At 37.6% G+C, this 72,089-nt stretch overlaps 2 long non-coding RNA genes across 2 annotated transcripts; both read right to left on the reverse strand.

The window, feature by feature from the left end:
* Window positions 1-15,618: 15,618 nt before the first annotated feature.
* Window positions 15,619-22,803, reverse strand: LOC147648324 (uncharacterized). Its single transcript, XR_015280508.1, has 2 exons — window positions 18,429-22,803; window positions 15,619-17,824 (listed from the first exon to the last, which is right to left on the reverse strand). It is a non-coding gene; the product is annotated as an uncharacterized LOC147648324 (long non-coding RNA).
* A 3,447-nt stretch (window positions 22,804-26,250) lies between these two features.
* LOC147648325 (uncharacterized) lies at window positions 26,251-28,887 on the reverse strand. The gene is made up of 2 exons (XR_015280507.1): window positions 28,293-28,887; window positions 26,251-27,841 (listed from the first exon to the last, which is right to left on the reverse strand). It is a non-coding gene; the product is annotated as an uncharacterized LOC147648325 (long non-coding RNA).
* Window positions 28,888-72,089: the final 43,202 nt, after the last annotated feature.

Consider the following 72,089-nt stretch of genomic DNA (forward strand, 5'->3'; position numbering starts at 1 on the left):
TGATTCCAGTGCTTGTCACAGCACTGACAATTCAATTTATTCTCTATTTCTTGACCCTTTGTCATGTCAAGATCTGCTTCTTTACTAAACTTTTAGAAAAGTGATTTTTTTTTCTCCTGCTTAAATTTTTTTTCATCAATAGTTCACTTCTGAGATAGTATTGTCAGCCTAATGACTTACACACAGAATATGTTATGTCCCTCTCAGAATATTTCTTTCAGGTGCCTCTTCTATTCCTGTAGCTGCAGTGAACAGAGCAACCTTATCTCAATGTCAGCATACTTACAAATGGAAAACATACTTGCTTCAAATGAAACTGTGTGATATATCTATATTAAAATTATACTGACCTGTAAAAAAGATACATAATGTTTAAGAAAACCCACACCAAAACTACTGAACAGATTTCTGTTAACCTCAACAGTCTGCTTCTGAAACTAAAAAGGGAAAGTGAAGGAAAGTGAAGAAAAGAACCAACCCAGTTAATAAAAATTAATTAATATGCTGTAGATACCTTAAAACATTTAAAATAAATTCAAATACAAACACTAATCACTTGTATTACATCACAGACCTGTAAAAGTCTGTTTACAAGATATAGCATGCAAATTAATCACAGATGGCTCTCTGGTGAACCAGTGATATCATAACATCCACTCCAAGTTTTTTTGATTGCAATAGGAATTTGGCACTGGAAAGGAAAGGTGATTTTGGTGAAACAGAAGAAAGAAGAATTGCCTAAAGGTGTTCAAAGGGTATCTGGTATTTCCTTTAAAACTTGGCGGTTTTATTCAGGCTGACATTTGAAGACATTTGACATTCAGTCTGACTGTGTAGAACGTGACAGTTGCTTTATTTGCACTTCTCCTACAAGACTATGCCTTTTTAGACTAAGACCTTACAGTATTTACTCATGCAAAATTAAGCAGACTCAGTGCATTCTATGTGGACCTGCACTGATTACAAAGCGTTCACATTTCTACTTTTTAGCTCCTTGTAGCATCTTTCTGTATATAAATCAAATCCAGAAAGCTACCAAAGAAATGGTGAAAGCTAGGAAAGTTAAAAGTGGCTGAAATAATCTTATTCAGGAATTCAAAAATTTATTTCAAATCCCATCTTAAAAATGTTATACTCAGTATGGTCTAGAGAAAAGGATTAATTCACAAAAAAAAAAAATAAACTAAAAAATACAAAACAAACCCCAAAACTACAGCTAATCAAATGAACAAACAATAAAAACCACCACACCAGAAAACACAAAACACAACCAACCAAACAAAAAACCTAACCAACACCCCAAATGTTGATTATTTGCAAATAAGAAACAATGCTAGAAAGTTGATGTTAATTTTCAGACAGACTCACTAGATTTGAGCCTCAGAAGTACTTTTCTGCCAAGAATATGTTATAATATGCTAAGCCTACAGGTGACAGACAGGATTTATTTTCTTAATATCATAAGAAAAACATTTGCAGGTCTTCCATGCTGGTAGTGAAATCCTAACCTGTGACAAGCCACGTATCTGCTCTATGTAGATGAGTTGAGTCATTGCTTTTTTCTGAGATAGAATCACAACATATTACTGGCACCTGCAAAATTGCAAATAGAAGCATATTTTATTGAGCAGGTAGCAGTTACTACCTCTCCCAGAAAAAAAAGTCCTGTTATAAAAGGTTCTGCTGGTCCATGTGGTGTTCCTGGGAAACATATAATATGGATCCTACACACTGACCAATTTCAGTTGCACATCATCATCAGTTTATTGTTGACACCAGGTGCCCTCCTGCAATACTTATATCCCACTCACAAAAAAATTACAGAACTACCCTAATATTTGTGGACTTAATAGGCTTTCACTCCTTCAGCATGCAAACCATTTTTTGATTGAGAACACACTATTTGGAAAACATATGGAAAGGTCTTCATAAATAAATACTTGCATCATCTGTTGAACTGTGGGAAAGGTGTTATTGTGCATCAGAATTATTATTTTTTTATTTTTTTTATTTTAATTTTAATCCAAATATTCTATTTATTCCATTTTACTCACCACTAGAGAATCTGGGTATCTCACCATCCTTAACATTACTTTCACAGAATGTCAGCACATTGAGTAAATTTAAGGGTGTGTAAAGAAGCAGTTTGACGGATGTTTGACGTATCAAATATGTTGCTGGTCTAATGCAAGACTGTTTATTCTTATGCATATTTCCACTTTACTGCCATTGTCTTGGGGTTTATTTCTCTCCCATTGATTAGCATAAAAAAATAACCATCACATCTAACCTCTCCATTGCTTTAGGCAATGAGCCATTCTAAATATTAGTTTGCAGTGTTTTGTTTGAACATTTTCAACTTTTAAGCAAGCAGCTAGTGTGTTCCCATGTTTTAACTATCCTTATTTTCCATACCTTATTCAGGACAAGTTTTAAGGATGAACAGACTATACAGGACACTTTGATCTTGACTAAAACAAAATGCAGGAGTATTACATTTTTACATCTTCAGGTATGCCACACATATTTAACACCAACAATAAGAGAAAACAAAGTCTTGAAGTCAACAGACTTCATCTTTGAAGAAGCTGTAGCATTTCAAACTTTGAAATCATAAAACTATTATGCAGAGAAAATTTAATACGTTCCAGTATGTGACAAGAACAGCAAGAACCTTGAGGAACTTATGAAGATTTGAGGTCAGTTTCCTATGGTAAAAGGTTTCATCACTCCAAACTCACAGCACTGCCACATAACAACACACAACAACATAATAACTAATTATTGCTCTCAGGAAATTTCTCAAGTTGTCTATTCCAGTCATAAAGAAAATGCTTCAGAAGTGATGAGTGAAGGCATAATGGAACTTCCACTTGGGAAGACCAGCGTGGATTTCAGCATCTAAGCACAGGAGATACGGATTTGTGGATCCATCTGGCACACCCTTTTTTTTTGTGCTAGTGGAGACAACTTTTCAGTGTTCACTACATTGTATCACTATACATTGCAGTGTTCACTACAAAGTGACATTTTGAAAATTTCTGCTTCCTTCCTCTCCCATGGGTGCCACCAGGAAATGTGCCACAGGGAGCCAGGGATCTAACTTGAGTCTCAAGGCACTGAATGTAACAGTGGAATTTTTACATTTGAGCTAGCTGTGACCACTCCATTGACCTTCTTCTTGTGTCAATTTGATGCCAATTGAAATACTTAAGTGAATGTATCCAATAGGCCCTTAAAGAAAGTAACAAAATGTCACTTTTCCTTGACATGACTTCTTTGAGATTGAATAATCTTTTGTTTTCCTTTTTTTCACTTAATCACTAGGATGGAAGAGACCTTTGAGATCAAGTCCAACCCATGCCCTAACACCTCAACTAAACCATGGCACCAAGTGCCACATCCAGTCTTTTTCTAAACACATACAGAGATGGTGACTCTCCCACCTCCCCAGGCAGACCATTCCAGGGCTTTATCACTCTTTCTGTAAAAACCTTTTTCCTAATATCCAACCTATAAACTGCCAAGCTTTTCCCTTGGCACTGCTTAAGACTGTCCCCTCATTCTGTCAGTTGTTGCCTGGAGAAAGGGACCAACCCCCATCTGCCTACAACCACCCTTCAGGAAGTTGTAGGGAGTGATAAGGTCCCTCTGAGCCTCCTTTTCTCCAGGCTAAACAACCCCAGCTCCCTCAGCCGTTCCTCACAGGACTTGTGTTCCAGGTCCCTCACCAGCCTCGTTGCCTCCTCTGGACATGCTCAAGTGTCTCAATGTCCTTCCTGAACTGAGGAGCCAGAACTGGACACAGCACTCCAGGTGTGGCCTCACCAGTGCCCAGTACAAGGGGAGAATGACCTCCCTGCTCCTGCTGGCCACACTATTCTTGATACAGGCCAGGGCCATTTGCCTTCTTGGCCACCAGGGCACACTGCTGGCTCGTGTTCAGCCAGCTGCCACCAGCACCCCCAGGTCCCTTTCTGCCTGGGCACTGTCCAGCCACACCATCCCCAGCCTATAATGCTGCAGGAGGTTATTGTGGCCAAAGTGCAGGACTCGAGCCCTTGGACTTACTAAAGTTCATCCTATTTGACTTGGCCTATCCATTCAGTTGAATTTCAGGTTTCACTGCAGAGCCCTCCTACCTTCCAACAGATCAACACATGCTCCCAGCTTAGCACTGTCCACAAATTTAATAATGAAAGACTCACTACCCTCATCCATGTCATCAATAGAAACATTGACCAGAACTGGCCCCAGAACAGACCCCTGAGGGACACCACTGGTGCCCAGCCCCCAGCTGGATGCAGCAACATTCACCACCACTCCCTGGGCCAGACCATCCACCCAGTTCCTAACACAGCACTGAGTGCTCCTGTCCAAGCTGTGGGCTGCCAGCTTTGCCAGGAGTGTGCTGTGAGAGACAGTGTCAAAGGCTTTGCTGAAGTCCAAATAGACACATCCACAGCCTTTCCTGCATCCTCCAGCTGGGCCACCTGGTCATAAAAAGGAGATCAGGTTGGTCACACATGACCTACCCCTCCTAAACCCATGCTGGCTGGGTCTGATACCCTGGCCATCCTGTAAGTGCTGTATGATGACACTCATTATAAACTGTTCCATTGCCTTACTGGGTAGTGAGGTCAGGCTGACTGGCCTGTAATTACCAGGATCCTCCTTCCTACCCTTTTTGTGAATAGGCATCACATTGGCCAGCTTCCAGTCATCTGGAACCTCCCCAGTGAGCCAGGACTGTTGGTAAATGATGGAGAGCAGCTTCACAAACTCATCTGCCATCTCCCTCATCACCCTGGGATGGATTCCATCTGGTCCCACAGATTTATGAACATCCAAGAGGCTCTGCAGTTCTCTGACTGCCTCCTCCTGGGTAGCAGGGGGACCATTCTGCTCATCCAACCCAAGAGGACAGTTGTCCTGAGGACAAGCCATCTTCCCAGTAAAGACTGAGGCAAAGAGGGTGTTAACCAATCCTCCCTTCTCCTCATCTGTAGTTTCTAAGATCCTTCCCACATCCAGCAGAGAACAAAGGTTGGTCTTATCCTTCTTTTTATCATTAATATAATAAGATGTATGTAAGAAAATATGTAAGAACATATTTTTATTATTCTTTTAAAAAGTTGCCAAATTAAGTTCGAACTGAGTTTGGCCTCCCTTATTTTCGTCCTACATGCCTTAGCAACCCCCTTAAATACTTGCTGAGAGATCTATGCCTCCTTCCAAAGATGATGCATCTGGTTTTTATTCCTAAGTTCCTTTGAAACCGCACTGACCATCCAGGCTGGACATTTGCCTCATCAACTCATCTTTCAGCATCCAGGGACAATCTGTTCCTGTGCCCTCAAGATCTCTGTTTTCAAGAATGCCCGCCTTTCCTGCATTCCTCTGTTTTTAAGGGATGCTTCCCAAGGAACTCTTTGAGTAAGTCTCCTAAACAGGCCAAAGTCTTCCCTCCAAAAGTCGAATGTAAAAGTCTTATGGATGTTCCTCCTGATTTCACCAGCTATCAAGAACTCTATAATTTCATGATCACTGTGTCCCAAGCAGCCTCCAACCACCACATCTCCCACCAAACCATCTCTATTTCTAAACAACAGGTCTAACATAGTCCCTCCCCTGGTGGGCTCACCCACCAGCTGAGACAAAATACTGCCCTCTACACACTGAGCTTTCTGGACTGTCTCTTTTCTGCTGTATGAAGTTCCCAGCAGATGTCTTGTAGGTTAAAATCTCCTACAAAAACAAGGGCTGGTGATCCTGAAACATTTTGTTACACTACCTTCCTAAAAGAATTAAAACTCCATCTTTTATATCAAAAATACATATTTTTGGGGTTGAGCCTCTCTTGATAGGATTTCCCCTTTAAAGAATCAGCAAAAGCACCCTTGATAATGAACAACTTTACCCCAGCTTTTAGAAATGCTGCAGGACTAAACTTTGCTATGCTTCATCTTCCTTCTGCAAAGAGGACTATTTGTGACAGCGTCCTTGTTTCAGGATCCAGATTTATCCTAACACTGAGAGCAGCTGTTTTGTGATAGGATAGTGAGTTGGTCAGAGATTGATGGAGTCACTGGTTACATCTTCTCTGTACAGCAAGAGACACAAAGAATAACAGTACTGCCTCACACAATAAATTTTAATTTGAAATTAAATTAATGAACTCTTGAATTATAGCAAACAGAAACCTTCATACTTAGTTTTCCTGTTCACCTGTGGCATCCCTGCCTTAAGATGTACATTTAGTCATGTAAGTTGTTTTCTTTCCAGAATCAAGTAGATATAGTACATGCCTCCTTAGTCCATCTTTTTACAATCACCTTTAACATACATATTGTAATGAAATTGTATTTCCAGCTGTCAAGATTGGGAGGTACGTAAGAATAGTAAAAGAAGAACTGCTACAAAGATGGTACAGACTAAAGTATTGACAGAATATTTTAGGCATTCTTGGTTTTTCCCTTATTTACATTTTTCCTAGGAAATGTTGATGTTTTTGAGATGAATTGGCACAGTATCAGAAGGATATGGAGAAAAACATGTTTTAAAGTATGTGCCTAAAATGTGCAAAGAGTGTAAAGGACAGAATAAATATGAAAAAAAAATACTTAAACATGTATAAAATGCTCACATAGTGTATGAGTTTAGAGGAAATTATAAAGGGACTTTCTGGAGAAAAATAGTTTCTTTTTAATATAGACATTTGCCTTCCATAGGGAATTGATTTTAAAGAGACATTTGTAGTAATACAACCTCCATAGCAGTGGCAGCTTTAGGATTTTATGTTTAATAAGTGCTAGATTATCATTCATAATCACATAGATTCAGTGTAAATCTATAGTGTACCAAGGAATGTTTCCTTCCAAACAAGCTTTCAGGACATATGAAATGCTTTGGCAAAACAAAATAACTAGAGCCTGTGTCATCATCTTTTATATTGCAACTGGAAAAGAGATAATTTCAAAGTACTATCAATCTACATGCACTCATGTTAAAGAGAGCATTGTGATTTTAATTTTCCATTGACTCAGTTTTTGGGATTTTAGATACACCTTTTTATTTGTGTGTGTTTGTGTATGTTTGTGTGTGGGTAAATAGGCATATATTGCTCATATATTGTGTTCAGCTAGGTGGGCAGATGATGGTGAACACCTAGCTGAAATTTGAAATCTTGGAACTGCATGATCACTACAGACCTCATCTCTGTCTGCTGATATTGTCTAAATACGAGCTTTTTCTTACCAACAAGTTAGTTAAGATAGGCTATACTGATTTAGAGACTTTTAAACCTTAGCAAATTAACATTTTAGAGGCTAGCAGGAGGTACACATATTCACTTATTGTGAAAGACATTTGCCAGGAGGTAGGACACAGGAAATAGTGTAAATCTCATTGTTTTCTGCTGTGTCATATCCTTTCTTTCATGGTCCATTACTTCCCTCAGCTCCACAGAGCCAGTAGCAAAGAAAGCCTAAAACTCACCAAGTGTGTCACCTAATCTCTTTTACTTTAGGTGGAAACTACATGCATTCTTGGTGTCATTCACTAATTGCACTGAAAATTAAACTGACTCCCTCTGTATGAGATTACTGACCCAAGAGACTTAGGTTCAGACTCACAAAATTACAAGAAATCTTCTTGAAAACAATGGCAAGAAAACCAGTAAATGGAGGAACTGCCACTGAAGAGGATTTGTTTGTGGGACTAGAGACACTGTCTTTGGAGAGGTAAAATTCTCATTTTTAGCAAATCACTTCAAAAGTAAAGTTAGCAATTACTTAGCTGCTCTCTGTATTGGTCCCTTAAAGCCTGAAATGACTGCTTCATTCCAAAAATCTGATGTTTTCAGCATCTAAAAAGAGTCTCCAATCTAAAGTAGATTCAGAGTCACCCTGTGTGGTTCTGTGATTAATTTGATGCTCCAGGCTCCAAACCAAAGAATGCTGAAGACAATATAATTGTTCAATTAACTTTGGTAGAATTTGGAGCAAGCATTAAATGAGCATTGATTTATTTCTGCAACAAAATAAGCAGCAGATATATATATTCCAGAATATAATGACTCCAGACATTCCTGGATACGTGCTGCCTTTCAAATGACTGCTCAATCCAGTATCAATGGTAGTGCACACCTTTCCACCTATTTCCTGAACTGCTAGGCTACATCCTTAAAAAATACTGTAGGTCAATATTAAATATACAGTGAAGCAAAAATGCTTTCTTTTTTTAATACATTTTAGCAAATTATTTCTTGTCACTATATCATACAGATTTAAGATTATCAGTGCCAGACAAAAACTGGCATTTCCAGTATATGAAACAAAACAAAGAATCTACCTTCTGCTGTACAATTTTGAATACAATCAAGAAAATTCACAAATCAAATTTGTAAGATAAAATAATTTAGACCTGGTTTTGTAGACTCAAACTGATGGAACTAATTATAATTGTGGGTAACACAAATGGGCAAAAGTGTACAATGGTCAAATGCTATTTGTTACACTTCTTCAGAAGAGAACATTTCAACTAGATGTTAGCTAGTCCCTTTCTCCACAATACCATTCCAAACATCTGCACCAGACCCCAAGACAGTTATATATGCTGCCCCTCCTCTCTTTTCTTAAAACCAAGCATGCGTTTTGTTCAGTGAAGGAATCACACAACAGAAATGGAGTTTTTGAAATATTTTTTTTTTTTTTTAATAATCTGAACTATCAGATACAAACACATCCTAATTTCAATCAAATTACCCTGTATCTGGTTTATATGTATCAGTATATTAAAGATCCATGTTGCTTTTCTGTTTTTCAAATTTACCTTCTCACTGGAACATCCAAGTTAAGGTTTCCAGTATATTCTTTCTTTCTTAACAACCTATAAGGCTAGGTTTCTTTTTGATTTTGTGTTGGGGTTTGTGTTGTGTTGAGTTTTTTGTTTGCTTGTTTTGTTTTGTTGGTTTTGTTTTGTTTAACATACAGCTCTAAGTCATTTCTTCCCATAATTTTAGATCTGGCTTTATCAGAAAAAAAAAGGATATAAGACTTAAAGTAAAGCTCCAGGTGGAAGCATTACTGATCACCATAAAGACACAAATACATTTGCAAATTCAGAGTTTAAACAGAAAGCATCTCTGTTGTTCTCAATTTTTCCTGTGTAATGTATGTGAGAACAATACTCTCACGTACAATATGTAATTTCATTTCAAAGCCAACAATCTCTAAAAGATTCTAAGCTGAACACAGTTCTTCTCAACTGACAAGGTCATATTGCTCTGTTCAGAAATAAACGCTTCAGCAGGAGAAAATTAGTATGGGAAAATCAGCCTCAATCCAGTAAATACTTCAGAAAAAATAATTGTACATCTAATTTCTAGAATACAGACACTTGTCCACCCTTAGTACAATAGATTAAATAACATCACAGAAAAATTGTCGCTTTATTCTTTCAAGAAAAAAATAGTAATAGTCCCATGAAATGCACGGTAATGAGGGAAATTTTCATTTTCATTAAAATATGTAACAGTGCATTGCCCAAAATATACAGAGGACTTAAGTGCATTAGACAATGTTAAATTATGTACAGATCTCCCATAACATGCCTGTCAATGTAAGGCTCATATTTCAAGCTCCAGTGTAAGAACTCTTAAAGGTTAATCATATAAGTTAATGCAATACAACTGGCTTAGAAAATGGCAGTGATTGCTGGAGAACACTTTACTCAGTGTCTGTTAGTTGCACTAAAAGTGTATCATACATTCTGCAAAACAGCCAAATGTCAAGACTCAGACACAGGTTGAAAAATTGTTCATTACATATAAAAGCTCCAGTTAAGAAACACAAACCCCCAGAATGCCAGGAAAAAAGGCTTCTAAAAGCTGATTTATGTATTTTATTTATATTAATATTTTAATCCATATTCTAGTTTCTAAACCCTTGAAAAAAACAGATTTCAGTTGAAAAGAGTCTTAAAGTTGACCCACAGTTGAAAAAAAATTTACTACTAGCATTCTTCTATATTTTAGCTTTCTTACAAGTTTAGAACATATAGGATAGACAACTGGACACAGGGGTGCCTTTGAAGCTAGATGCAACTGTTGGGCTCCAAGGGTAATGATCAAAGCCACAACGTCCTGCTGGACGTTAGTCACTAGTGTATCTCAGAGAAGAATACTGAGGCAAATACTGCCTAATCTTTGCATGAATCACGTGTGAGATGATTCAGAGTGTACCATCAGCAAGCTAACTGATGCCAAGTGAGAGGAGTAGCTGATAGAGTAGATGAGTGCATTGTCATTCAAAGGGACTGCAACAGGGTGGAGAAATGGGCTGGCAGTAAACTTTTGACTTTCAGCAAAGGGAAATGAGAAATCCCGCCTTTGGAAAGACACAGACACCAAATCAGACTGGGTCAGACCAGCTGACTGAGTCAGCTTCTATCTGACCCAGAAAACCAGGGAAAAGGTCTGGAGAAAGGAAGACTTTCCCTTATGAGCTCAGCTGAGCTAGCGACTATATAGTTAAACGCACATCAACAAGACCATGGGTCCTGGTGGGAGTGCTGAGTGAACTGGCAGATATAAAATCATAGAATATCCTGACTTGGAAAAGACCAAAACGATCACTGAATTCCAGCTTGTGGCCCTGCACAGAATCACTCCAAGCATCACTCCATGTGTGTGCACCTGACAGCATTGTCTATATGGTGCATGAAATTTTGCATGCTTGGTGCTTCAACCACTTCCCTGAGAAGCCTGTTCCAGTACCATGACCTTTCTAGGCAGTTAGTCATCTTTGGAAGGTCATGACCATCAGGAGAGATGCTCGACAATTGGAAAAAAAAAAGTAAATATCACCCCAGTCATCAAAAAGAGACAGAAGGATGGCACAGGGAGTTAGAGGCTATCAGACCCACATTTGTTCTCAGAAAGGTGATGTAATGGCTCATCTCATCCTGCCAGCCATCTCTAAGCATGTGGTAGACAAGATTATCAGGAATATTTAGCATGGATTAACCAAAAGGAAATAACAGAATCATTTAGGTTGGAAAAGACCTCTAAGGTGATCAAACCCAAACTTTGACTGCTTACCACCTTATTAAATAGACTGAGTGCCACACCCGGTTTCTTCTGAACATCTCCAAGTATGTTGACTCCACCACCTACCTGACCAGCCCGTTCCAAGAATTAACAACCCTTTACAAGAATAATGGAACTCATGCTTGAACAACCTGATTGTGTTCTAGGAAGGACAGCTGACTGAACTGGTAAGAGGAGAGCAGTCAATGTTGTCTTCCTGGATTTCAGAAGCCTTCCATCTCTGTCTCCCATTATATCCTTACATGGAAGGTCAGAAGATGCAGGCTGGATGAGACAGGTAGATTGAGAAATGACTGACTTGTGAGTCCTTAGAGGGTGGTGATCAGAGGCACAAGTTAGAAGTGGCACAAGAGTCTAGTTGGAGACCTGTCACTGGAGATGCATCCTTAGGTTAAATACAGGGCCCAGCATTGTTTACTTACCCATCGATGACCTGGGTGGAGAGCAGATGCCTCCTTCGCATTATCCCTGATGACACAAAGCTGGGAGGAGAAGCAAAAGCTGTATGAGGACAATCCTGAACAGCATGATCACAGTGACCCTGCTTCAGTGGGGGTTGGACAACACAATTACTGGTACTGCCTACAATCTCAGCCATTCTGTGAACGGTTCTGCTCTAATTCTCTGAGCATTCACAGACACAATTTGTATTTCAGGTCCTTACATGGTATTTGATGAAGGTCAAACATAAAATACCATTAGTTAGACACATTTTTAACTTATACATACAGTTATGTAAAGTTCTATGAAAAATTCTGTGGTTTAGTGTTCCTTTACTTACTCTAAGTTGTAAAGGCACATTTCCGATTTAGACTCCACAAAGATTTACCTGTGTAGGCACCCTTTTTGATAGAAACAGGTCTATAGAGGTGGTAACCTCATACAGGGGCTTCTGATTAAGGCTCTGAGAGGACAACCCTAACTTAGCAATGATTTTGAAACAGCAGAGCTTTTCTGAAGCAAGCAGAATTCTAGGCCTCATTCCTACTTTTCTTATTTTCCTGTGTGACGTCGTCTATGTGAACAGTGGCAACTCTGTATTTTTTAATCCCCCTGCAAGCTAAGACAGCTCAGACAGCTAAATTTTGTGGAAAGATAAATGGGACAAGTGCATACTGAAGTCCTTTATGGAGAATACTGAGGATGTCTGTTTAAGAAATCATTGTGGAATAACTGGTAATGGCAAAGTATTTGTATATTCTTATAGAAAAGTATAGTGCAGATATTATATATTAAGCATATTAAGCACCAAGCTCCTTTGGTGTTCAGCATGTTTATGTCTAGCTAGTAATTGACTTTTCCTGTATTGTACATTACCTGCAGGTGCTTTAATTTCACTTCACTGTCAGCAGCATCTCTTTTTAGAAAAATACATCAAAAAATCCTTAGAAGCTCAGTATTAAACACCTATTTGCTCTTGGGACTTATGGAAAGACTTCTAGCCTTCATTAGCAAAATCAGCTCTCCAAGGCAGATCTTCACAAAAATAAACCTGTTTCTGCAATTTATGTCAGTAAGTGAAAAACACAATATTTTATGCTAAGAGCGATTCTTACCTCACTCCATGAATTTAACAGTTGTGCTAATATTTCTGCTTTGATCTCCAATATTTTTACATATTATTTTGGAGTCTAATTGATACTGCTTTAGTAAAAGACTACAAGATTCCATTTAGTGCTTGAATTGCAAGAAGAAGAACCTTTGCAGAGTGAAGGTATTGTTCATTTTTCAGAGATACATTTGGATAGTTGAGAACATCCCTCGTGACTTCTGAAGTGCCCACAAAATTTTTCAGTGGAGTGGACAATCTCTTCTTCTTTTTTAAAGAGTCAGAATGATGAGTATTTCAAAATTTTTATCAAACTGAGCTTTAGAGCTTTTTAAAATCACAGAATCATGGAGTCACAGAATGATATGGGTTGGAAAAGGCCTCTGAGATCATCAGGTCCAATCTCTGACAGATCACCACCTTGTCAATTACATACACTAAGTGGCACGTCCAGTCATTTCTTGAACACCTCCAGGGGTATTACTCCACCACCTCCTGGAGCATTCAAATGTTTAACCCTTTTGTAAAGAAATTCTTTTAGATTACCAAATGAACCCCCCCAGCACAGTTTGAGGTTATGTCCTCTGCTTCTTCCTACAACTTTCTTTCAGGTAATTGTAGAGAGCAAGTTTTACATGGGCCCATAGCAAAGTAGCAGTGTAAGTAAACATGCTACATACATTTTACTATACCAATTCATTTCCAGGATGTAAAGTTCAGCATGTACTAAAAGCAGCAGGAGAAAAGAATTATGGAATGGAGTCATTAAACTGTTTCAATTTAGAAGACTTCTGGGATGAAAAAACTCCACAAATTCTTTTAGGCAAACAAACAAACAGACAAAAACATCCCACAAACCAAATCAAACAAAACAACAAAACAACAATCTTCCCCACTACTTTAAAGTAAGTTTTAAAATAGGTTTTAAAATTAGGGGTTTTTTTGTTTTTTGTTTTTTGTTTTTCAGAAAAAAAATATGTGCGTGTGTACAGGTAGCATTCCCCGTGTGGGCGGTAACAAGTGCTACTTGTTATATAGTTCATAACTGAACATAATAGTTAAATATATCAAAACCAATGTATCCGAAAGATACAAGTAGAAGCTGAAAAGTATAGAAAAGAGACCAGCCACAAGGTTTGTTTTGAATATGGGGAAAATTTTCCATATTGAGTGAATTTTTCTATTAAGGAAAATATTTTGTCTGCTGGAAGATGTTTACAATGTAGTTTCTATCATTTGAAGACAGAAAACTTGGCACTGTGCTTCCAGACCAAAACCACATGTTCTCCAAAGACAGAAAAGGTACTACTCAGTTGGAACAAAATAAAGTCAATATTTTCTTTTTCTCATCATCAACATCTGTTTTAATTCCTTTTCCTTGAGAGGTTAGTCTTCATAAAATAAGATGCTGGTTCAGTGCTATAACACATTAAGACAGCGAGGGTAATGGAGTCCAGTACCTCCATTAGTGGAAGCAAATGAAACTGAGATGCTCTGACTTACCAGCCATGAGGATAGTACATGATGTACAGTTGCTAAAATTTTGTAGCTAAGCAATAAATATCTGGCAAGACAACAAGAGACAGCAAGATATCTTTCTAGAGGTCTGCTTCACAAGTTGTCTTGTCTTTCTGTAAGTAAAAATGACTTTGCAAACTTTAAGTTGCATTTAAGTTATAGTCCTATCTTTGTGGTCATAGCTTTAAGTTATGGTCCTAACTCCAGGCTAGGAGCAAAGGGGGGAATTAATTACAACCAAAATCTATAAGAATGGAATATTTAATTAGACTGAAGATCTTTTCAAATGAAAAGTGTAAGCAGACATATAGGTCTGATATAATAGGAGAGAAACGGACACTTCAAAAAAGGAAGGAACATTAGTTTGTAGAACCAGAGCTTGTTGTCCTAAAGAAAGCAGTAAGTTCTTAGAAATAAGAAACACTCCTTTTTTAAGAGTTTAAGTGAGTTCTTAAGAGTTTAAGAGTTTAAGTAAGTTTTTAAAAAACCAGAAACACTCTCTTTTTATATATAAACTTTTACAGTTTATATATCAAGGCCTTTGAAAGAGAAAAGCCAAGCTATTTAGTTCCAGGACATGCAGGCTGCAAAAAAAAAAATAAAATTAGTGACTATTGGTGTTCTAGTCAGGGATAAAGAAATGGACAGGAACAAAAACTATTGTGGTAACGTTGCAACTTCGATGAAGAAATAATTAAAACAAGAGCATAAATTCATGTTTCTTAGCATTACTAAGAGACAGAATTGGATGGTAAAAACAAAAGCCAAAATTTTTCAGTGGCTTGGCATTCAAAAGCTGGGTGGTAAGTATGTTATCCCTAAGGCACTCTGTGGCTGCTGTGTTTCCATGATTTCTTATGCCCTGTACCAGAGTAGCAAAACTCCTGATACGCATTGCAAATCAAATGCTAAAAAGGACAGAGATGTTAAATATTGGTCTACTCTTGGTTATCAGTTTTGTACAAGTGGTGGAAAGTTATATAGCCAACACCTGTGTGACGTTCTCGGGTATATTCTACTTAATGGACAAGATGAATGATGGTTAATGGCCTGACCTCTCTTCACGCTCTGTATATATGGAATAGGAAGTATTAAGAACAGATACTGATAAAATATATTCGGATACTGATAAAAGATACTCAGAGGAACACAGACCATTAGTGCCTTATCAAAGAAAGTATATGTGAAAGAAATTTATAAAAGACAGTACCTACAAGAGACACTTGTAGCTACTACGGAGAGTATACAGATCTATAGAGATGAAGGAGTAGGAGAGAGAAATTACTGTCTCTGGATGTCAAAGAAGTACGAGTAGAATAGATTATTAAACCTGTGTAGGCAAAAATTAACTGGTCTATTTTTGTTTTGTTCACTAAGTTTTAAGTGTCCCACATGAATGTTCAAAACCAAATTGATGTCTAATACCTACTATGGGACTATGTTTTATATTTTTGCAGAGAACAATCATTTTTGGCACCCAGTGTGGGGCTTACAGTTTCAAGATAATGACAGGTTTGGTTAGGGTGTGCTAGATTGAGTTTATGTCTCTTATTGCTGTTTAGTGGTAAATGAGCAAGCTCCTGTGCTTGCCATGGGGCTCACTTCCTTGGCTGTACACTGGACTCCCGTGCTTGTCAGCAGCTGCTTTTTGCTCTCTCCAGTCACTGCAGTGCTATACTGCTGATCACCTCCCTCTGCTGTGCCTGGGAACGTTCTGATAACAGCCACGGCAATGTGCCTGGGCTGGCAGGTGGCCAGGGCACGGCTGCTGTACCCGTGCTGCTGTCCCTGCGATGCTGTACTGAACAGGCTGCAATTCCAGTGTGAATTTCAGCTGAAGGGACTGTGACCGGTGAGTAAGCCCACAGTGGAGCAGGACACCCTGAAATATCTGTGGAAATATCAAAGCATTTGTGGCCATGATTGTGTTTTTGTGGCAATAGGTACTCTGAAATTATTCTGGCTTAATGGTAAATCCATGCTAAAAAAGGCACGCCTGAAAATATCTGTGGCTATGGATGTCCATGCTGCATCAGAAACATAAGCAGCATCAGAGGTGGAGATATGTGCTGGTTTTGCATTAATTGATATTTGGTGAGGAGGGAAGAAGCCATCCATTGAAACTATTTTTCTGAGAGAAGCTGTTAAGAGCTTCCTCTGTGCCCGGCAAAAACCAATAGCTGGCTGGCTCTGAGAATTGACAACCTATTGAACTCTTTAGCAGCTGGGTCCACCTCTGTGAAATTCTTATTTTAAAGACGGGAAAGTCCAGGAAAGCTCTCTTCCTTCCGGCTTTGAAGAGGTAAGTGGGTGTCGGTCAGGCCGGCCCCGCTCCGCCGCGACCTGGTGGGGCCGGGCTGGACCCCGGCGGTGGCTGGGAGGGGGACAGGAGCCTGTGGGCCCTGGCCAAGGCTGGGCCGGGCTGCAGCTGCAGCATCTTGCTGACCCTAAGCCCTGCCCAGCTGCCGACCCGTACTTAGCCAGGGTCCGTCAGGCCCCAGGAGCGGCCCCAGGAGCCTGGCACAGCCTCCCTTCGTCACAGCCTGTGTGGCCCCAGCGGCTGCCGGGCAGAGGGAGGAGAAGCCATCAGCCCGCAGCTGAAACTGAGGGAAGCAGGGGCTGGAGATCAGTCATGCAGCCAGAGCAGCCACCACCCTTGTGGTCAGGCCCCTGGGATCTTGGCACAGCCCCCAGCACAGCCTGAAATCCACCACCGTGACTGCTTCGGCCACTGCCCAGCAGAAACCATCATGACCATCCTCAGGCCCCAGGTGAAGTATTAACTCACAGCACCGATGAAATTTGTGATGATGAAAACATGAATCCTCTCTAAAGTTAAAGGACAGAGTGAAAACACATAGAGGACAACATGAAGACACCAAGGTCACTGAAGAAGGAGTTGAGTCCCAGATGGAAGGAGAATGAGGAGATGCCTTTGTATTGCCCTGAAAGTTCATTTGGTAAGGCCATGGAGATGGACAATGATACACTAGTATATCCCCTTTAATTCATGAGAAAGAATGGGGGGATGGAGCGTTCAAACTAGACATGAACAGAGGCATCCATAATGAAGCAAAGCTGATGTTGAAGTAGCTGTGATCCCCTGAGAAGCTTGAACAGAGAGAGAGAGATATGAGAGTGATGACGACCTCTTGCCCCCAGGGAAAAAAGAAGAAGACCTCTGTTCCCAGAGATGAAGATGATCACAGAGATGAATGAAGAGAACCTTTGCTTTTGAACATCTCGTTCTTAAAACAGTACCTCATAACGTGACATGGCCCATGAACTCAGCTGCGGGAAGGCTGTGAAAATGGGAGGAATTTCACAATTGCAGGTTTTCTGGGTGGCTGCTATTTGTAAATTAAAAAGCCATGAGAGAACTGCTTCTTGTGGAGAAGTCTCCATGGCATGGTGAGAGGAACTCTTGTCCGTACAAGAACTGATAGGCTATTGCAGAGGTGGTAACTGATTGAAAATCCCAGGTTTTGTCTCTACATTTCAGAGGGAAAGAAAGGAGGTTGTGGGGAAGGGAGGAGAAGTGTTCTAACAGTTGTGTTCTGATTCTTATTGTTCTTTTATTTCTGTTAATAGAATTTTTTTAAATCTTTTGAGTTTTGAGCATGTTTTGCCTTCCTCTTAATTCATATCTGTTGGGAAGGTAGAATTAGAAAGAAATTATAAATATGACTTTGTAGCCAGAAAGGCTAAGGAGGAAATACAAATGATAGCACGGTTTGAATAATTCAAAGAAACTGGGCTGGTATGCCAGAACACATTCTTTCCTGCAATAAAACCAAGCTGAGAACCCTCATCCCAGCCTTATAAGGAAAGGTCTGAAGGACCCTGAGATAACTAAAAATATGCAAAAATAGCGATTTCTATAGGTTGTACACAAATGTTACTATATTAGTATACTTAGAAAGATTGGTTAGTAAAGGAATAGAATATTCAAAGGTATAGGTTATATAAGTAGTGGTATAGAAGAGCTCGGTCTCTCTCTTTTTCCGGCTCTCTCACTTCTGTTATGTTCTGTAACTCTCTTTCGTAGAAATCTTAAGTCTTAAACTCATGTATTCGTATCTTACCCTCTTTTGTATTGCTCTCCCTGAGCCCGCCTTGAGCTCTATCTGTTGGCTCATAGCAGGCTCTCTCTCTCTCTCTACCCCACGCCCTGAAATAAACTTCTAACACTTAACTCGATTATAGAGGTCTTTGCCGTGTCTCTGACCGTCCCCAGAAAGCGTCTCCTACAATATCTCATAGCAAGAAATGAGTAAATAATTCTAGTAGGTGCACTGGTGATTTTAGCCAGCACTAAACCCATTATATTATTTGGTGCATTGGCTGGGAAACGTCAATTGTCAAACCTAAAGCACTACACTAAAATGGAGTGTTTTGAACTGAACACCAGGTTTTGAACTGAAACTACCACAAGATAGCAGTGGGTATCTCTTTAAGTTATTATTACAATCCAGGGTTTGACTCACATATTATACAAATTGCTACAACAGGAACAACCTGAATCAGTGGTGGAGAAACCTGGAGAGAACCTGTGCAAGTGCAGCGGTGACCTTACCTGAGCTGGGTTTGGTGCCCAGTAAGTCAACTTGACACCACCTCCCCTGTCCTGAGTGACCATCATAAGAGATGGAGGCTGAAGTCATGGACTAAATTAAATCCAATGGATATTTTGTGGACACTTACGGGAATTTATGAATATTTTATCCATATTTCATGGGACTGGTTCACAGATTAAGGGAATTATATCTGTGTATTCTAACAAAGAATAGGAAAGGGAGTGATGTTTATTGGATAGCTTGGGATACGAGGATGATGTAAGTGGTATAGAATCAGGAGTGAAGAATGTCTTTGTTTTGGCTGAGATAATTTTTTTTCATAGTAGCTAGCATGGATCTAGGGGTTTGATTTGTGCTGGAAACAGTGTTGATAACACAGGATGGTTTCATTATTGATGAGTAGGGATTACACAGAGCCAAGGCCTTTTCTGCTTCTCATCCCACCTCAGCAGTGAAGGGACTGAGAATGCTCAAATTGTTGGGAGGGGACACACAAGGGATGCCTGACCTCAACTGACACAAGGAATATCACAGAATCATGGAATCATTAAGGCTGGAAAAGGCTCTAAGATTGAATCCAAACATTAACCTAGCCATGTCCATATTCATCACTGAAGCACATCCCAGATCCCACATCCATGCTTTTTTTTTTAACACTTGCAGTGATGGTGATTCCAGCACTTCCCTGGGCAGCCTATTCCAATGCCTGGTCACCATTTCAGTGAAGAATAAGTAGGCCCAAAGTGGATCATTCCTGATGTTTGTAGTCATCTTTAGTACCACTCTACAGCTCAAATATCCCAGTAACATACTACTATGACCGTTAATACTGTAGGCTTTGGAAGCATGCAGATACTCTTAAGCTCTCTAATATTCTTTCGTGTTTCACTTCTTTTCTAGATCACTTTTCCATTTACTTTTTGTCAGTAATATAAGGCTTCTGAAGACAATTTCTTTCCTCTTACAGAATAAGACAATTTACAGAGCAGTTAAAATTTCTGATCTTTGCATGTTTATCTTTTCTCTCAACAACCTACATTTATTTAATATAATCTTTAGTCATGCATGCTCCTGTTCATCAACAGTCTTTGGTTCTCACAAGTATTCATATTAATAGCTTTGTAGTTTCAAAACAAGACGTGTATGACTAAGTAGGTTATAGAAAACCACTGCAATGCAATTAGAAGGACAGCAACTACAGCTCCAGTTGAACAATGAGAGTAAGGAAGATTGAAGATATAAATAGATGTTCCAAAGAGCAGGTAGTCATTTATAAAAAAAAAAGATAATTGCATGTGTTCCTTTTCTGTGCAATTAAGGCAAGGTAAGTGTTTTATGTACTGTTTTTTGGTGAATAATAAGGAATCTCATCCAAAGTCATTGTGACTGTGCCCCAGGGAGAAAGCAATATTTTATCAAATCCAGTCTGATATCCTGCAGCAATTTTCAACTTTTGTGCTTTTGTTTGCATTCTTACATGAATCCTTTTTCTCACAACAATTGCAATAACCATACCTTTGTTTTTTCCACTAGTAGCAGTTATTCATGAGTAAGATATCTGGGACACAGTTCTGAGGGTATATAACACATATTCTTATTTCAAAGCAAACGGCTCTTTGAGGTTTTAGCAGTGTAAATGAGTCAGCAAAAAAAAAATTCCGCTGTTTACTCCAAGCTTTAGGATAGCAATGCTGTGTTTTTGCAAGTAAAAGGTACATATCTCTGAATACAATTCAATAACTTGAATTGTTACCGTGTCACAAAAGTAATTCTAAATACATTCTAGAAGATCAAATGGAAAATCTTGAAAAAAGCTTAAGGCAATTACAAAATTTGGAGTAAAAAAATTAATCTACTATGCCCTTTTCTTCACATATAAGGGTGGACAATACATGCAAAATTCTGTGTGCACAGCTTTTATAATTAAACCTAAAAATAGAGAAAAAAATATTTAATGCAAATTATTAATATAACAGCAATAAAGAAAGGAAGAAGGTGAATGTATAGGATTTTTGTTGTGGTTTCTGATAGTTTCCAAAAATATATTTTATCATTCTAGTTTTGAAAGGAAATATTTTGGAATTTCAATGACATTCTATTTCTCTTAAATGGACTTGGGGAAAAAAAAAATGCTTTGAGAGGAAAAGAGTGGAAACTATTCCTTTAAAACAGAAAATCTGAACATGTCACATGGGCAAAAGGAGAATTATTAAAGGAAGTCTAACTCCCTCATGTAACTAATACGCCTGAACACATAAGGACTATTCATCTGAAATTACAATTGCACTCCACAGAGCAAGAAGAAATAAAATTGACCAAAAAATCGTTGAAGTATTTTTGTATCTAGGGGACCAAGAAGTAGTGTACTAAGCAAGAGCTAAGCCTTGAAACCGTAGTTAGGCCACAACATCGGGAAAGAAGAAGTAGAAAATTTAACAAAGCTTATTGAAATGAAAAAGTAATCATTTTGCAGAAAAGTTCTGGCAAAATCATTTGTGAAATGGGATGTCCATAACTGTTTAGCTTTTCAAATGGTGTCAGAACATTTCCCATTTCTAATAAATTCTGTTCTTCTCCAGGAAGAAACTCCTTATCCTAGGTGACAAAATGATGGGGAAATACTTAAGTATCAATATGGGAGCCACTGAAAAACTGCACCAATATTCCTAGTCATTTCTGTGTTTCTTCAGATTCTTGAGGGAATTTGATCCAGATTCTTTCAGTCCTACAATTCAATTTACTTTTTCAATCAACATGTTGTCTTAGATAAAAAGGATTTGAAACATCTACTCTTTAAAGATCTTGATTCTGTAGCCCAAGAGTTTGTCTCACAAACTAAGAAAACTGTCTGATCTGAATAGATGTGTGTATATTGGATTACAAAATCTATTTGACATTTTTAAAGTTTGTCTGTAAATGTTTACTCAAGTAATTTTGCCTACTGTGAGTCTGAACATCAATTCTAACAGCCTATGCTGGCATGCTTGTAATGTCCAACTGAACTTAGCACTCATAAGGTTTTCATACCATCCACATTGTCAGCAATGGCAATTTAGCAGCATTAAAGATCAAGACACTGAGTTTTCCTAAAACCATAAATGGCATTTCCTAGGAAAAAATTAACTTTAAAATGCCCAAAAGACTCCACTCCAACAGTTTTCATAAAAGCATTACCTATTCATCATTCTGCCACCTAACAGTGTGCTTCTTGTTTGCAAGTAGATACCTTCTAAATCTGCAGGAATTTCTAATATGTATAGCAATAATGAGGATGATAGCATAAAAATCTGGATGACATAGATGAGTCATGAAGAACAGTATACTATCAAGCACAGATGGTAAATTTCTGAAATATTCCAAGACTCTTAAGGATCTACAGTTCTCAAAGTAAAAGAAAGGATAAAAAAATTATGTAAACATCGTGCACCTACAGCTTAATAGCCAGTTTTCAGAAGTTGAAAGGAGCACTTACTAACAACCCTTTCTACAGTAGGAAAAAGACAAAGTATTTCATTTGGACAGTTTGTTTCTTTCTCTATTTTAAGTAGATTTTTACCTTCCTGTAAAAATATTTTTCTATGAAGCTATTAAAATGGGCCCATTACTCCTGTCAACATGACTCCAATCATATGCAGAATTAAAGAAATTATTTACTTCAGATTTCTGTTTGATTGATTGTTGTGAAATGCTATGTTAGAACAACAAGTCACACATTTTCATAAATGTCAGTTTTGTGTTTAAGTCAAGGCTGTTCCAGATTATTTCTCCCACACAGTATTTCAATTTTTAAGAATCACTGTTGTGGGTAAACCCCAGAGGGCATCTAAGCACCCCAAAGCCACTCAGTCATGCGTCCCTCCGTACTCAATAAATTAAGAAAAAGGAAAGGAAGTAATTCAATATAAAATAAACAAACTAGCATGTTCTGAAGAAAATAAATTCTACATTATCAACAAAATTCTGTTATGAAGAAAAATAACTCTTTGCTAACTAGGTCCAGTACAGTGTTACAATCAGGTATTAAGTCATTAATTCCTCTACCTGACCTTGCATGATGGGGGAAAGATTTTTCTGGTGCAGGACAAAAATTACCACTGTGTAAAATTTTACCAGCATAAAGAAAATATAACAGTCTCAATAAAAAAAATATATTGTGCAACAAAAGCTACTGAATAAAATACATACTTTTTTTCTTACTTACTCATTTAATATATATTTTATGCCATCATATGACAGAGTATTCCTGTTGTGAGGTGGGGGTCAGGTGCCTTAGCTGTGTCCCCTACCACCTTCCAATGTCTTTCCAGCCTGTTTTTTCCGGGTGGAGAGCATGGAAAAATAAAATCTCAACACTGTGCGTGCACAATCCACCAATAACAAATACTTCATTTTGTTATGAGCACTGTTTCAGTCACAAAACCAAACTGCAGCACCATACAGGCTGCTATGACAAAAATCAGCTCTATCCCAGCCAGGTACAATTGAGATTTGAACAAAAAATAAAATCTTAAGAAAAGTCCACATGATTTTATGATATGTATGTACTTAAGATTATACATCCACATCAAAGTGCCCTTGACATTAAAAGACATTACTCTCAAATAGGGATTAATTTTGCAAGGTCTGCTATAAACATTACAGCAATGAGTTGCCCCTAGCAACCATGTGTCTTCTAGGTTATCATCCTAATAGTGCAGTACAAAGAAAGAAAAAAATCCATGCCAGAAAGCCACATCTTCATGAAGAGGGAAGACCATCACTGAACTGAAGTTTTAAACTTGTAGTGACTTTCTTTCTACCATATTGTTTGTGTGCTGCCATGCCTTTTAACTTTAAACAAATACAAAAACTGGCACCACTTTGCCCTTTTCTTTACATATAAGGCTTCAGTCCTAAATATTTCTTATTATTAAAAATAGGGGAAAACATATTAATTGAAAATTGATAATATAATTATTGTCATTTAAACTCCTTCATCATCAGGTACTTCACATGTCTTGTATTATGAAGATTTTTTCTAGTGAGAAACAACATCCTCAGTACTTTCAGGAGATATTATTCAAATTAGCGTGAATGTTTTGTGGCATTAGGACTCGTATGGAATTATTGGTGCCATGCTAATAAGTAATTTTCTTTTTCTTTTTATCCCCAGTTATTAAAAACATTGCTACCATAAAGACCTTCAATATCTTTGCAAAACTAATGTGCTTGAACAAAATAGCCAGAAAAATCTAAGTAGAAAAAAAATTTAAAAATAGGAGTATTGAACATTGTTCTGTTTCCAGATGCTCTGTTTAAGCTATCACAGATTTTGTAAACTTTAGAGTGCTTGTTATGGCTTGTGGCTGGGTGAACTTAAATTGCTTCAATGAATGATTTAATCATGAGAAGATATATTAAACTTACATTATTAAACTCACATAGAGAAATAAGTACAGGTAGAAAAGTCCATTCAGAAACTATGGACTTCTCCAAAGAAAGAAACCTACAGATCTCCAAAGAAAGGTCTACTTCTTAGTATTCATTTCTAAGTTATTTGTATAATTGTATTCAAAAGAGAGTTTTTTGAATATTAAGTAGGTTTTTTATAAAATTTTGGATGAGGGGGTCACAATCTTGATCCAAATAAATCCAGCAGTGCTTTCATGGGTAAAAAGCTATAATTTCTATGTTTTAAACCAGCAGCAAGACCTTGAACAGAACTGTGTCAAGGAGCTGACATAAGAAAAGCTTGTTTTGAACAGTGCAATGCCTTTGCAAGCCTGCATTATATTAAAATCAAAAGTATTTTTAGTACTTCAGATTCACACTATGATTAAATAATATCCAGACCTGAGTATTAATAATACATGAGAAATCTTAGATGGGATTCTCTGCTTTGAAGTATATTTATATGCGCCACCCCCACAGTAGCTATGCTATACTTTAGTTTCTCAGTGGGTAACATATCCTTTTAACATCTGAAAAAGAGACATTTCAAATGCTGGATTTTTGGTAGGTTTTTCCCTTTATATATTGGCATTTGTGCTCATAAAAGGTAACTATTTCTTTTCAAATACAAGAATGGCAATTCTCCAAAAGAGATGTTTCTTGACATATGCTTGTCAGTAAAGTTCAGTCTTTAAGTCTTGAACAACATGACAGTTTTTTTTTCTTTTTTCTTTTAATCACAATAAAGGTGAAAAAGTTATCTCTCTTAAAACTGACAAGATCTTGGAGTGAGACACCCATACTGTAATAACACTATTATGTCACTATTCATTATAATAGCACAGTATCTTTGATCGCCTTTAACGCTGCCTTTGACTGCACTCTGTTTTTATGAAATGTGATCTTCTTACATAGAAAAAAAATTGTTCAAAAGTATATCCTGAATAATAAAAAAAAAAAAGAAATACCATAATTTTGCAAAACTGTCATGCAGCTCCTGCTTTTATTCCCACTACAATCCCATTATTTCTGTAGACTTTTCCTAAACATTTGATCTCTTTCCTTCCAAGACCAATACTTTTACAGTATATCTTATCTGTTCTGGAAATGAGTCCAAAAAAAAAGCCAATACAAATTATAAAAATAATAGTTATTTCTGCATAGGAGAGCTTGTGTCTAACATTTCTTCACTAAGGGAAGGTCTGTTTATTAACTACCTCCCAAGAAAATTATACTTTTTCTGTGAGCGTATTATACCCTTCTGCCTCCAATCAGTGATCAAATTAAATAAATTATTCTAAACCATAATCTTCAGATATTACTTACGCTTTTTCACTACAGCTAAAGGGTCAACAATACCAGGTATGCTACTAATACATGAGATGTATGGAAGCTGTGGTGATCAGCTCCAGAAGAAATTATAATAGTGAAGAAAAATACTAAGAGAAAACAGAAAAGCAAGCAAAGTAAACAAAATCCCAAAAAATCCAAGTGTCCTGCTGACTCTGGACATGCCTTTGACAGTGACCATATGAACAAATGGAATGCACAAGCACCTCGATAAGACCAAGTACAGTGACACAGTCAAGTTCAAATCCAAATAACGTTTTTGTCCTTCATTTAATACAGTCACTATGATTTTAATTTTGTATTTTGACAATAGATTTTTACACAAAAGCTTATACATTTAGTATCTTTTAAATATGTATGCGAATAAATTTATCATCTCTACTGACATTTATTGCAGTCAAAAGTCATGAATTTCTAGAAGGCCTCTAGCTAAGGACTCAGCTTTTTCCCAAAGGAAAAAGAAAAAAAAGTAAAAGCTCGGTTAATTACTGACATATTTTCCACTGTGTTTCCATTGGGTAGTAATTTAAGAAATAATATTTTCAAGAAAAACAAAAATTGATTCACATCACTACAAAAAAGGAAATCCATGATGGAAATTTAAAGGTAAGGCATTGAGTAATTTAAGACAAACATTGATTTTTTTTATTTTTTTTAAGCAGGTTTAAGGACTATGACTTATTTTTTTTTCCATTATTTTTCTCCACTTTCTTTCCTTTTCTTTTCTCACTTTCTCTCTTCATTTGTCCTAAATCTGTCCTAAACAGAGTATCATTGATAATTTGTTCTGTATTACTCATTTACCAGAGTATCCTTTACGCTTCTCTATTTGCATTTCTAATTATTTTCTGGCTGATGTCTTTTTGTCCCAAAAGAGTAGAGAACTGCAGATGTTGATGATAATACTTAACTTTAGTGTAATTCATGTTTTACTGTTCTGTAGAGGTTAGGGAACAGATGTTGAGAGTTGTTACGATAGCCTAGGTACTTTATTAATTATTGTGCTTAATAAAAAATGAACTATACGAAAATAATCTCCTGTTTCTTTAGGGGGTAGTCAGTGCACTAGTATATCTTCTGCTAGTGAGGCATACACAGATGCTCACTGGAGACATGCAGCTCTATTTACTTTCACTAAGCAGCAAAATGCGTTTTTCAGTGCAAAAATCCAATCCAATTCATCACAAAATTGATGAATACTAACAATTCTGTTATTGCACAATTTACTGGGACTTGATTAATTTCCTCCTGGACAGACCTGTTAAACTATTTCTATCCCAAGCTTCCTTTGAACAAATACTTATAATCCTATTTCTGAAACAGCATGGATTGGTTGTGCTGAATATTCACAAAAGGTTATAAAAGGTATCTCTCCTGAAACCATAGTGCTTTGTAAACTATTTCAAGAATACCTGCTAGTTTGTCATCCATCTGCCTGAATCCAGCAAGGGTTTTAGATTTTTTTATCCCATTGGAAGGATGGAAGTGGACACATTTTAATAAAAATGTGCAAGAAGACCTGGTATCTGAGTCAGGACTAAAGCTTAGGAGTATTTGAATTTGTAACTACTGATAAAACGTGACTTGTATTAAGTAATTTTTCTTCTCTAGAGAAGCCTCACAAATCACAGAGGTTTTTCCTCTCTACATGGTACTGACTGCACAATGCAGAAAACTTTCAAACAACTGTTCATGATAACCTGTGTATATCCAAGCAGTTCATCTGCCTGTGGGCTTTGCATCTGAGAGCACTTCAAAAATCTCCAGTAACAGATGCTAAGGAAACCTAATAGCTCTAAAATTGTACAAAATATTACCATATTATCCCCATGAGATAGCTAAATATTCCAGTTATTTTGACACTGCTGATGCTCAAAGTCTCAGGATCCATACATTTAATTTCTGCATATGATTTTTCCTGTCTTTCATATCTGTGGTGAGTTTAGCACTGGCTAAAATTGTCAGTGCACCTACTAGTATTATTTACTCATTTCCTGCTGTGAGATATGAATTAGGAGGAGGGCGAAGCAGGCTCAAAACTTTAAAGGTATAAAGAAAACTTTATTAACAGAACTAAAAGAATAATAAGAATCAGAGTAAAACCTTGAGAACACTTCTCCTCCCCCCTCTACAACATATTTTCTTTCCTACTGACAACATAGACAAAAGCTGGGATTTTCAATCAGCTACCACCTCCAAATCTTTAATCAGTTCTTTTTGGAAGAGGAGTTTCTCTTGCCATCCCATGGAGACTTCTCCACAAGAAACAGTTCCCTCGTGGCTTCAATGTCACAGCAAATCAGCTGCCTGGCAAAGGAAAATGTTCACAGCATGAATGTCCTTCCCATGCCTTGCAGCTTTCCCAAAGCTGCTTTCATGGTCCATGTCAATTTATGGGGTACTGTTTTAAGGTTGAACTCTTCTAGCATAAAAAACCAAAAGTTTTCTTATTTTATCTCTGGGAACAGAGGCTTTTCTTTATCTATAGAGCAAAGTTTCTCATCTCTCTCTGTTCAACCTTCTCATTGGATTCCAGTTTTTCAGCATCCACACTCTCCAGCACAAGTGCCCTTTTCTCATGGGCTGTGGGTAAATGCCGCATCCCCCCCATGAGCTTCATGAATTACAAGGGAAAACCAAAGTCTGATATGTCAAAAATATAGCATATCACCATAGCCTTACAAAAAGAATTTCAGCCCAAGACTAATGCATCTCCTCAATATCCTCCTAACTAGAATTTGACTCCTTCTTTACTGACCTTAGTGTCTTATATTGTTTTCTCTACATGTCTTCACTGTTCCCTTTTCCTGATTGGGGAGAGAATTGATGTTCATTTGTTATCAAGCTTTATCAATTTAAACAGTTTTTACAGAGTTCTGCAGTACTGAAAGGTGGATCCTCTCCAGGCTGTGCATGGCAGGGATCACTCGCTGTGCCTCTCACTGCTGGTCACTTGGTCTCTGCTGACACCGCGTGAGTCGTGCCGGCCTCCAGCTGCACTCTGCACTTTTCTTCATGAGGAGCACTGAAAACAAGAAGAGCTGGTGTTGCCGGTTTTACCTTTCTCTGCACACCATGGCTGGCTCAGAGTGTTTAAACAAGGTTCATTGTGAGCCATGCTGAGGCAGCAGCAGCCGTGCGCCATTGCCCCGGTTGCACGGGTTTTTAGGCCCTGCAGTCCCAGCCATGGGGCTGCTCCCGGGCCGGGTGATGGCAGCCACTCCCGGCCCCCAGCTGCTCCCAGCCTCGGGGCTGCTCACAGCGACAACAGAGCCTCTGGCTGGCACGGCCCGGCAGTGCTGCTGGGAAAAGGACCGGTGAGCTCTGCCGGGAAGGGGTCCGGCCCTGCGGGGAAGGGCCCCCAGCAGCCCGTCAGGACAGGAACCGGTGGATGCCCCAGTGAGGGGCTCGGCAGCCCGTTCCCCTCCCCTCCCCTCAGCGGATCCGCCCAGCCCAGCCTCGCAGGCCGCGCAGGGCCAGGGCAGCCAATTGCCTCTTCGAAAACTGGAAGCCAAGAGATTTCCCAGGCTTACCCACCTTTAAAATGTGAATCTATCTCACAGAGCTGGATCTAGCTTCTAAATGGTTCAATAGGTTGTCTATTCTCAAAGCCAGCCAGGTATTGGTTTCTGCCCAGCACAGAGGAAGCTCTTAGCAGCTTCTTTCAGAAAAATCATTTCCGTGGGTAGCTTCTTCCCTCCTCACCAAATATCAATTAATGCAAAACCAGCACAACATCCCAGAGAGTGGGAGAGGGATTATGTGGTGGGCAAGAGGGTTTAAATGCAGAAGATAGTCCTTTGCTGCCAGTGTCTGGTGGCTTCAACCAGCATAGTCTGATACAGTCCCTTGGGAATTTGTGCACAGCAGTGCTACATGACCATAAGTGGACTACACTTTCCACAAGTATAAAAAACTTCACAAAGCATACTACAATAAAAACTTCAAACCTCATTGAACAGAAATCTCATGCCACATAAAATACTACTCTTCAAAAGACCATGGTTCTGTCCTCATGGTATAACACAAGAGAAATACTGACATGTTTGTGGGTCTTAAACACTTATTTTGTCTATTTATTACTGAGTTCATCAAACGGCAAACTTTGTTGTATATAAAACACTGCTTAGTTTACAGTCTTATACACTAACTGAAATGCACCCTAAAAGCCCCAGAAGAACATGATTCTGGTTTTAGGACTGATTTAGATAATAGTTTTCTCTCTAGTTCCTGTAACCTTCAGAAATTATTTCTTCAATAAATAAAAAAAATAATATTTTATAGAACCTACTTTTCTGGATAATAAATTTGTTTTCAGCCAAACCCAAGCTGTTTCCATTTGTGGAGACTACTGATCCATATGGTCTTCATATCCAACTCCATCCCCCTGTCCCCTCCGCCTTGTAAATATCCATGAAAAGGGACAAATGCAAGGTTTTCTTTTTCCCAGGCCTGAAGTATACCATCATTCATTCCATAACTGACATACAAATTACATTGCTTATCATTGTAAGTGCTACTTAAAAAGTAAAGTCCTCCTAGTTATCATGGTTAAAATATATATTTGCCTTTTGTACTGTGTATTTTGCAGGTACATCCTTCATGTTGTATTCCTTTTAATACTGAGTTCTCTCCCTACACCCACACATCTGCACACACTCACATATGTACACACATTATTGCACCACACAGCACACACTCCTCCTCAACTTCTGAAGTACAATCAGTATAGAAATATTAGCATGATTCTTTTTTCCTTAATGCAACAACTAAGCAAAAAATGTTCAGTCTTAAGTTGGTCCACAAACCTTTATATAATTCTGTGTCTGAGAGGATGACCTTCTTCTATTAGTGTTGCACATAATATAAATTCCTCAGTCAGAGACAGAAGAGAAAGAAGGCATTTGAGTATTTTAAATCAGTACCAGACAAGACACAGATAACTAAGAAACCTGACAACAGGAAGAATCTTTTCATCAAAGAGCCACCAGTCTATAAAGGTCAAGAAGAGTAGAAGCCATTACTGACCAATCTTGTCTACATGGTCCTTCTTGGAGGGAACAAATTGAAAACAGATGTGAATGTGATTAACAGGAATGTCTGGGCCTGCAGGGATGACAAGGGATGCCTGTGTGAACTACAGCCTTCTGCTTTATAGACAAGCAAAAAGACTGAGAAAGCTGGTGGATACTACATTAATGACTATTCACAAACATCTTTGAAGCATCATTTTTGACCAGAAGGAATGCTTGAGGACTGGAATTAAAAAATTGTCACCCCAGCCTTCAAAAATGGGAAGAAGGACCTAAGGCACTACTGGTCTGTCATCCTCCCCTTCATTTCCTGTAAAGGTGATGGAGTGCCTCATTCTGGAGGCAATTTTTATCCACAGAGCTGGCAAGAAGGTGGTCAGTAGTCAACACAGATTCAATAAAGATAAATCACACTTGACCAACCTGATTGTCTCCTATGATGAAACAAATGACAGAGTAGATGCAGTAAAGCTTTTGACATTTTCTCTCACAGATTCCTCATAGGCAAACTCAGGAGGTATGGGCTGGATGAGTGCACAGTGGGAACTGAGGCTGAATAAGGGTCAAAATCTGTGACACAGGGTCAGGTTGGAAGTTTGTCACTGGTACCGTCCCCCAAGGTTCCATACTGGGCCCACATTGTTTGCCCTATCCATCAGTGCCTTGGGTGGAGGGCAGATGCTTCCTTAGCAGGTTCACCAATGACCCAAAGCTGGGAGGAGTGGCCCAGAGGGCTCTGCAGCCCTTCAGAATGGCCTCAACTCTAAGGAGTTGGACAGAGAAGAATCTTCTGAAATTTAGCCAAGGCAAAGTCCTGCAAGTCCTGCACTTGGGGAGGAACAACACCAAGTACCAGCACAGGCTGGGGTGACGTGCTGGGAAGCAGCTCTGCGGAGGAGGACCTGGGGATCCTGGTGAACCACAAGCTGTCCAGGAGCCAGCAGTGTGCCCTGGGTCCATTAGGAAAAGCATTGCCAGCAGGTCAAGGGAGGTGGTCCTGCTTCTTTTGCCAGCCCTGGTGAGGCTGCATTTGGAGTTTTGTATTCTGGGCTCCTCAGTACAAGAGAGGTATGGGACTCTTGGAATGGGGCCTCTGAAGTGCCATAAAAATGATTAGGGGACTGGAGCATCTCTATTATGTGAAGAGACTGAGAGAGATGGGCCTGTTCAGCCTAGAGAAAAGACGACTGAGAGGGGACCTGGTTAGTTATAAGTATTTGAAAGGAGGGTGTCAAGGGGGATGGAGCAGGCTCTTCTTGGTGATGCCAAGCAATAGAAAAAGAGGCAATGGGCAGTAAATGATGCACAGGAATTTCTGCCTGGACAGAGTGGAGAGTTGTGGACTCTCCCTCACTGGAGGTATTTAGGAACCCTCTGGACAAAATCTTTATCTAATGTGCTCTAGGATGATCGCACTTGGGCAGAGCAGGGAGGTTGGATCAGATGACTCACTGTGGTCCATCTAGTTCACCAATTCCTACCTGGACCATTCTATGATTTTGTGAGAGGCACAATTATCAACTGGTGTTAGCTAAGCAGTGTTCAATTTGCCATGTGGATTCCTGGGCTGATTTGTTCCTAGCTAGCTATAATCTGAAGGAACATGTAGCTGGATGAACATGAGCTAGACAAACACAGATTTAGTAATAACTATTATCCTTCAAAACTAAATATTGCTTACCAGCTCTTTGGAAAAAAACTAAACTGGAGCATCTCTGTCATTTTGTTTATTCTGATTTATTTTTGGTTTTGATAATCTAGTATTTCAATGCAAACTTTTTTTCCTTCCACCATTTATTTCTGACATAAAATAAATCTTAAGTGTTTCTGAAAACTAAAGTGAGACCAGAAGTTGGAATCAAAGCCCCGTAGAAACACAGTACTCTTGTTATAAGTGAAAAAAAATGTGATTTTCTTAGGGAAAAAAAAAAGAGTTTTGCTTTGTCCTCTAGTTCACAGAGTCAGACTTAAATTTGTACTTATTTGCTCAAAGTTTAGACATAATTTCAGGTTCCCTACTGCACTTAATATATTTTTGTATATAGTAACTTTTGGGAACTTAACTGTTGTGAGATATAAGATAAAATGGCTTTTGACTCAAATCTGTCAAAAAAAAAAGTTTTTAAAGTTTTCTAGTATTATTTTTGAAGTAAACTGGAGGGTCATGAATCACTGCAGTACCACTGAAAAAACTTGAATTTACCCTTTCCTAGAGTGGAGACATCATCCTGCCTTTGTCCTTCATACGTTGTGTAACTAATAGGAGAGAAGATTGGTTATTCTCATATAGAAAATAGATTGTTTTAAAGTAAGAAAAATGTTGTGTAAATGAAGGGATGTCATTTTCCTGGAAGAATTATTAAAGTGGTAGCCAGTGTTGCTACTCTAGTAGAATAGGATGGAAGCATCCCAGACACAGATTTGCTAGTGAAAGGAAAAGACAAATTGCTTCTTTCTGAAATTTGCACATTTTGTTGAGATGACACATTCTCTGTTTTATTGATCTTCTTTGTCCATCTTCCAGGGTCTTTTCTTGACTGGCAGATAATGTACTCTCTCTTCATCCCTGAAAAGGAATGATTTACTGCACTGCTTGGTCACAAAAAAACCCCAAATCCCTCCAATTGAAGCAGTGTCATTGGTGCTGCAAAGAACGTTAGTTTTAATAGGTAAAAACAGACCAATATGAGTATGACTCAGTGATTTTGAAAGAAAGAGTCCTGTGTTCAGGTCCTCACTGACCCAGTTGTTCATATTTCTTTTATGAAACAGTCATCACATGAAAGAAAAGAACTGGAAAAAGAGTTTTGCTGCCTGCTTTTAGCAGTTTAACTGAATATTATTTTCAGTACAGTGTAGCATCTAAAAATGAGATTAACAAGAACTATTATATTTCCTGTTATTAATGAACCCCACAGTTATATTTAAAATACTGACCAATAACTTTTGGAAAAAGAATGCTGCAACAGTCTTCTTATTACATCCTGACAAATGGCATGTACCTCAAAAGAAAAGAATGACAGATGATTCTTAAAAGATATCTTCTGTCATATTATAAAATAAAAACCAGCCAAACCAGTGACCTGAAACTGGAGGAGGAGATAGAAAAAAATGTAAGGAACAAGCCATATAATTTTCCTCTTTAACCAGGTAACAGCTAACTAGTCTCAGAAAAAATTACTTTTAAATCTTTTTGATAGCTGGGCTAGCACTTTTCAGCTGTCAACACCAACAGTAGGTTGTTAGAGGCTGAAGTTAAATTTGAATTTCTTTAATACAACACTAAAACACAGATCTTCAGAAAAGACTTAGTAAAAGATAATAAGTGGATGCCTTTCTAGTTAGTAAACAGTCATATTTCATAGTTCTCTGCTATTCAAGAAATTAAATTTGATTTTTAATTAACCAAGGGCATTAATGTGTCATTTATTAAAATTATATCACTACAGAAAAGTCTCAGTATTTTGTTTTTACGTTATCTCTTATCTCAAAGTGACCCATTGTAACTTGCTATATTCCCAAAGGCAGCATGAGGAAACAGATTTGACAGATTTGACAGCAAAATTGCTTACCATAATATAGCTAGTTTAGACATATTTGTACACTATTTGGGATTTCTTACATTTTATTGGAAATCTGGATTGCACTAAAAAGAGAGAATACCAATAGTTACAAAAGCCAATTTCAAAATACCAGTCTGTTGGTTACTGGGGAGCTTAAGAACGAAAACTTTGTTCCAAAATGGGACTCTTGTTACAAGTACTGCAATTCCCTTAAGTGGCTTTTGTAATGTAGTTAGCTTGGCTTTACAAGGTGTTAGGACAATATGCAACCATAGAGAACGTCAATTGTTATTCATCCACCTTCATGAAATGGATTCAAAATTCCTCACTACAGAGGCTAAATTTATATGCATAGCTTTTCTGAAGGGTACTGTCAAAACACAGGGAGTAGAGGGAAGAAAAATTGTAATGTGTTTGTAAAGACTGGTATGTGGGATTTCTTTAATCTTAAAATGTGCTTTAAAAAATTATCATGATCTACTTTTTAAACAAGAATGATAAATATATATGAAAAATAACTCTCATCTCAAGATAAATCTCAAGAAAAATGTCGTATTTGAGATGTAATCCATAAGTCCATTATGTGTATATGTATATATGTAAAAACACACACACACACATACATACATACATATATATGCACACATATATATGTGTATATGCTATAAAACCACATTAAAATTGTTTCTGGTACAGAGACTTTTTTTTTATAATATATTTTCTAATTATTCATTCATTTAACACATTCTGGGTTCTCTGACTTAATTCTAATCCTACAGGAAGAAAAATCCCAGATCCATTAGATTCAGTACAAACATTAAATATGAGCAGAATGCTCTTGGTCTCCTTTCCTGACACTGATCCCTGTAGCTGAGGTCACACTGCATGCCTTCATCTTGCAGAGCTCTGCTGCTGGCTTTCCTGCTACAAGAAGTTCTGTTATGTTATGTCACACCACTGCCAGGTCCCTTTGTCTAGTGGGTCTCAACCACAGGCACTCCCACAGTTTACTGGCAATACTCGGCCATGACGTAGTGAGGCTGTCTAAGAGAATGATTTCTGATTCTTCAAAGAGCCTCTTAACTTTGTGATTGCTTAGCTCAACTTACCAGCTATTATGGAAACCAGAAGACTGTTTTAGTAAAGTACAGAAGTGAGTTTTGGCATTTTCCACTTCACTGTCAGAAATGAGATAACCAAGTACAAACTGTATGCCCCATTTGTTTCTCTGTCTCTCTGCAAGGATCACCTGATGAGACACACATTCACTTTTCAGGACTGGAATATGGTCCCCAGTCTGCAAGTCCCTGGAATATACTATGAGTTAAATAATTCAAACTGCGTAAATCAGAGGTAGCATGTCAAAAATCATTAACATAGAGATGAAGGCTTCCATTGGGTGCAGAGGTTTTGTGCCTTAGAATCCTATTTCCAGTAGAGATACCATGGCCATATTTTGGCTCCACAGCTGGATGAAATCATTGTGCATATACCCTGTTCTCCATGCAAAGAAACTTAAGCACACAAACACAGTCAATCAAAATGCCCACTCTTTTGGATAGTGCAAAGGATTGAAAGGATTTTTCAGGATTGAAAGATGCAAAACACAGCACACACTGTACATAGATTAAGCAGTCTTGCCAGATTTCTACAGAAGATATTATCTGCTTCACAAACACCATTAAGACAATGGGATTTATTCACTCAGTGAAGACCCAAATATCTAGGCTGGTTTGAATTCAGGATTAATAAACTTTAGCACACATTCTTTCCAGTAGACTACTGTATCATCAATCCATGCAAATTCAATCTTTAGATTCATACTCACATACAAATTTCATGACTGGAGAAGAACTCTCTAAAACTACTACTTAGTCTTTTGGCAGTCATAAATAAAGTCTCATGAATTCATGAGTTCTCCCTCCCAAAAGCTCATGTATGAACTGGAAATAAATGCAAAAGGAAATAAAAATGCATGCATATGGAAAGTTGACAATATATAACAGATTCTGAAGATGGATGTATGGTTACTTTGTTTGTTTTGGGTTTTTTTTTACACCATCCAGAATTTTAACTGTCTCATTCTTAATCAAAACCCACTGCATTTTTGTACAAAACCAGATTTTCTAATACCTACATGATAAATAATAATTTAATTTATTTCCCTTCCAGCTGACAAAAATACTGGGGAGATCTATGGGTTGTTTGTAAAAGTGAAGTGGTCCTTCTAGATAAAGAGGTGAAGAAAAACAGCTGTACAAAAGGATTTATTAACTGTGAAAGATTCTGAGAGGACAGAATACTGAGTTTTATTATTCCCCATCTCCTCTATTCTGAGCATATCATTTGGTAAAAGACTTAACACTTTTCATGAAACTGAAGGGCATAGTGAATTACCATATTAATTTCCATTTAATCAACATAATTAATATATTTATTAAATTAGCTTGAATTTACATACTGTAGTGCAAGAGTACATTAATTAAATTTAATTAGAATAATCTTATCTGGTACAATAGTTCTTACTCCTTTTTCCTTTATGTTTGCTTATTGAAAACCTCTATTGTAGGATAATAAGGAGTTTATAATTGCTTGACTACATATCCCCGCCTCCATTGATGCACTTTTCTGGATGCAGCCCTGTTGATTCAAATGTGAAAAAGGTATCTGTCTGTGTCTGGGAGGAGAGTCTAATCCAAAAACCGTGGGAACTGTCAATTAAAAGTGAAAGACTGCTTCAGGAAGTCCCTCCTGACCCTGGGCACAGAGTCTGTCTGATGTAGGGACCAGTGCTAGTTTGGTCACATTGCCTTGGTCAGATTCCCTGCTGGCAGTACATATACTTCTGGAGACGCACACAGGTGAGGGACACCATATCCTTTGACAAATTGTCCCACATGGTTTTTCAAAAACTATCCATTTCTCAAAGTAATTAAGGTAGCCAAAACCAAACCGAGTGTCTGACTAAGGGCTGGTGGTTTTTTGTCTGATACCCATTTGTATGCTTCCAGTAACAAAACTGTCAGTGGCACCCACAACACACATTTGATCTCTCTTGTATAAAATATTAATCTCTCCTCGGAATATAGTTAAGCCTTTAGAGAGCATTTTTATTTTTATTTTTGGAACAAAAATAAATGAAACAAAAATATTGAGAGAAGAGAAAAAGTTCAATTCTTTCAGCTGGAAATCTTGAAATGGCTGTCATACCCACTCTCTTCTCTAGAAGAGTAAAGAGTTAATGCACTGCTCTTCCTCAAGCATCAAAGATGAAGTCATGGAAACTTTTAGGTTAGAAAAGACCTCTGAGATCACTGAATCTAAACTTAGACCGATCACCACCTTTTCAACTTGACCATGGAACTAGTGCCATGTACAATAATTTCTTAAATGTCTCTAGGGATGGTTACTCCATCATCTCCCAATGCAGTCAATTTCAAAGTTTAACAAGTCTTTCAATGAAAAAAATTCTTTTAATGAGCATTCAAACAGGCTGGTTAGAACAGAATGTGCCTGTAAAGGGGGCTGTATGAAGGTATGGCAGTGCCTTTCCAGAGCCAGTTTTCCTTTTCAGTTCCATGTTGACTGGACAAGATACTGTGCAAGCACCAAAATGTGATCAAGGAGCGGACTAGGGGAATTGAGACCATTAAAACATCCTCAAAGCTTCCTGAACTATTTCCAGAAAGATACAGAAGCCTGGACTGTGCCTGCTAACTCATTTATGTGAAAAGCAAGAAACCAAAGCCCGGGGGGAAAACTGATCTCTGTGAAGTTACTCCCACAAAGACCATGTGGCATACCCCAGGACTCTGGACACATTTTTGGCTGAATCAATGCTAAAGCCAGAACTGTTGACCCCCTTTCCTGTCCTGTATCACTGCCCTGTGCCCCATTTTTTTTTCTCTTGCTTTTTTTCCTCTTTCTTCCCTCTTTCTTTTTACTCTATTGTTGTTTATTATTATTGTTATGTGTATATAAATATATATTTATATTTATATTTATATTTATATTTATATTTATATTTATATTTATATTTATATTTATATTTATATATAAATTTTCAAGTGTAGTTTTGTTAATAAAATTATGTGTTTTTTAAGATTTGGTTTTTGGATTATTTTCCATTCTTTTTCAACCACAGGCATCTATGAATCCTAGATACTCCTTTTTACATAGAAGTGGGACACAATATCCTTCCAAGGGAACTGTGAATATAAGTGGAGATGGAGATCACTGAGGCACTCAGGTTTGAAGAGGAGAGGAAAAAAATTGTTGTCAGGGATTCATCTGAAAAATGTGTAAAAGACAAGGCTTGGACCACACACTGACTAATGGGGCAAAGGACAATATGCAGCATAGCATTTTTCAGGGTTTTTTACTATGATTTGTTCTGAATCAGTGAGCACGTGGCTGGGGATAAGACAATGCATCAGTTTGTAACACATGCAGGTGTGAAGGAAGCCAAAATAAAGTTTTTCAGGATGACTTAATTTAGAATTTCCCTAACTTTTGGAGGGTTAATCTTGTTCCAGGTTTTCATTTTAGTGCATGTATATGGCAAGGTTATAATTTCTTTCCGAAGTGTACTGATATAAAAGGCTACTTCCTCTCAATTTTTGAGTTCTGAAACACAGTTCACTTCCATAAAAATTATGATTATTTCAGATTCTAAGGCAATGAACTCAATGAACTTATCCCCATCAGGCCCATGGCATCTGCACCAATGTGCATCTGCAAAGGATATTACCCTAAAAATTGAGATTTGTTTGAACTTCAAGGACAATATATCAGTTTACACGTAGAAAAAAATTCTCAGGCTTTAACAGCATTATAAAGTTGTAGAACATTCTGACTTGGAAGGACTTACAAGGATTGAAAGCCAACTCCTGGTCCTGCAGAGGACATCTCCAATAATCACTCTATGTACCTGAGAGCATTGTCCTAATGATTTTTTAACTCTCTCAGTCTTGGTGTTGTGACCACTTCCCTGGGAAGCCTGTTCCAGTGCCCAAATCCCCACTGGGGGAAGAACCTTTTCTTGATATCCAGCCCTCCCCTGACAGAGTTTCATGGTGTTTCCTCAGGTCCTATTGAACAGTCACCACAGAGAAGAGGTGTGGTGCCCCTCTTCTTCCCCTCACAAGGAAGCTGTAACTGCAGTGAGGTCTGTCCTCAATCTCCGCTTCTTCAGGTTGAGTAGACCGAGTGACCCCAGGTGTTCCTCATATGGCTTCCTCTGTAGACTGTTCTGCATTTTCATAGCTTTCCTTTAGATACTCTCTAATCAGTTTGCAGATATCTCACCTTCTCCTTTAATTCAGTCACTTTCTTTAAGTCAAACCAGTTGGCACGTGAATAGTTGATATTTCAGATCTAAAATTTTCAGTGAGATGGGTTGGAAGTAGTAATATTTTAAATAAAAAATATAGCTAAAAAATAAAAGCTTCAGAAAGTAGTGAAAGCAAATTTAAAATAATATATAGACAAATACATCTTTGTTGTTCAATATTAATAAGGTACTTTGTATGACTGTCAGAATCTCAATTATGTAACATGAAATTTATATCTTCTATTTGGAGATAAACAGATTATAAATACAGGTAAAAATTACATGACTTCTGATGTGTTTGTGCTGAACTTTGGTAAGTCACTCTACAATTACTTCAATTTTTCCACCTGTTTAATATTTTCAACAATCCTTTGCATGTTTTTAGTAATATCTGATTAAATGTTACTGCATAAGACCAAAGTCATATTGCTGATGATGAGCCTGATTGCATAATTTGAGCTTGAGTGTGTGGGAGATCCCACCATTTCTCTTGTCAATCAAACATGACAGAGGCAGAAATCCAAGACAGAAGGCATGGTCTGGGTCTGTGTAGGAGCTTTCGACTTAGGCTTTTCAGTGAGGAACATGAAACTGTTTTGTATCGTCTGCTGTGAGCCTTTGACAGTCATTATCATGTGCATATATATCTACATACATAAATTTTTTCTGCCTTCTTCTGAGTTAGAATAATGAATTTTAACAGAAGTTACAGCACTTATATTAGTGGTGTCAGAAGAAAAATTGTAGATGACATTTCCCCCAGACCTGAAAAATCACCTTCTAGGGTTAGCATGCTTTGTATAGCAATTTTATTAGAATATTTCTTTTAAATATTTTTCCTTCATTAAATTTGTTTTATCCATTTTATTCAACAAACTGCATGCTGACTCAGCAGCTTTTTTCAAATGCAAATACATGGTTTAGGTGTTAATTTTAAATTATAGATGGTAAATCCTATTTTCTGTTTTTCTAGAATTAAACAAAACAGGCTGTTGTAGACATTTTGATGATGGAAGACTTGTTTATTTTTCAGCTCTATCAGGTGGGCTGAAAAAAGTCATTACCACCTCATTGTGGGGGCTTGGACTAGATGATTTTTAAAGGTCTTTTCCAACCCAACCCATTCTGGGGGAAGGAGGGAGGAAGGGAGGAAGGAAGAACTTTAAATGTTTCACTAAGGCACTGTAAAGTCACAAATATTAACTAATTATTAACTTACTTCTGAAAGAGATCTCATGTTCCCAAAATTTATGTCAAATATGTAAATTTAAACATTCTTTTACACTTTGTTTATACAGTATAAACAGGTAGCAAACCACAGCTAACATCATCTGGTTTTCTGGTTTTTGGTATCCCAGAATATATTGTTTATTGCTGCTGAGAGAAAGTATAAATATGCACATCAGAGAAGGCTGGCAATTAATTCAAAATTAAGCTTGCATAGCATTAACTCATCCCCCTTTTATTTCTCATTCCAGCAAGAGGTAAATTTGACCTGTGTTTGTGCATTGTTACAGTGTTTTCTCTGCTTCATGGTCTTTCATGGCTGGGAAAATATGCACATGTAACTGCCAGCTTCCAAGCCAGTAGACCTCGTCTAACACATCAGCTTCAGAAACTGAAGAAAAGCCACAGCACCCCAATGAGAAATTGTGTCTCATCCATACACAAGTGAGAGACAGGATAACAACTAATTGGCAGCAAGGCAAGAACCCGGGAGTCTAAACTCCCTGAAAGTCCATGTTTCAACAAATGATCTATCAAAACCCTTCTCTTGAATTTGAGGGTTTTCCAACCTTGTAGTTATTGTTTCATTAACATCTGCTTGCTAATTACTATGTAAATTGTCCCATTTTCTGCACATAGATACTAATATATAATTTTCTTCTTTGTTTCAATTATCTTGTGTCTCAGTCTGGGGTTTCATCACTTCTTCCATGTCACAAAAAGTACCAGTTGAAACTGTCACTTATCTGCTTGCAAATGTTTAAAAGCAGTTAATTCTGCATAGAGTTCTACCAGTAAAAACAAATTACTTTATTCATTCTATTCAAAACGTATTAGGCTCAAATCTCCAACAGTATTTGAAATATCTGTTCCACTCCAATCTTCAAACAAATTTATCTGAGTCCTTGAAAACTCCATGTAGAAGTTTAGTAAATGTAGGGAGTGGACAGCATCATATTCCAAGTTATGTGATACAATTAATTGATACTTTCATGCACAAATTGCAACCGGTTTTATCTTCTCTCTTCAGGTGGTGGTCAGGAACTTTCAAACACATTTACCTAGCAAAACAGATTCATGCCTAAGTTATAGGTATTGTTATCTCACACCATATTTTGTACCTGTTTCTTTCTCTCACAGAAAGACCTTTGGAGCATTCTCCCACAGGAATGGAAAGCATAAATTCAGCTTTGTATAATAATGCACAAGCTCTGCTACGTAAGGATCCAAATGAAAATAATTTCTGTCCCTTGTATGCCTTGTCCGAAAATAAGCTAAGTGAACAGATCCTGCTGACTGGCAGGCTATCTTCCAAAAGGATTGCATCATTTAGTTTTGAAAAACAATGCAAAAAGGGGAAAATCAGGATGAAAATCTGGTAAATAATAGCCATCACCTGTGAAATTTAACCCAAACAGTGACTGAAAATACTACATTTACTTTCCCTAGATTCTTCTTAACCTATACTACTTAATTTAAAGAACAACCTAGATCACTTGTTAAGTGCTTTGTTCAATAACCCCACATCCATGATTGCAGCTGACCACTGTGAGACATGTGTAATATTCAGAGCAGACCAGGAAATCATAACTCTTCTGTTGTATCATCCCATGAAACAGATGATAGAGGTGTAGATTTCTAGGAGCTGGATTTTTTGCTTGCATCAGGATTTACAATCTTTAGGGTGAGATGGAGACTACTTTTCTTACACAAGATGCAGTATGCTCCTATGAATCGTGTTCTATGAGCAAACATATAATATCCAGGGAATGGGATTAATTTAAATTGAAGTTATTCCAGTCAGTAATTTTCAGTTTTATTCTGATGTGAATCTTTGCAAAAGTCCCTTGCTGTAACTAAGTAGACATACATTCACATGCTCCAAACATCAGTGTGTTGGCATCATTAGTCTGTAACAGTGACTCTTCAGCAAGTCTGCTGTTTCCATTTTGTGCCACACCAGAACTCAAGCTTTGAAAGTCTTTAGCTAGTGACAGAGAACTTTATTCCCCACCCCTCCCATCTATCAGCACAGGAAAATATTGAGGCGCTGACACCCCGCTATTAAAAAAGCAGAATGATGGTGTCAGAATGATTTATTTCTAATGGGTTTCTGACAGCTTTTTCTATGTTAAGACAGCTCTCACACAAGAGAATATGACAGTCATGTTGGCATGCCCCTTATAATGTGTGTTATTAATAGACCCTCATTTTATTGATCTCTCAGAGAGATAATAATTTTTGAGTGGTTATAGAATGCTGCTTGAAATGAATGGTGGATGGCACACTGGGCAAGATATAGCAAGACAAAGGATATGGCATAAGGAGATTCTGGCTGATGATATAAATGTATTCAAGAGGCTAAAACTGTCAAAAGCAAAATGTCATATGATTAATTACTCTATTATATTTGTATGGAGAGAGAAAATATGAAAGAAAACTTGGGCAGGAAAGGTGAGAAAAAACCCCACAGTGTTAGTTCATTACATATGTTACCTTCCATTTGCATTTCCATTGCATGGCACATGGCTTACACTAATTAAACAATATATTTCATTAATGTTGGATACAGAGAAAGTATCTAAGTTCTTAAACACACTGTCCCAAGTACCCAGCTATTGAAAATATTCATCATAAATATATGATCTGACTGCTTATTTCTGCTTTTGCTCATTTTTCAGAGATAGGTTTACACCAAACTGATTTCCAAAGAACAGCCTTCCAAGGAATTAAATTGTGTGTATACAGTACTGTCATCACAGAAACTCTCTATTGTTTTCAAACAGTGCATAAAACATGAAGTTTATTTTAGAAATGACAGCAGACACAATAGCAGTATGTGCAAGTAATCTTTGAAAATAAAATGTTTCATAGATTTTTATTGCTGACATGTATTTCTACTAATTACAGGGTTAAAAGTACCTAAATTCTTAAATAAACTTCTGGATTTCTAAAGAAGCAAACTAGCATTCCAGAAAAACTATCCAAATTAACACTGAAGAATGACATCCAAACCCCACCGATTGGACATGAAGGCATTGTCTGGACACCATATTTTTCTAGTACAGAAATAAAGAGGAGGCCCACAAGTGAATTTAGAGGCTAGGTAGATTGTAAGCCCAGCATTTTTCCTAAAGTGTATGGCATGATAGGGTTTTTTTAAACTAGAATGCTTTTTATCTTATTGAAAAAGATTTTTGATCAAGAAAAAGCATATTAAAACTCAGGAAATATGGTTGGGGAACCTGTTTTACTATTTATTTTTCAATCTCTGAACCTCAGTTGAAGATTAAGGCATTTTATCATTAAAAGTTGATAACACCTGATCATAAAAACTAAATTGCTGGTGCTAAGCCAGCTGCTATAAAACAATAATAACATTAGAAGTGTGACTTTAACTGGCATAACTAAACTTTCTTTTTTAGTCAGTGCAGGTATGTTGATTAATGCCAGCTGTAGATCTGTGGAGGGACTTCCAAGATGAATGAGAAGTCAACACGGACAGCTCTTGCAGTGCTGAAGAAGTTTTTGTATTGTTACGTGGCCTTTTGACAAAATCAACAGAGCTTTAACTCAGTTTGACTGGGGCCATGGGACATGGAAGATTGCAGTGAACGAGCTCCTTGTCATATGCTAACCAAACCTGCTGCACTATCTCTGGCAGCACTGATCTTACCTGTGCCAGTGAAGGTGGTAGCCCGCTTCTGTTAAAAGTATTAAAAGCTAGTTTAAAAAAATATGTTGCCACATCAAGTAGAAAGTAAGTTTTACTGAATAAAACAATCCTCTGTAAAAAGGCCAGCACGAAAGATTTAGGCATCCCATACGTGTAAAAACTAATGACTAGAAATAGCTGGTTTGTTTCTAGCTTTCCCAAGCAGACTCAAGATCGTTTGGGGTAGGAGCTTTTTGTTTGTTTTGTTTTGCATTTAGATAGATGTGGGTGGGTATATGCTTTCCAGAGGACCAAAAAGATGTGGGTTCATGTATGCTACAGTATATTAAAGGACTCTAACACGTTGTCCAGCTAACTCCGAAAATAATCAGTCTTGCGCTCAAAACTCAGTCACTGTTCACTTTTCCCTGTTTTTCCTTTGGAGTCTTTAGGATGCAAACATTGCACTGCACTGCAAGCATAAAGGTCAAAACTGATTTCAAGCAATTTGCAGAGTCTTGGGTCAATCTCAGGTAGCCCCTATGGAGTAGGACTCAAAGGTAGAGGTAGCTTTAGTTTACAACACCTTTTCACTGTCAGCTACAGATTTTGACTGACCGTAAAACTTATTGTGATTCCATTTCTCCCAAGGGTTCGTATATTTCACTCTACTGCATCTTAATAAATTTCGATCTCTTGCTGTGAGACAAATGAGTCTGCTAGTAATCTGAGGGTCACTGAGATACATTTCCATATGTAAGCAGAAAGAATATGCTAGAGAATATAGTATAATCTTTACTTAAAAGAAATACAGTAGAATTAATCATATCCTGTAGAAATATCCCATGACCCTAATCAATCTGTGTGGATGAAAGTATTTTTGAAACTGAATCTTCTATCTGTGCTAATCCTTTTAGCTTCAGTGAATCTCCCTGATAGTTAAGCTACCTGGTATACTCCCAATTGGATGTGCAAGGGACACAGCACCAATCCTTCACAAAATGTAATATTCTAGTTCCCTGATTTAGATTATTTTATATTCACATTGAAAAGAGATAATGACTTTGCAGCCAAATAATAACCTGTGATTTACACACTGCACACATTAACAGCTATTCACCAAGTGTATCTAGTATCACTCTCCTAACAACACTTAAACAAATTAGACTTACCACTGTAATCACAGTAATTTAAACTAGACTATGTATTCTAGTGAGATAAACGATATGTAAATGAAAATTATTTCCTGCATTTTCATCATAAACTACTGAAAGCTCTCAAGCTAAACCAGAAGAATGGAAGAAATTGGGGTGGGGGGCGCTCTGCTGTGTAAAATATCATTGCTTCTACATTTTGTCAAATTATTTCTACATTCCTGGAGAATTCTGGGGTATGGTGGTGTAGCTATTTTGTAAGGACGCAAATTTCAGCAATTTTGAGGTAACAATAACAAATCAAATGAAATACATGACATTTTCATTCTTTTCATTAGCCCTTCCAACTTTGAAGATGATAACATTAAGTATCTCTTCAAACAAGATAACATATGCTTAAGAGTGCACACTGCTGGCATGTGGAGATGCATTACAAGGCTACAGCTGCCAGCAGTATCTTCTCATTGTTGCTCAAAAATGGTTGGGTAATTCTGATTTTTCATACCCTTGGGATCAGTCAACTCTGTCTCTTTAAAAAGCAAGGATCATTTTCCCCCGCTCTTCCTACCCTACTGTAGTATCTGTTGTTTATTTCTACCTTCTGTCTTTAAAGGACCAGCAAATCACGTATGGTTGTGATGTGTGCCTCTAAAGCAGGCCTGAAACTAAGCTCAGAAAGGCCACCACAAACTTTACATAAAGGGTGTGAAACAGAACAAAGTCAAAGCATGTTCATATATTTAGCCTTTTGATATCTGACATTTACAATGAAGTGTTGGGACAGATTTAGCACTTGACCACAACCTTGGGGCAGGGTGATTCTTATCTCTGACATAATAGTTTTACCCTTTATAGAGATTTCAAAAGCACAGGTTTCTCAGATTGATACCCTTTCATGGGTATTTGTAATCATAATAATTTATACCTGTACAAATTGCTTCCTACCTCCCTTCGTCCTTGGTGAAAATGAGGTCTGAGCAGCAGTACAGACATAAAATGACATAAAAAAATGGGGTAAATACTAATTTAGGCACCTATAAATGCCCTCAGAAAAGTTAGTCCTCATTTTTAATTTCCTGCATACCTAAAATTTTTCAGTGTAAGTATTTTGGCCTTTTTGACCTTTTGGTCTGATTTTCTCACTGTGACACTCTAAGAAAAGAAAGAAGGTGTCCAAATCAAATGCAAAAAGTATATAGCAAGCATACTGTATGTCAATTTAAAATGGGCATTAGAGCAAATTTTTGTGAAAAAATCTCCCAAACCTCATGAAGAAGAAGTCTTGAGAATTAAAATGTGTAACTTAAAAATGCCATAGATGTGATGTGAAAAGTGAGAAACATTTTCACTGTACACATGGGAAAGCTGCACACAGACTGAATACAAATTTTGGTCTAGGTTTGCCATGTCTTCACACCCTGCTGATTCGACTGGTGCACGGCTTCAACACTGACAGTAGTACTGAACCCATTCAAGGAAAGAATTTGATCCAAGAGAAGAAAGCAAGACAATAAGTATTTTTTTAAGCAATTAGTGCAATGTCCATAGGCAGCAAATATAAAAACATATCTAAGAGGTTTTCTGCTTGACTGAGAAAACGCTTACTGTTACTCAGTCTAAATGTGAAAGCAGTGTGAAAGAGTCAGTTTTAAAAGGTTAAAAAATTAATTTCATTATTACTTAAATGTGCAATATTTCTTTGGCTCAAAACTCAGAAAAATATCCTTAAGTCCGTGGATCCTCCTTTTGCTGAAAAAAAATCATAAAAATCAAGAATGTAGCGTGATTTTTAAAGATATAATACCCTCGTGTTGTATTTTTCAGGAGCATCTCAACTCCAATCATTCAGGCACTTACACAGACATTCTCAAAATTACATGGCACATTTTAGAACTTGTTACTTTTACAGGAGGCATCTATTTCACTTGACTCTCACTGACTTTTTTAATGAAAATATCAGAACTAAAATAAAAAGAATCCATTATCTGTAGATTCGCTCTCCTGGGGTATTTGTTATGTATTATTTGAGTACTTCACTGTCACAGATCATACATAAGAAAAAAAATAGTATTTCATAATGACTCTCTTTCCTGATTTCTTTATGGTTTGTTTCATTTTCTCCTTTAGATGTTCCTCATGCTGTTATTATAATTAAATGTTGTAAGTAAATAAAAGAAAATTAAACAAATCCTGCAGATAAACAGCCACTGTAATGCAAATATTTTATCAGTGGATATTCTTCCCTAGGAAATTTTCAGAGTTTTGAATGTAGTTCATGACATTCAAAACTGCAAGCAGATTGCCCAAGTCTGTTGTCAGCCAGGCTTTTGATTTCTCCAAGGATGAAGATTCCAAAATGTCTATGTAGGCAAACTGTTCCACTCTCACAACTTTTTATAAAACTATTTTATTTTTCTATTATTCAGATGGACTTCAGAGTCTTTTCTTTTGTGACCACTGTCACACCACCACTGGAAAGAGCCAGGTTTTGTCTTTTTTTCACTCTCCCTTTAGGTATTTAATCAGATTGATAATATCCCATATAAGTCTTCTCTTCTCCAGGCTGAACCAGTCCCAAGTCATTCAATTTCTCTTCAAAGAAAGAAATGTGCTAATTCCTTCATCATATTTCTGTCCCTGTCATGGAATTTTCTCCAGAAATTCCATGAGTTTGTACTGGGCAGCACAGAGCTGGACACAGTTCCCCAGATGTGTCTTATCAGTACTGAATAGAAGGAATGATCACCTCCCTTGACCTTCTGGCGATTTTCTTACTAATGCAAACCAGGAGGCTGCATGACCTGGCTTGTACTGTGTCACCACAATTTGCAGGACTCTCCAGATAGTACACATTCTTTCCTAACCGGCTGCAAAAATAATTGCACAAAAGGACTGTTGATTTGTCCAACGTGAAATTTAAAAACATACCTGGGACTGAAAAATGTTATCAATAGAAATAATCTATAGAGTACTGTTATTCGATGATTATTTATCCCACTTAGATCTTAGCTTATATTTGTATTCCTAGCCAAATACAATGGCCAGAAGGACTCTGGAAATAAGACATGTAGAGCTTCTTATTCTTTGGCTGTTTATTCCCATCTGTTACACATAAAAGCACACCTCAAAAAGGAAACTTAGTTTTTTCTTCTATGTTACATGTGGTTGAAAAAGGTAACAGATTTATCATCTCACACAACTGAAAATAAGATTAAAATCAGGCTCCAGGTGAACAGATAATAAAAGGAGTAAGATGTACAGCAAACTCAGCAGCCTAATGATGATGGTATTTGCTGTAGTTCCCTCCTGGGAACAACTGAGTTTGTTTAAATATTTACTACTTGTTTATGTAGCAATGCCTATTCTTTTTGCCCCTTTATCTTATTTAAAAATCAAATTGAAATAGTTTATTTTTATTGTACAAATTTTTGTCTCTCCATGCAAGAATGAATGATACTGAGTTATCAAGATGGATACTGGGATACTGTAAAACTAAATTCAAGATTCAGAAATACTTGAAAAAACCTATTTTTTCCTGCAATGAAAGTCTACAGAATTAATCTTGAAAGTAATCTAAAAAGTATTTTAAAAATAACTTCCCTTTAAATATATTTTATATATTTATAAATTTATATTTATATACTTTATACCTTTAAATATACTAGATATTATTCTCTTTAAATATAATAATTACTAGATATTATTCCCTTTAAATATAATAGATATTATTTGGAACAAGCACATGGAGCCGTATTTTATTTTGGGGCTATTTGGAAGCATGTAATCAAATAAACTCCTTTAACCCTCCCTGAACGAGAAGTCTATCACACATCAAATTCAGATGTAAAACAAAAGCAGTGCATCTTCCCTTCCAGTTCATCTTTTATCCTCCAGTGAAGAATTGGGATCATTTGATGACCAATGGACCAATTCTCCCATGCTTAGATATTTTAGCTTCTATCTATTTTACAGAAGCATATGACCACTAGCAGTATTTTCAGTACTGCTGTTTCTGTATGTCCAAAAGAAAAAATAAATTCATATGTTTGTGTACTTAAAATCTTCACATGAATAGAAGCCATCAGTTATCTGAAAGACACATATCCATGGAAGCAAAATTTTGAATAGAAAACAGCTGTCATTCTACAACCAAGGTAGGTTGAAGATGATAATTTGGGAATGAGGCACAATAATGGTAATTTTAAATACCATCATGAACAAATAAATACCATCATCTACAGTTAAAAATATAAAAGAGATGTGATATTTGAGATGGTTTAGCATAGAATGTACAAAAAATCCTGGCATGAGATCACTCCCCTGCACTTTCAAAGCAAAATACAAAAGCTGGAGATATATTTGCATTATCCAGGTTAGACATAAACATCTAAAATAGAAATATTCTGACCACTGTAGAGATATATTCATATGTCTGATTCATATAACCACAGAAATGTGTTCATGGATAACCAGGATATTATTTATTTTTTGTGCCACCTGATTCTTCCAAAACAGCTCCTAACAATTGCAATCTATGTGACACTGAATTTATCAACAGCTCTCATCCATAACTCAAACATGTTCAATTAAGAGAGATCAGCAACCTTTGCCCCTCTGGGGGATTTCAATTTCCCAGACATACAGGAATACTGTACTGCCATGACAAGTCTGGGAAATGTGTGACATTTGTAAGAGATAACTTCTGGTCACAAGTACTCAGTCAACTAGGAAAGATGCATTCTAATGTAGATGTATTTCTAATTTGTGGATGGAGGACTTGTGGGATATGCAGTGGTAGGTGTCTGGCTTTGTCACAGTTACCATGAAATGGTTGTGTTTAGAATTTTCGGTGTAATGAGTACGAAGGTCAGCAAGGTTACACCCCTGGCTTTACAGCAAACTTTAAACTACTTGGACACCTACTTAGAACTGAACATTGACAATCTGCCTTTGAGGACTTGTGAATCTATGAGTACTGGCAACTGTCTAAGAACCGATTTTAAAAGCTCAGGACATGCAATTGCACTATGTCTTAAGTCAAGCAAATGGGACAAAAGAGCAGTTTGCCTGAACAGGGAACCCCTCTTGGAACTCAAGAGAAAAAATCTGGACAATGAGGCAGCCCTTCAAGACTGTCAGTGTTCAAGAGGTGCTTGGAGAGACCTTGTTGCTTTATCTTTTAGCTGTCCATGAAGAGATCAGTCAGTTGCACAAAATTATTCTATATGTATTTTCCGCCTGAATCTATTCTATCCTGTCCTGTCCTGTCCTGTCCTGTCCTGTCCTGTCCTATCCTATCCTATCCTAGCCTAGCCTAGCCTAGCCTAGCCTAGCCTAGCCTAGCCAAGCTAAGCCAAGCCAAGCCTAACCAAGCCTAGCCAAGCCAAGCCAAGCCTAGCCTAGCCTAGCCTAGCCTAGCCTAGCCTAGCCTACTCTATTTCTGCTCTGTTCTGTTCTGAAATTATGCTACTTCTGCCTGATTTTCTAGAATCATAGAACCAGTGAATACCCTGAGTTGGAAGGGTATTCACTGGATCATTAAAGTCCACCTCCTGGCCCCACACAGAACAGACCCAAGAGTTATACCATGTGCCTGAGAGCATTGCCCAAACACTTCTTGAACTCTGGCAAACTCAGTGCTGTGACCACTTCCCTCGGGAGCATGTTCCAGTGTTTGAATGAATATTCTTGGTATTACTGGTAGCCAGAGAGAAACCAGTCAGTGTATGCCCTTCCTCTTCCCCTCAAGAGGAAGCAGCGAGGTCTCCTGTCGGTCTCCTCTTCTCTAGTCTGAGCAGACCAAGTGACCTCAGCCACTCCTCATATGGGTTCCCCTCACAGCCCTTCACCATCTTTGTTGCCCCCACTCTATTAACAGCTTAATGTCTTTCTTTGTGTGGCACCCAGACCCGCCCCAGCACTCGAGGTGAGGCTGCCCCAGCTCAGAGCAGAGCAGGACAATCCCTCCCTTGCCCAGCTGTGATGCTGTGCCTGATGCACCCCAGGACACAGGTGGCACTCCTGGCTGCCAGGGCACTGCTGAACCATGGTCAACCTGACATCAACAAGGACCCCCAAGTCTCTTTGCATGGCACTGCTGTCTAGCCTCTTAATTTCCCAGCCTGCCTGTAAATCCAGACAAATCCAGAAATGCCCCATTCCAGGCATTTGCCCTTACTCAACTTCATTTGGTGACTGTCCAGCCTTCTAATGTGTCAGGAACTCTCCATAGGTCCCCTCTGCTTTCAAGGGAGTCAATGTTTCATCTAAGATTATCCCAAGTTAATATTTTAAGAGGTTGCGGTGAATTTATGCAATGCTGTAGAAGCCATAGAAATATAATAATTATTATATTGTTACTCTTAACAAATTAAGGTGTTTCTCAGTAAGAATAAGTGTTGCAGTCAGCTCGAGATTAATGACTTATATTACATTTAGTAGCTCTGCAGTCTAATGTGACAAGTCCAAATGTTTTCTGAATAACCATATTTAGTTACTTTATTATAACATATTGAAGCATTTCATTAAATTAACCAGTATACAGTATTCAAGAGAATGACTACAGACCAGATGAAAAAAGGAAAAATAAAAGCAGTTTTATTTTATTTATTTTATACTTTATTTCGGTTTTATTTTTGAGTAAGATAAAATGTCAAATGTTACAGGGATTGGATAATTTTAATTTAGAAGAAACCATGATGTAAGAGATATTGAAAATTTGATGGACAGGATTAAAAATTCAAACACCTCTAGAAAGAGGTTGGGTTACATTCCTAGTAAACATTTTCCTCAGAGGTTTTAAAGGTTTCTAATCTAATATGAAAAGAAAAATTTCATATTGTATGTACTACCTGAGTGTGATTTATTTCTAATATTGTTGATTTTTCTCATTAATAAAGTGGTCTGTGTTGTTTTGCCACCCATTTCACTCTGAGCTGTCAATGAATGATTACCAATAAGCCCTCTCTTCCCATCTCCAGCCTCATTGTAGAAAGAGGCTCTTTCTCTGAACACGATAGAAATGTGAGTTGAATAACTTTTTAAACTTTTTATTATTCCTTTAAGAATTATTCTGAGCATGGGGTTAAGCATAACATCTTCATAGCCTTTAAAGACCACTTGTAGCAACAATTTTGATATTCAATCAGTCTTTGTATTAGCTTGGCACAGGTATGAAATTGAGAAAATGAAGCACTTAATTAAAAGGCACTGGATTAATCAACCAGGATACTGAGATATTAGTAATATGTTGTCTCTTTCTTAGGTAATGTAAGTAAGAGTAAGTAGATAATATCACGTTCATCATCTTTCTGATCTTGGGAGGAATTGCTCATGAATTGAATTTAGCAATTTATTGAGTATGTTTTATTATGTCTTTTTCTCTATATATCATATTCATGAGAAATGCAGTACCGTATATCATTATACCTTGTTATATTTCTGGACATACTGTTGTCCAAGAGGAAAATACCTGAAGTATTCACATGAAAGATAAACTGGATACATGCAGCAAATTTAAATCTTTTTAAAAAAATTAAATAGCTCTAGGTAATAATATATGATTAAGTAAGGAATGAGTTTAATTTACAAGAGAAATATTGTCTGCAAAGAACTTCTATCACATACCTAGAGAGAAAAAGTCATCAGAACTTCTTAAACAAGCTTTATTTGTCCTCTCTATTCAACTAATATTTATAGAACAAAAGCTGAAATAAATCCAGTCTTCTCCTTACCAGTAGATTAATGTCCTTTCCCATACAAATAAAATACTAAGGTCTATAAAAGCTTGATGCAGGTCACAGGAGAGCACCCAGTAAGAAGAGGTTAGATGGCACCAACAGGTCTACAGCCAAAGTCCAGGTTCTGTGGGTACAGTGACCCATCCTGCCAGAGAACTGTGGAAATCTTTTCATGAATATACCACACTGATGCTTCTACAATGTATATGCATCACAAATGGCTATTTCTCTTGGGATTTTTTTAGGTTTGTTATTTTTGTTTTGTTTTGTTGATATTTTGTTTGATTTTGTGGGGGGGTTAGTTTGTGTGTGTTTTGTTGTAGCTGTTATTTGTTGTTATTGTTGTTTGTTATTTGTTTATTTCTTTTTTTTCATCAGCAATTAATTTCCTTCCCATATCATTAAAACTGTTTTGGGGTCAGAAAGGAGACCAGCTTTTCACATAATTATGATCCAGTTTGGTTTCATTTGATTCCTTAGCTTACACTGAGCACATCAGGTGCACAACTTTAGATAACTCAGTAGAGCTATCTAAATAATTTACTAGAATATACAATTTATTTATAATGTAAAGTGCAACAAATACAGAAATCTTAATAAAGACTTCTAGATTTATTTTTTTAAATAATATATGTAAAGCGAAAATTATGTCTAACAAGAGATAACAGGGAAAAGATGTATCTTCAAAATCTTACACCAGTTGCTTACTGGCTTGAAACAGCACAGTATTATATACTTAGGTAATTGTCGTACTTGTTTATAAAATTTTTGGAAATTTTACAACTCAAAGCTAGAAAAAGAATTCAAAAAATTTGACGTCTAATCCAGTCAAGCACAACTTACAGAATCTGTAGTTACCCACAAATGTCTTGACTCATTCTCATATCTCCTCCCAGCACTGGCAAATATATCATTTTTGGCTTAACATGGGAAGTGTACTCTCTTTGCTTGTCTTGTAGATGCAAAATAAACAAACCCTATGACATACAAATGATAAATCTCTCCATAAAAAACTGGTTTTTTTAGAGTCTGGGTGCACAATGATATTCCAGCAAGGAGTTAGTTCATTTTAAAATTTTGTTTATGGACAGCTGGTTGCTATTAGTCATTTTATCTCTTAGCTGGGGGTGGTAAGATATGCATAAATTATATTCCTTTTAATTTTGTTTAATTATATGAGTTTCCAAGACCAATATCCATGGCTATTGATCAACAAGCTGAAAAAAAATTATCATGATTTAAATCAAAACAAATTTGTAGATGAGAAATTTTAAATAAGTTTTCATACCAGGAATTAATTTCATCCCAATACTTTTGTTCTGTCTCCCCTCACGGTGACTGGCAAGTAAAATCACCTGTAAAATCACATCTCTAAGGTTTAATCAGAACTGTTACCCATGCTGACCATTATGTGAATAAATGAATAATAAAACTGGTTCTAGAACCATGTAAGATAGTTTCAGGAATACTATTCTGCTGCATCCATGGGAACCTTTTGAATATCTCTCTGGCAAGCAGAAATGACAAAAAAATCTCTGTGTTATAGGGTAAAGCTATGAAACTGCTTTTTTTTTTTTTTCCTTCCTACAGTTACAGTTTGTGTTTTGTCTGATTCTTTGGCAGTTCTCTTACCTACCAGGAAGAAGCAGAAAGAACAAAACGGGAGCATCTGGAAAACAATACTGCTGGAAAAAAAAATAATTCTTCCCTGAAGAGTATGTCATGTGCTCTTAATAAGTTTAATATGCAATGTCAACCATATTTGACAAACAGTTAACATTAGCTGCAAACATTGTCTTTTTTTTTGTGTATGCAAATCTAGTAATAAAAAGCAAACCTAAGAATAATAAAAAGCCTTTACCTTGTCAGAGAACTGCATTCTATGTATCACAGATTTGTCAAAGCAAATTACTTTATCTAGGCAATCAAGTGCCTTGGAATACTTGGAGTAGAGAATAACATCAGGAGTCTTGATGTCATTGAACATAAATAGTATTTTAGTACAGGCATTTAAGAGCTCTAAATTTATAATAGCTAAAAACTAAAAGATCTCCATGTGTTAATGTGAATTTCAAGAGTACATGACAAGAATTTGTGAAAGGCTACCGATAGCAAGGAAACTTTTCCAGCTTGAAAGGAATACAATGGATGTTTCTGAATCCTGTAAAGTCTAGTGCAGCAGTGAGAGTACAGCCAGCATTTTGTTCTGTGCCTTGGGGAGCTGCATTACATGGGAGAGAGTAGTGCTGTAGAAGGAGAAACATGTTACAGATGATGAACAGCTTAGCTATTAGGGGGAACAGCATTACTTCATATTGTGTGAGACTGAAAAGTTGTTGGCTCAAACATTGTTAAAATCACCAAAGGATTTTGCTCACTGAAGCAAACGGTGCAAAGAAACAGCTGCTCACCTGTGACCACTGAAGTCATCCTCCTTTCACTCCCAAAGATGCCTGTGGATAAAAATTTGGACAGTGAGTTAAGCCACTATTGTCCAATTATCTCAGGTGTAAGGACCAGTAAATAATGCTGGCAGAGAAGAATGTATCCACAAAAAAAGCAAAACCCAGCAGCTCTGTCAGGGTTCAGCAGGGGGAGGCCATAGCCCAGAGACTCTTCTACTGCAGCTGAATTTGTTCACATTGCCCCCAGCTGAGATGGGGGAGCAGAGATTCTGGGGGTGTAAGAGCAAAACTTCTGATCTGCTTAAGACAAAAGCGGTGAACACCACCACCAGAGGTACAAACAGATGCTGTGGAGACTAGATAGTGTATTTCACTATGCCTGTTGTCCTCCCTTACACAAACTGGCTCGGCTGTAAAAGTCCACACCCCTGAGGAGGTCACATTTGCATGGAACGTTCAAGTGAGAGGCAGTAGAAGAGGTCATAAGAAGAGGTCATAAACTGTCACCCTGAGAATTAAACCTTCTGATCTTGTTTTCATAGTTTCTACCCACTTTCCTAGGAAAGTAACTATAAACATAAATGTTTATGCATTCCATTAACGAAATGTATTTTGATGGACGTTTCTCACAACCAGTGTGGTTGGGAAGGCGGTAACCTGACTATCCAATCCTTGGTCGATGTCAAGAATCTATAAATATTGAAACCACAGAATAGATCACATTCTTTTCACTATCAAACACTGAGCTGTGTCTGTGTGAATCATATCATGTCCAACAGTGACAATAAACCATCAAAGACCACTGAGGCACCCCCAAAACTAATTTCTAAGGTCTTCTACCAGATGACAGATGCAATCTGAAGAGTTGCAACAGATGCAGACCCTATAGCAAAAGCGTGTAAAACTACCCCCAGTACATACAGAGAGATGCTGGATATTGCCACATATACCTGAACATACTTTAATCCATTGAACTTAATGTTTTGTGGGATTCCCACCCCTGAGAAGCTCAGAGTGAAGAAAAACAAAGGGACATTGGTGGATTCACAGAGAGCGTGGCTATATTTCTACTTAATCTGTCTCTCTCACACTAGCTTTCTCTCCCTGCTTTTTTTTTTTTTTCTGTTTCTTTCTATCTCTCTCTCAACACATTTGTTGTTAAATAAAATCCATACCATGACTTTGGCATATGTTCTTCTTTGCACCTTAGACATCTCTCTAATAACCATAACAATCAGATTATAACACATATTGCTAATGCATTTTTCTGTTTTGGAAACCCCAAAAACAGCATGAGATGACAGCTACTTAATTGGACTAAATTAAAAACAGTGGATATAAGGGCAATAGGGATGCATGTCTTATGAACAAACACATGACAAAAATAGGCAAACAATACAGATATTAGCAATGAATGATGCAAGAAATTTGTGGAAGACCTGGCTGAGTGAACACTGTCATGGAGTGCATTACCTGCAGCAAGTAATGTCACTGTACCACTCTTCTTCCCACCGTATCATGCTTGCAAAGAGGGTGGTGTTTTTCTCTCCTTTGAAAGGGTGTCGCGATTGCGTTCATGCACAGACAGGCAGCCATAAGAGCAGACCCTTCCCTGAGGGTGCAAAACTCCTGCTGTACTTTCATGGGTAGAAAACAGTGTTTCAAGAACTATCACTCCACTGTAGGAGCATTGGCAATGGGAACAGGCCTGATGGAAAATGTGTTTGAAATCCCTCATGTCAGTCAGACTCAGGCACATCTGTCAAGACTGCATTAGTTTATATCAGCTGTCTGGCCTCTCCAAAGCCTGCTGCAACCTGATCCCTGAGGCTCAAAATAAACTCTGATGTGCCAGTCTTATTACAGCATGGGTGAAAACATTTCTTTTTCTATAAATTCAGCTTTAATTTAAATTGGAAATCTTGATCTTAAAATGTTACTGTTGACCAAACTCTTTCCCCGTCTTCCTTACATGAGAGGCACTAACCTCTCATGCTCTCAGATCATGCCTGCTTCGGTCTAGCCTAATGATTTCCCAAGAAACACTTTGCAAAAACATTTAACCAGCTGCTTTCTTAGCACTTAAATCAAATTAAAACAGATAACATTACCTAATCTTAGAGCATAATAAATATAGAATTGAATCAATGCACATATATCTTTCCAGCTTTCTACTTTTAAAGCATACTGTTGGCATATTTTTGTTTTAGAGCAATTTCACTATATTCCTCTGAAGTCTGCTTCTTTACCCTTGATAGTTCTCATGAACACATTCACAATCTTCCTCTAATAGTTTTCCTTCTAATGTTTTTTTCCCACCTAACAGTAAGAACTGCAAAGATAATCTGCCTTAGGAACTTTATGTTACTAATGCTAATAAATTAGTTTCAAACAATTGAGATAAAATAATTCTTATTTTAATATTTATACTTTAAAATAAAAATTTTAATAATAAATGAAGAAATAAAACACAGGGAAAAAAAAATCTTATTACCCTGGGCAGCAAAAGCAGGCAAAGGCTACCCGCAGCACATAGACAATAACAGGTATGTCTTTTATAATTTCATCATGAAAATGAAAATTCCAAGCATAAATGAACTACAAATGCATGCCTTAGTAAATACATAACCATTTACATATACTGCTGGTAAGAGAGACTTCATTTGTAACTTGCCACGTATTTTCTGTCCTGCACCATTCAAGAGCAGATTAAAATAATTATGCAAATTATTTTATAATAAAAGGAAGCAGTATCAACAAAAGTTGTCATGGTAGCACAACATTTTGAACTAGCTTATTTTATTGACTTGTATAAAAACATTCAGAGAAATTACTGATGCATCACATAAAATATGCAGCTGCAAAAGTATATGTTTTTCAGCAGTCCTTCAGTAATGAGATTAAGGAGTTACCATAAACTATTTTGTATCTAGATGGTGTATGTTAGAGTTTGAAGTATTTTCAATCTAGATTTACATGTTTTGTTTCAGGTTTGTGTTTGGCCAGAAAAGGAAGTGCAGTCATTTAAGAGTTCAGAGCACAATTGCATTAACAAGCTTAGTCAAATTTATTTTCTGAGACAAAGAGAGATATTCATAGGCTAAATATTATGAGGATTCCCTGCCTTATTTCTCCTGTGATCCTCAAAAACTCCATTAATCCAGTCTTGTATGTTTGTGTTTTCACATATTATTATTTTAGTGACATGCATTCCTCCTGGAACCACTGCAACCTTCTGCAATCTGTCAAGAATTTTCAAAAAAATTAGAAGCTTAGAATGACAATATCATAGAATCATAGAATTCCAGAATGGATTATGCTGAAAGGAACCTCAAGATTACGTAGTCCGAACTGCCAGCCATGATGGATGCAGCTTTCACTGCAGCAGGTTGTGCAAAGGCCCATTCAACCCAGCTCTGAACACTTGTAGGAATTGGGCATCTATAGCTTCTCTGGGCCACCTCATCCAGTGCCTCACTGTTGCCCTCTTTTAGTTTGAAACCATCCCTCCTTGTCTTGTCACAACACGTCACTTGTCTTGTCACCCTGGTAAACAGTCTCTCTCCATTTTTCTTGCAAGCTCCCTTTAGGTACTAGGAGGTCATAGTTGGGTGACCTGCAAGGCTTCTCTTTTCCAGGCTGAAAAAAACCAGTTTCCTCAGCCTTTCCTCACAGAAGCAGTGCTCCGTTCTCTGATCATCTTGGTGTCCCTCCTCTGGATTCACTCCAGGTGTTCTTGCTGGGGATCCTAGATCTGTATGTATACCCTAGACCTCCAGATGGGGGTCTCACAAGAGTAGAGGGGCAGAATTACCACCCTCAACTATGATCATGGTAGAAAGAAAATTAGGAAGATAAAAGCTCAGTTAGAACTTAATCGGGCCACTTTTGTAAAGGATAATAAGTAGTGGTTTTATAAGTGCATTAATTTCAAAAGAAGAGCCAAGTAATGCCACCATTCTCCATTCAAAGTGTGTGGGAACATGTCTTCAACAGCCGACATATGATTAGAAAGGCTGGTCATGCCTGAGCAACCTGATCTCCTTTTATGAGCAGGGGACCTGACTGCTGGATGATCAAAGGACTTCAGCAAGGCCTTTGACACTGTCTCCCACAGCATTCTCCTGGAAAAACTGGCAGCCCACAGCTTGGACAGGAGCACTCTGCTGGGTTAAAAACCTATGCAGTGCTACAGTCTGGGGCAGAGTGCCTGGAAAGCTGCACATTGTAAAAGGATGTAGGGGTGTTGGTCAACAAGAGCTGAACATGAACCAGTAGTGTTCCCAGGTGGCCAAGAAGTCCAGGTGAGGCCAGACCTCAAGTCCTTTGTCTAGTTCTGAGTCCCTCACTACAATAAGGACATTGAGGGGCTAAAGTGTGTCCAGAGAAGGGCAAAGGAGCTGGTGAAGGGTCTGAAACATCCTATGAAAGCAGCTGAGCAAGCTAGGGTTGTTTAGCCTGAAGAAGAGGAGGCTCAGGGACAACCTTATCACGCTCTGCAACTCCCTGGAGTTTGTAGCTATGTGGGGGTACATTGCCAAGTCATGTCCAGCGTCTGATCCACCAGCATCACCAAGTCCTTCTCACTAGGCTGCTCTCAGTCTGTTCTTCCCCAGCCTGTGTCAACACCAGGGGCTGCCCCAACCAAGGCGCAGCACCTTGCCCTCGGGCTTGTTAAACCTTCATATATTCCCATGGACTCATTCCTTGCACTTGTCCAGGTTGCTCTGGTTTGCATTTCATCTTTGTGTATCAATGACACCACTCAGCTTGGTGTCAGATAACTTATCTGAGACTGCGAAGATCATTTTTCTACCCTGCTTTTACCAAAATATTTCCAATTAAAATAAGCATTTATTTTAAATTTAAAACATTCAGAACATATATATATAATATATCTACAGTATTTTTTTCATTGTTCTTGGAGTTTTTTAACTGATACATGATTGGCCAGCCTGCAAAAACCACTTCTACATTAAGTATTTTCATTTTCTTTATAGTCGGTATAAGGAACTTTCAAATAAGTGAACATTTCTGAGTATTTTGCAGTTAAAAATTCAGATTAAATTTTTAACTCATAGCATTTAGTATGGAATTGTTACACCTCCTGTCAGATTCACCAGTTTTCCATGCTAACCAGTGTCCCATTTAGCTTGAAAAAAAAGTCATAGTTTTTCCTCCTCCAAGAAATTCCTTCATAGTCAAAAAATGTACCTTCTGCCCCCTTTCAACTGCTGAAGTTTCAAAACAAATAACTGTATGATTACAGCTGCTGTGTTATGTTCCTTTTAAGAAAGAACACTACTAAAAAACCGTATTGTTTTACACTACAAATGTTAATAACTTGAAGAGTATCATAGAACAATAACACAAGGAGGTCATTTAGAGAAGAATAAAAAGATAATGAAGGTCGGTGACAGTTTTTAAGTATAGGAATAGACTGCTTATTCCTCTAGATTTGTGTTTATTATAGCAAAAGATAAATACTAGCTACACATAAGGAATTAATAATTCTCTAGTTATAAAAGTGAGGTACGCATCTGAAATCTTGAAAGAAAATGAAATGGGTTGTGAAACAGAGAGAGCAACTCTGCTCTTTGCAGGCCATATAACATTGTTTTAATAAAATATCTGATTTTATCACACAAATAACAGGCCAAAAGTGCTCACCCAAGGTGCTACTTGGGTTTCAGGAAACAGTAATGTGATGAGAATGCTGCTCAAGTACTGAGTTCCATGATAGTAATTTGGAAGAGGAAAGGGAAAAGGGAAAAAAAAATGGGAGGGAGAAAAAAATTCTGTCAAATCAACAATGTCATGTATCATTCTTCATTTTTAAAATTGCAGCAATATTTTGTTTTTGAAGACAAGTTCTCTAAACTGTGACTGCAATAGGCATGACAAGTTGTTCTTTAAAGAGGTCACACACCTCCACTCCAACAAAAATATGTATTAAATGTTAGAAAGAGTTTTCTTGTTAATATGATGTGGACTTAATATAATATGTTACTGTTTGGTTAAGATGAGGAACTTTGAAGGCTGACAGAAACACATTCTTATGAAAGATAAGCCTATATTAAACTCTTTGGAAACAGCTACGGAAGATGAGCTTAAAAGAGATTTTTTCATCTCTGCTTGAGGAAATTACAGTGGTTGGCAAGATCAATGCAAGTATCTACTTAATGCATACATAATTCGTCACATTTGAATTTTCGTCCTCAGCAATTACACTGAGATCAAGGGCATTTGATTGAACATAACAGGCTTGTTTTGTTTTGGTACTTTTTCTCTACATAACCTTTCCTCCTAGTTTCACATTTTCATTTCAGGTCAGTGACATTATTACAGACATAATTCTCAGTGTCCATATCAGAGATAAAGTACCAATAGTACAAAGAATATCTGCTCAGTGTCATGAGGGAAATCAATGAAAAGGAAAAACATTAAAGCTCTATCAACATAGACCTGCCATCCACTTATCTACCAATGAGATTTATGAGTATCTGATATAGTATTTTGAAAAATGCACAGCACTTAGTTACTAATCCATGATATAGCTTGAGTGTGGTTTCATTATTGTTTTTCACCCCAAAAAGATTCTGCACTGTGAAAAAAAATGGGAGAAGAAAGCACTGTTTTACACTTTTATTAGTAGACAAAATGAGATAATGAGTACAATATAGTCTTTCTTCAAAAAAACATTTCAAAATTAGAAATAGAGACATTTTTCAACTTTTTTGGCAAATTCAGGCATATGGGGCAAAAAGAAATAAATATTGCAGTTGCAAATGAGATTTTAACTTTGAGTGAACCATTTCTTATCAGTCAAAAAGACTTTTACAAAAATGATGGCGTACCAAGGTTTTGAGCTTTAAATTTCTTTAATAAAATAAAATGAAAGGGATATAAATTTTTACAGAAAAAAAATCCAAGCACTTTCTTGTTTAGCATCCTGTGTTTCACTCTGTTTTTCAAAACAAGCTAGAAAAAGAAAAGTTTATTTATTAGCCTTTTTAAAATGTGGATTTTTCTGACTTTCAGTGTTTTCTTCTGAAAAAGGCTTTTATAGGAGGAAAAGAAATTACCATTTCATGTAACAATTGCAGCATTGGCACATCATTTTAATTGCATGCCTTTTTCAGCTAGGATCACTAAAAAGGCTAAGTGAATGTAGTGGTAAGTTACAGTCCTTATTATGATTAATACAAATCCAGTTGCAAAGCCCCAAGAGTGCCTGGAGCAGATGCCCTCATGTGTAACAGCTCAGCACTAGGGGTTACCTGGCTCTTCTTGTCTCCACTCTTGCTCTCATTTTACCAAGACTTAAAACTACTCCTGAAGCTCTAAACTCTTTGGGCTTACAGCTCTTACTTTGTGCTGCATAGCGGAAAAGTTCCGTAACAGTTGAAGGGATTATCTCCTCTTTTTATCCCAGCAACAGGCAAAGTGGAGCAAGCAGCACTGTAAAAGTCCAATTTCTTTCCTTTTCTATTATCTGCAAACCAGCTGACGCTGCAAACTTATACCAGTAGTAATCCTGAAACAGGAAGGAATCATCCAGGCATGCTATTGCAAGACTGAAATCTGTACAACTCTGTCTTTTCCTATATTTTTTTGTAATGATCTTGCTTTCTTTCAGAAGAGCAGGCAAATTACAGTTTTCTACTGCTATAGCCTCTGCTTAAGAGGAACACTTAGTTTCTAACATATTCCTCCATATCTCAGCTTTGCTGAGAAAGCAATGAATAGCTACACCAGGAGTTCTTGTTAGAGATATAATTTAAAAATATATTTATTTTTGCCCCATAGGTATTAGAAGCAACCAGAAGTCATATTTGAAAATGGGATATGATACACATGTATCCTAAGATGAAAATAATTGTAAACATTGCTTTAAGATAAAGGTTTACTCTTAATAGACTCACTGCTTTAGTCTTTCCTTTCTCTGAAGTAGAGTTTCATCTATCAGATTTCACTGACGTATAACAGTGATTTCAGCTGAGCGCTCTGGGAAATTCTGTAACCATCTCAGCAAGAAGAGTGAATTTTCAATATAGACAATGCTATCAGAGGTCAACTATCTTCCTACAAATTCCACTTGCAATTTTTCATCTTGCTCTGCTCTCATTTTGTTTTCCAGATATGAGGAATGCATCAAATAAGTAGATCATAATCAACAGCTTCCACTTTTCTAAGATAGCCAGTTTATTAGCCCTCTTAATGTTTTCTTTTTCTTTTATGTCCTGGTTTCTTGCTTGGTCCCTCAGTTTTCCTTGAAGTACCCCTAGCGGAAACCTGACACCTAAGTTTGATACAGCCCAGAGACAAACATAGCTCAGATTTCTGAGGAAATTTCTGCATTGTGAGGAGGAACTATGAGAATATGCACAGAATAGACCCATGCAAGACAGAGAATGGAAAAACACAGAGGCAAGATAGCAGTAAGAAGACTTAGGAACAAGAATAGCAACTTAAATCTGAGTGTAAAAAACAAGGACATTGATTACATCAATCACCAGACCAGAATTTCCATATAACTTTTTTGCACTGCTGCTCCAGCCAACGTGTGGCTTGTCCACAAATGCCAACAGTGCTGGACAATTGTGATGACATGTGAAAGCACTGTACACATATATCAGAGAGACACCCTTGGTCATGTCCAACACAGAAGGCAGGAGTTCACTTCAGAATAACTTCAGTGCTTTATGTCAACAAGGAATTAGGATCAGGCTTTCTTGGTGTCTTACTCAGACAAATGCATTTTGAGCATGCTCATAAGTAGCTGTTTCTATCTGCCTGCATGCCAAAAGCCCTATGGAAGAGACGCTTAAAACCGTGGAAGAAAAAGAAAATACCGACCCAGAAAATTAGACCCCACTGATCAGTTTCATTTCAATAATGTTGGGGAAATTCAGAGTTTCAAATCATGAGCATGGAAGAAGTCACAAAGATTGTAATTAGAAATAAAATTTAAAAAAACCAAAAAACAACCCAAACACTGGTTTGTGGTTTTTGCCATGTTTTGTGAAGCAAGAATCCTGGGTTTCATTTTCAGCTTTATGTCAGATCTTCTGACTGTACTTGGGTAAAATTGTTCATTCCTGCTTTAATATAACATTTGAAATTGCAAACCAACTGAATTAAGACACTGTTGGGTTTTTTAGGTAATCTTAATCAGACCAAGTTTTCAATACCATGCGCATGACTTAGGGTGAGCTGAGGCATGCAAACTCTAAAGCAGCCAATTTTTAGTCTGAAAGCCATATAATTGAAAATTATTCTTAAAACTAGAATTACCTAGAGTAAAGTGCCGTGTCAGCTCAGGTGTAGGGTTTTCTGACTAATGGGACCAATGTGGACAAGGGGATGAACAAGCAAGTCCATACTGCACCTGAGATTATGGCAAATTTTGTTTTCAGGGGGAGCAAGGGAGAGTGGGAATTTTTCTGCTGATGGAAAAAACTAGTCACACAGAAATACCCTTACTGAAATATTTCTACAGTTTTATAACTAGGCATTATATCGCGTTATCAAAATTTACCTATTCAAATGTCAATAGTAAGATCTTCCAAAAATTTTTCACCCTCCAAAATTTGATTATAGATACAAGATCTTTTTACAAAAATTACAATTAGCTGTAGTGTAAATTTGTTGAGGAAATGATGCTTTACAAAGACATATGTACTTTTCTGAATCCATTAATTCATTATTCTTAAAACAATAGATTTCTTTATGCTGTTACCATGTCTAGCTCCTTTTTCTTCCTTCACAGCTCTGCAAAATACTGTCTGGGTAGACATCAGGCTTTTGATATGACTATTTTCTTTAATTAAGAAAAGTTATTTCAAAAAAAAATCTAGAAAGAAAAAAAAAACAAAAACAAGTAGACAAAAACCAAACCAAACAAAACAAAACAAAAATCAAAGTAAATCCAAAACAAAACCAGAAAACAAAAAACAAAGACCAACCAAACTGATGTTATCTTCTGATCCAAACATCCTGATCAGCTAGGTGTGTATGAAATGAGGACAGATGTCCACTCCAATCAAATGGACAAGAACAATTTAAATAGGATGAACAAGTTTGCGTGCCTCTTTATAAGCACTCAAGCCTCTGTCTTCATTTATCCCGCCTGCCTGCCTACTAACAATCACCAGCGGAGGAACTGGACAGTGAAACATCTTTTCTCCTGTCTCAGGAAGGCGCTGACAACAGTTGTGCCCAGGAGCTTCCAGACCAGAAGGAGCTCTGACAAGAAAAGCAGCTGGCCTCCACCCCCTCCCCAAACCTCACTCTCATTACTTTGGCGGGCACAGGCTCTCCCTACGCATGCCCAGGAGCTGTCAGAGCCTGTGCCAGCCTGACCAAGGCCTGGACTCCTGCTGAGTGTATCTGCAATGCCTAGAGAGTCAAGCAAGGCTCTGGCTGGTGCTGAATGCTGCGTTGGTGGCTTTTGGCAGCAGTTCTCCATGCCTGCCCCTGAAGCTGTTGGCTGTGCTTCCCTTGTTGCCATGGGAAAGCAGCTGCTGCCCTGAGCTCTCTCCAGCTTTCTGCCATGCATTGAGACTGTGGCCACAGCATCAGGCTGGACAGATTCCATCTTCTACAAATCTTGGTCTGACCTTCATGATCATTTGTCTACACCAGGTCTGCTTTGGCTTCATGATACAGTGGACAGTAGGAAAACAGACTGTCCCACTCTGTATGGGCCTTCTCCAGTGCATCAGGTTCCAGGTGTGGGTGGAAGATGACTTTTTACACTAAACTAACATGCTTACCACAGAGCCATTGGATGCCAGCACTATATAGAAACAGTTCTGAGCACCCAGACACCCACCATCTTTTTCCCAAAGTATATCATTCCTCAAGGCAGCAGAGACTGTACCCAGGGCTGCTGTTGGTGGCCTCCCACCAGAAATCTGGGCAAGCATTTTCCAAGGCCATCCTTGAGCTAAACCCTTGAGATCATGATGCCTTGGCTGCAATAATTGTTGCAGGAGATCTAAGGGATATGGTGGTGGCTAATGGTTCCAGCAAATACCCTGGTCATGACCAGTCTGTGCCTTCTAGGAGTCACAAGGAGGGAGGCCATAGTCCAGGAGGTGCAGCCCAGCCTGAAAGACCACACAGCAACATTCTTGCATAGATAGATGTCATCCTGCACCTGTGCAGTGCAGAGGACCAGAGGCATTTGGGCCAAAAGGATACTTCCAATTCCAAAGGGACAGGAGAACAGCCCTGTGGATATCCCCAGACCCTCCATCTCCCTAGAGGGGGCTCCTGTTGTCAGCAGAAGCACCTCCAGGAGAAAGTTAGGTTCACTTCATTCACTCCAGAAATTTCCCAGTTTACTTGTGTCTTGCTTTCTTGTCCCTCCAGCAGTCATTAGCATAGTTCAAGTTCCCTGTAATTGTGAATGTGATGTTTCTTCCAGCTGTCTGAAGATGGCAACATTTGCTTTTCATTTGTGATGAGGCAGCCCATTGCAGACTCCCACTACATCATGTGTGCTTGTCTGCCTCCTCAACCTGATGCATAACCCATCAGTTGTCTCATTATCCATCCCTAGGCAGAGAGCTCCATACATACCAGCTGCTTGCACATTCAATTGGAATTCTTGCTCTTCCTCCTCATATTCCTGTCCTGCTCACACTGAAGAGTTTGTATCCACCCAGAGCAGCACGCCAGTTGTATGAGTTGACCCTCAATACCTCCATGATCCCATTGAGATTGTGGCCCTGCAGGTACATGTAGACCATGAATTTGTCCTTTTTGCTCCCCATGCTGCATGTGTGAGAGATGTGAAGAACAGAGAAACTAGAAAGTGATCCCTAGCAGGCACAAGTCAAATTATTTCTATAAATACAAGGAGGAATGTTTCTTGTCTCAGAGGCTACTGGAAATTGAGATGACATCTTCCAAGATGTCATAAATCCTGAGACTCCCCTGGCACACTGCAAACTTCATTCACAGAAAGAGTCACTCTCACAAAAGATACATACTCTTTTCTTGGGAGACTACCACTAAAGAAAATCTCACATACTCTAGTCCAAATATACTCTGAATGAGAGACTTAACTTCATAAATCAACATAAAATTGTACCATACCTAGTGGCTTTATATAATTTCTTGGAACTATAGATGGACAAATACACGTGAAGAGATGAGATAGCCTATAAAATTTTCAGAAAGAAAATAATTATAATTAAAAAAAAAAAAAACCAAGTCAAACCTTCTCCATCAAAACCTTGCTCCCCACACACTAAAAACGTGAAGTAGTTTAGATGGAAAATGACAGCTTTTTCCATTATGTAACACTCCTACAACAACTGCTTCTTCCAGTTCCAAAGGGACCAATTAAAGAGGCAACGGCAGTGCTTGAATTTCTACTTTTTCCCATTACCTGAACTATCATCTGGAAATACTGGCCCAGGATGACTACTTCCATATTACTTGTCCATTTGAGGGATCTTTTCTGTTTCGAGTGGTTTGACTCACAGGATGTCAAGCGTATTTTTCTGAGAATGAGAAACTGCTTTGGTGATTCACTGTAAAAGAAGGGGGGAGTTCAGAATAAAGTAGATACATAAGAGATATGCATTTTGCTGGAGGAGAAGAGAGAGTAAAAAAGTACCTAAGGGGAGATTCTACATGATTTCTTCAAGAGAATCGGTAAAAAGCTCACTAGTGATTTTGCATTAAACACAGATATTGAAACATCATGTTATATTTATTATGATTACTGTTTTCACATAAAAACTTTCTACAATTCTGTTGAAAGTGTGAAATTCAGGGACAGAGCACTTTATATTTTTCAGTACTCATCTATTTTTTCCATTTTGCAATCTTTATTAAAATAGTAATTAAATAAAAAGCAGGAGTCTTTATACTAGTAGAAAAAACCAAGCTAACTTATCGTATAGAATTGTACAGATAGAAGTGGAATATTATTACCACAAAATCTTTCCATCCTGAAAAGATGTCATCATATACTTAAGGGATTCTTAAGAATAATATTCTTCTTTTTATTTCCTTTTTTGTGTTTTGACTTTTTAACCCATTCACTTAATAAATTGCCACTGACTGTACTCCTCATTGAGATTGCCACAATCTTGCACTTCTCCTCTCTGTGAGTCATCCTTTATTAGCAAAGATACTCTTTGAAGACAGTAAATTCTCAAAGAGTTAAATTTAGGTTTTGCTAGTATTTACTCTAATGCTACCTTCCTCACTTAAAAATTTAGAGTAAGGTCTTGACATCTAAAAGTTGTACTAGGCTTGGCTGTGAATAAAACCTACTACTAAAGCAGGTTGCCCAGAGAAGCTGTGGATGCCCCATCCCTGGATGCAGTTATGGCCAGCTGGAAGCAGGTATAAGCACCCTGGTCTTATGGAAGATGTCCCCGCACATGGCAGCCTGGCAAAGAAGTTAGAACTAGGATTAAAGAGTCTGGCTTTAATTTGAAAGACACTAAATGTTTCCCTAAGTCAAGCCTATTTTGCCCATCACAAATTGCTGAGTAATCTTGTTTTTTAGTCAAAAAATCTTATTTTTACCTTGATCCACAACTTTTTTGTCACATTTTCTCCTGCCTCTGCTTTTGGGCAGGGGGAGTGAAAAAATACCTCGGCAGGCACCTGGCATCTAGCTAGAGTTCACCAAACACCAAGTTAATTGCTCATCTCACAAAGCTCTGAAAATTTCCAGAAATTCCTGGCATTTTATAGTATACACTTCCATTATTTTTTGTCAAGAGCTCTTATCGTTTCCCTCTTTAGATGCAGTGTTCCTTAAATAACTGAGGGACCGATGCTGCAGTACCAACAGCACACTACCAGTACACAAAACACACACAGCATACACATATTCTCTTCTGCTTTCTCTGTGACAGTTGCTTCTCTTCTGTAGGAACAGTAAGCACACAAAGGCAGTGCAAAGAAAGGCAGAATATTTTTCCTTTGCCTTGAGCATTGAATTATTCAGAGCTTTCTGAATTTGTTCCAAATAATTCCTCTATGCTCCAGGACTTTAAAAGACATTTTTTGACACCTTAATAAAACTGAACAAAACTTTTAACCTGAAAAACTTTTATCATGTCTTTAAACATTATTCTTAATTGTAGGACTACTTCTGTATATAAACACATAAAATCTTTGTCTAAGGAATACTTGTGGAAGGAGAACAGTAGATTAAGTTTCTTAAACTAGATTAGAGCAATTAATAGATTGAGTAGATTAGAATCTCTCTCACTTTAAATTCTCTGTGGATGAATGAATTTTATTTCATCCCTAATATGGCCAGAGACTAGCAATTGAAAAGTATGTACTGCACGACAGTATGGTGTAGATATCTTAAGATCTACTCAATATGCAATTGTTTAAATATAAGAGGTGATTCAGCTCCACTACCATCATGTTCGTCCTGTAGGTGAACTTGCTGAGAAATGAGCAAGTTGACAATCTCATCACTTGGGCAGAATTGTCTTCTTACACAGCTTCCTGTGACTAGTACTTTTGATAAGCCATTGAGATCTGCCTCCAGTTTCTGTGTTACTCACATTTTCCCCTCCTACTTTGATAATTTTCAGGAGTTAATTAAACCAAGGTTTAACACTACCCCTGCACTAAAAGGAGACTGCAAAATGGAGCTGAGAACTGGACATTCAGTAACAGCACTGTCATTGAGTATGAAAATAAAAATGCATAAAATCAGCACCTTTTATTTCCTCAGGAGCTATGTTCAGATAGCAGAGACAAACATGAATTATTTTGTACATATTATCAGTTTCCTGTTCTACTATTGTTTCCTACTATCTGATCACCATGCAGCAACATAAAATACAAATCACAAGGTTTCACACTTAGTATCCCTGACAGATCCCATTCATTGGATGGATTTAGCCAGTTAGAATCATAGACTCGTTGACATTGGAGAAGATCTTTAGGATGATCGAATCCAAATGCTGGCCTAGCACCATGGTGTTCACCACTAAACCATGCCCCCAACAGCCACATCTACATCTACATGCCTTTTGAACAGTTTCAGGGGTGGTGATTCCCTTTCAGGGGAAATTTTTTCCTACCATCCTGCATTAACCTCTGCTTGTGCAGCTTGAGGCTGTTTCCTCTTATTCTGTCACTTGCTACCTGGCAGAACAGACTGACCTCCACCTGGCTACAACTACCTTTCTAGTTGTTGTAGAAAGTGATAAAGTCATCCTTGAGCCCTCTTCCACCTACACCTATTTTCTATCATTTTCTTTACACACGTAGAAAGCTGCTGGCAGTGTTTGAGTGGTGAACTCATCTCAGGAGGTCCAAAACCAGTCATCATGCAAACACTGCCCTGCATTTTAAAGAAGGAACCAATCTGTCTTGTTTACCAGCCTGGGTAGCCATTCATGAACCAGTTTGGAAAGTACCTCTAAACCTGTAACTATCTGTGCCAAAGGAATTCTGTTGTTTCTATTCTAGCAGCACAGACATACATAAGGTTTAGTGTCCCAGCAATGTAATTTCTAGAAGGCAAATAACTATTTGAGTGCATGGGAGACCGATATGACTGCTGGTTTTTTCACTCTTTCATTAAACTTCCTTTTTCACAAATTTCTTGTCCAGCATTGGGCAAAATATGATAAAGGCTTTTTAGTTGAGCTCTTTTTGTTTTTCAGTCACTTTTCAGAAGTCAGTAAAGGCTGCCCATACCTAGTGAAATTCTTATGTCGCTATTTCAGGTGCTAATGGATTTAGCATCTTATATCAGTTCCCATTTCTGATACTCATTAACTCTAACATCTTAGTTCTCTACTGCATAAGGTAACTTTTCTATGTGTGACTAGTTGCACTGACTTTACTTAAGACTTTTTGAAATTAACTATTGTTTGAATACTATTGTTTTAAGGTGGTATTTTTATGGTATTTACTGTAGAGTATTTAATTTTCCCAACCCACATTCTTTTTATTTTTTTTCTTTTTGCTTCACAAATTTGCATAAAAGGAGAAAGATGAGGCTTTTCTTTATACACACATATTTATACAGATATAAACATATATATGCACACAAATTCTTCTAAATCACAAAGCCTATTCACTTTCAAAATGCAGAACAAGCTTCTAAAATGAAAGCACTCTTTGTTCAGAAAAATACAGAACTCCAAATATTCAAAACTGGGTTTTTTTTCCTGGAGCCATCAGATTTTCTGCTGAGGGAAAACCATTTGATAAACGTATCTAGAGAATGGGTGTGTATGCTAGGATCTAGGAGATAGGGAATAGAAACAAATTGTTAAAAAGCAGAGATTCTGCTTAATCCCTCAACATTCTACTTGAAAACCCACATAAACTTGCTTTGTTCTACAAGATTAAGAAGAATATTTCAATCCTGTCACATATCCACAATTTTGTTTCATTGGGAATGCACATCATTCTTCCAAGGAAGCCAAACACA

This window comes from Cyanistes caeruleus, chromosome Z (genome assembly GCF_971803275.1).
Source record: "Cyanistes caeruleus chromosome Z, bCyaCae1.hap1.1, whole genome shotgun sequence".
In the NCBI taxonomy this organism is placed as follows: domain Eukaryota; kingdom Metazoa; phylum Chordata; class Aves; order Passeriformes; family Paridae; genus Cyanistes; species Cyanistes caeruleus.